The sequence below is a fragment of the Leptonotus elevatus genome, chromosome 1, assembly GCF_054856555.1.
Source record: "Leptonotus elevatus isolate MCC_2025b chromosome 1, RoL_Lele_1.0, whole genome shotgun sequence".
Lineage (NCBI taxonomy): Eukaryota > Metazoa > Chordata > Actinopteri > Syngnathiformes > Syngnathidae > Leptonotus > Leptonotus elevatus.
Window position 1 is genome coordinate 44751113 of NC_141239.1, and position 72089 is coordinate 44823201.

Below are 72089 nucleotides of genomic sequence, written 5' to 3' on the forward strand. Positions count from 1 at the left end.
CAATCGTTCTCACAGGACTCACTCCTGTGACCTCTCCCTGGTCATGAGGTCTTCTGTCACATGTTGAGAAATGCGTGTGTCAGAGGAATGTCAGGAGAAGAACACTTTACAGAAACATATAACTAGAGCTGTCAAACGAGGACATTTTTTAATCAGATTAATCACATCTTAGAATTTTGATTAATCATGATTAATCATTTAATTAATTAAAAAGGCTTTTCATCCCCCAAAAATTTGCCTGCCAAATTTGAAGAGCATCTGCTTTATGTTGATTTGTTCTACATTTAATTTTATGAGGATGTCTTCCATATTTTTTGATCCACTGCACACTCTCATTCTGCTCTTTTTCTAATCAATTGATTACTTACATAATTTAAAATGACCCCAATATTTTGACAATCCCAAAACTTGATTGAGTCTTCTCTGACGTCACATGGCAGGTTGGTGGAGGCGATGGGAGCGGCACCTCACTGTTGTGAGTAGTGGAGTCAAACTGGACCACATGAGGAAATACGTAGTGCATTGGACTTTTCTTGTCAGTCTTGGTTTTGTGCTCTCTCCTCTTCTGCCTCACTCACTTGGAGTCAAGCAGTAAGGAAGGTTCTTCTCTCTCTTTGCTGGGTAGGTCAATCCTATTTAATCACTTATTCAAAGATATTAAGAGCACCTGTTACCGTTATGTTATGTAACCCAGTTGTATTTGCGTGAAATTTCAATGTTGATGTAGCTTTTTGTGTGCGTGTTACTCACACTTAAACAGAACTAGCAAAGAGTGCAATTTTCTTATTTTGAATAAGCTGTTCACTTATATCCTTGTTATCTGTGTATTATGAATAGTCAGTTGAAAAGATACGAAGTCATCTCAATGTTGTGTGGTACAAAACAGGAAGTCTGTGGTGCCTCGCCCTCTAATCAAATTGATAAGCTGAAGAAAAGTGCTCTGCTGGCGCCGTGATTCCTGGGCCATGGACTCAGAGCATTGCATTGATTAGGTCACAAGAAATCTTGTATGATACTCTTTTGAACTTTTACCATAAAACATGAAATGGTGACGCTGTCATAAAAGGCTTTCCTGGGCTGATTGCTCAGAGGATGACAATGTAGAACGGAAACATATCATTTCTCCCACTGTAATTCGGAGTCCTGTACACGGAAGTCTCTAGTTCCTAATTTGATGCAACAGGTTTATATGGTGGGAAAGTTCCCAGGTTACATATGTGAGTTAATAGTTAATTTTGAAGTAATAAAGATGAATCATACAAATGATCAAAGTGCCATTTACAAGAAAAGGGTTGACTAAATTTGGTTGAAGCTTGAAAGCTTACAAATGTGTTTTTATTAAGTGCAACTGAAAGTGTGAATGAGCAGGAAATCATGCTCAACAGTTAACACTGTACCAAAAGAAATATGGAAATATTAAGAGGCGGGACCGACAATACATGCACCTTGGACACATAATATCAACAAAAAGGGAAAGTGCCAAATGCTGCGATGCTATCTCATTCCCTTGCTGCGGATCCTGCTTGGCACACCCCAGCCTATTTAAATTGAAAGACATATTGTCAGACAATAGCAGCTAGCACAACACTGAGCTGTGTGAACCATTATGCAAACAATGCCACCCAAAAGTGCATGGTTATCTGTGTATTTGGGGATTGGTCCCAAATATTGACTAGACATATATTAGCTTAACCACTCCTGCTAAGTCAGATAGACAAATGACCACTCATGTGTCCAATGTACTGGATGCTTTTGTTCCGTGGGAGGTGGCCACAACACTTGGAAAACAACCACATCATTCAAGTATACTGAAAAGGAGACTTTCCCAAGACACTTCCAAGTGCTCTGTTATTTATCTTAATGTTTTTTTCCATTGACGTTTGCTAATAAAATGTTTATATTTCCTGTTAAGGACGTCTCAAGATGGAAAAAGGATACCCAGGACAAGAACCAGCTCCGCCCTACCCTGGCTACCCCATGACCGATGGTGGTGCAGTGCCCCCACCTGGGCTTCAACCAGCACCTTATTTCGGACCCCCACCTGTTGGATACCAAGGAGGTCTGTGGATGCCGCCTGCTTAAAATGACACTCTGTTATGACTGTGATTTGGAGCATTTTTATCTGAAGTCAGTGTCATATTAAGCAGAATATTGTTTCGTAGCTGATATGTTGGGCTTCTTACAGCAATGTAACCAAATAGTGTCTCCGTTTTGCATTAATTCCATCAAGCCTCAATATTTACGATAATTGCTGTGGCCATCCTTAATCTGCATATTTAATAAAATAACTAGGGCTGTGCATTTTGTACCTGTGCCTTCATGCGGGGGGGGGGGGGGGGAGAGAAAAACAACACTTTTATTAAAATACGTCATACTCACTAGAGATGCCGGTTGTTTTTAAGTTGTGTGTACAGATGTGTTTTGTTCAGGGAATAATGTAACAGTTTTGCTCTGACCAACAAATCAGAAGACGGAAAAATGCTGACTTTATAGGCAGTCCAGCTAGCTGATCCTGTGAGGCAAAAGTGAAAATTTATTTATTACAAAAAAAAAAGCAATTCATAATTTGGTTTATATTAGGCTACATGGGCCATCACTTTTGATTCAATTAGCTACATGGCAAGATACAGAAGGGAGGCTGAAATCTGATTAGACAGAAAATAAATAAATAAATAACAAAACGAATATCCATCTACAGTACATGTACTGTAAGCAATACAGCCAAGAGAAATCCTACGAAATCAAGCAAATAAAATGTTGGAGATGCATTTATAATTTTTTTTAAATTGAGATTGTAAATGTAGGTCTGTAATTCTGATAGTTTTATGGCCAGCAGAGAGGGCTTTGCTGGCCCTGACCTCTCACCGCTGAATGATAACAACAAAATCCAGTTGTTTTTAGATACTGTTGTTATGTATTGTATACAATAGCAGTTGAGTTGTACAATGTACTGTACTGCAAATTAATGGATATACTGTATTGTTTGCCTGTGTTTTCATCTGCCATGTGCTGCTCTCACGGTGGTCCCAGGTCCCACTACTACAGGTAAAATTGTACATGTAATCCAAGATAACCAAACACACACATACACGCACACACACTCCCATTTCTCACACATTCCGTCTTTTAAATATCAAAGGCAGTAGGCGTACTGACAAACCAGTTACTCACAAGTTGTCAGTACATCTGCGCACAATGCAAATAAGCCTTGGATTCGGTCTTTTGGTCTTTTTGGGGGGGTTATGTAGATTTTTGTTTGATCACAACTTGTTTTGACAAACTAAACTAAACGGAACTAAACTAAACGAAACGAAACCAAACGTAACTAAAGTGCATTTGCACCGCATGAGGAAGTTAGGTTGCTTCCAACCTGATCGACACCATAGTCCATTTACAGCACGTGTGCCTCACAACGAACCTTTGTTTGTCTTCCTCATAGCGTACGATCACATTTTGGGACGCGCTTTACTGAGGAATTAAAATTCCTGTAACAAATTTGTATTCACAATAATGAATGACCAACTCAAGATACCAAATAGACTAAATAAAATGCTCATAAAATGCTTGTATGATATGTCAATACTGAACGCATGAATGGACGTGACTAACAGCAGGTACGTGGACTAATATCACTTGACCGTTGTTATACCGTTGGTACCCTCTGCTGGTCAATTTATGCCATTACATTAAAGGATGACTTGCTGTTCCACCCTTAGAAATGTAAAGAATGGCCTTAAAATGCCATTCACACCCCCCCCCCCCCCAAGATAAAAAATAATGATGAAGATAAAATGTCACATTATAATAAAAAAATTATTTTTTTATTTTTTTAAACGACACATTTTTTTCTATTTCATTTCAGGTTGTATTTGGACAGACATGAAACCATCAGCATTTGACATCTTAGGTTTGACATTTTTTGCAAGCAATTATTCTTGCATTTTCTCCTGGCTCGCCAGTTGACATGCAAGTAAATTCTTGCCAGGTGGTAATTTTGCAATTCTGTTTCAATGTCAGTCGGCAAAGAGATGATATGCTTACAAAAACTTTCAATCCTAAACTATCAAATGCTGATGGTCTCACATCTGTTTGAATGATACATGAAACAAAATAAAAATTAAAAAGCCACTGGAAAGTATACTTTTGGGACATAATTCAGTCTTGAAAACAACAACAACACACTTTTAGTTCTAAAAACAATAAGACTTTTTTTGTGCTAAAATTTCCCAACTTCATTCATGCAGGAAAGTCAGATTTATGAGAAATGTCACAATCGTATTAGAGCTTTGTTGGACCACAAAAGCTAAGGCCGGGAACAGTAATTAATTTATTATAATTGTTTTATTGCCCGCTGGTCCCCATAATTGAGTGTGCACTTTTATATAACAATGATTTATTGCTGTTTAGTTTGCGGCCCCACAAGCTATCACTCGCGGACCCAGGGGTCACCACATGCCAATTTGAGAATCCCTGCCCAAATAAACTCAAGTGTAATTACTAGGTTAATTTGTTAGCGAGAAGTAAAACAACAACTCAAGACCAGACATATATGCACACTTTTTTTTAAGAGTTTGATTTGAAAATTATGACTTTCTTGGGTTGTCTTTCATGGCATTGTGTCAAAAAACAAACAAACATAAAACAGGCAATAATTGTGTATATTTTTTCCTCCCCAACTACTGTATACAGTGCATCACGTGGTGGTAGCGCCTACCCTGCAAGACAGCCCCACACAAGCCATATGCCCCCACTGTCAGCAGACAGTGGTCACCCAGACAGAGCGCAAGCCAGGCCTGTTGACCTGGGCCATCTGCGGAGGCCTCACCCTCTTTGGGTAAAGAGAGAAAACACACAAAAGCTAACTATGGCATATTGATCAGCTTATGATTCGCTTTCCACACTGAAAATGACTTTTTCGTCAGGTGTTTTCTCTGCTGCTGTATACCATTCTGCGTGGACTCTTGCAAGGATGTGGAGCATCACTGTCCCAACTGCCGCAGACTGATCTGCGTTTACAAGCGATTATAAACTGTTCCAGATTGTGAACCTGATGCTGATCACATTTCAAGCAGTGAATGTATTTTATAAAGTAAACATTGCAAATGCTATGGTCTGTGTATTTGCGATGTGTGGATGTGCCATGGCAGATGTCATGAATACATTATTCATCAGTCAGTGGAAAAACATGTAGGCCTAGGTGACAAATATTCAGTCAATGAAATGTGTATTGCCTCTCAGGAAGATCATTTCAACAGTGCTATTCTGCTGTGTAAACAACAATAAACATGTATGCAATTTTAAACTGTAAATGCTTCAACATTTATTAAGCTGAAAACAGTTCACAACAAAAACGAGATAATAAAAGGAGTATGTCTGATGGAAATGTAGTTAACAAAACATTTAGTTGTGTTAAACAAAGCTGCTAAACGGCAAAATATCCATACCTGGAAAAAAACTACGTCTTACTGACATTCTCGTGACGTCATGGCGTGATCTCGTCAACAACTCAGCTGTTGTAATGATGCATTCAAGGACATCTGGGAATATTAAATACAATGTGAACAGCAGGACATAAAAACGATTTTGGAAAATAGCAATAATAGATTTATGTTAAGTAGAAGAATCAATCTGTGTTCGCAGAGAACCAGCTCAAAATCGGCTGTCGTAAAATGTTCCATTCTTAACTTGTTATCGTTCAAATACACATTTCTAATAAATATAACACTTAATCGGGATGTGGATTATAGTATAATTTTGTTGCCAGATGATCTGATATATACCGACTGAAGAGGGCGTATAACGTATGGCTTTTTGTTTGTGCACGTTTGGATTGTGGAAATGCGCAGCTTTGTAGTAGCTCCTGAAGGCATCATGGAGCAAGAGAGGAAAGAGAAAAAAAGAGGAAGACATCCACGTCGTCTCCTGCATCGTAACGGGTCCGGTCCGGTCCGGTCGAGTAATGTTCTCGGTGTGGCCACTTAATCCAAGAACCGCGTAAATGTGGTCATAGTGGCTGGGAAATAGGAATCCAGCAATAAAAAACATATACACGGTCTGGATAATACGGAGAGGACTACAAACAAATAATGGAGCTGGAAGACGGAGTTGTGTACCAGGACGACCCGGGGACATCAGCGATGATGTCTGAGCGGGTATCGGGCCTGGCTAACTCTATTTACCGCGAGTTCGAGAGGCTGATCGGGAAATACGACGAGGACGTGGTGAAGGAGCTCATGCCGCTGGTGGTGGCCGTTCTGGAAAACCTCGACTCTGTGTTCGCGGAGAACCAGGAGCACGAAGTGGAGCTGGAGCTGCTCAAGGAAGACAACGAGCAGCTCATCACCCAGTACGAGCGGGAGAAGGCGCTCAGGAAACACGCCGAGGAGGTGAGACGATGTGTTGCTTTTTGTGCGGGATGCCACAAACATGAGCTGTTTTATTATGCTATCCTTCGTTAGCTTAGCTGGGAATTAAAATGCACCTGACCGGGCAGCATCCAGCTTTCCCGAGGATGTAAACAAAACACTGTCATGCTAATGTTACGATGCTAACTGTAAAGTGTGCGTTCCGTGGCACGGTGCTTCTTCTCCAATCGTCCCACACGCGCCCAAATGTCCATGTCCTCCAATTGCACCTGTTAATCGCTCACCTCTCACTTCAAGTCAGTGAAGGCATCACGTCACAGCCCTGCTGTGAGACCTGGACTGGTGTGACTCAGCAGTTTAGGCCATCACTGAAGACTGAAGCGCCGGACCCGAAGGAAACAGGCTGATCAACTTTTGTAATTGTTAGAGCCATTTCTGATTCTAACCAAATTTTCCCCCCTTCGCTGACTTTTTACACCAAGACCCAAGTGTTTAGTCCAAAACGAGGCAGAGGATTTATTCCTACAAAGTACAAACTCAACGTTATTGTAAGCGACTGTAACATTATGCACAACGTGTACGTTGACACCAATATGAAAGTTGTTCTTTAATAAAACTTTATAAACAATATCTTCTTAAAATGCAAATGTACTACAGGTATATTGTTCTTAACTAATTCATTGCCACTTGTTTTTAGCAAAGCCGACCCCGTGTTGCCTGACATTTTTGAGCATTTTGACTGATTAATCAAAACCCTCAGGATATTGTGTTGTATTATTATGCATTAGAGGTGCAACAAATAGTCAACAAATAGACAATAATACAATTAATCAATGATAATTTGCTAATCGATTAATTGTTACAATACCCTGTTAATCTAAAATTGTCCAAATCCTTCAAATATTAGCCTCTCAGTAGTAAATATTCTCAGATTTCTGTATTCCTCCATAAAAGCAGACTAATTAGGTTTGTGTTTTTATCAAAATAAGACATGTGCAAACATCTGCTATTATTTTGGAAAACAATTACGATACACATTTTTGCCTATTTTCCAACATGTGAGGGACCAAGCCAGTAAATTGTAATTGAATCATATTATGCTTGTACATTTCAAATGCTGTCCTTTTTTGGGGGGGGGGAATGAAGGGATAAGGGAAAACAAAACAAAAAAACATTTCACTGAGTAATGAAAAGATGAATCAATTATCAAAATAATTGTTAGTTGCAGCCCTAGATATTATGCACACCTAATCTTCCAAATGAAAGAGTATAATCTTTTAGAAGGAAAAAAGTTTCATTCTACCTTTTTCCGTTTTTTAGTAATTAGCAGAAAGAACATAAGTAAGTTTTACGAAATTCGGCCACTTTTCCCAGACTCCTGAGAAAATGAGCTTTTTGTGAAGACAAACATAAAGCAGAACAGAGACTTTGATGGTGATATTTTTGCTTCCGTAACACCTCTAACATCTCAACAGTGGTTTCATTCTATAAAGCAGCTAAAACAATATGGCTTTTGATTACAAAATAATAATTTAGTTATTATACCTGCTGTTCTGTGAGTGACACAATTTGACCAGAATGGCATGGTATTGGAATAGTAATTAATTAGTGGCCGTTCACATGGTGACATCATCATCATATTTCAAAGATTGTTGTTTTACTTTGCACAATTTGGACACATACACACTTCTGGTAACTACTGGAACATACTCTGTGAATTCTGTATTTATATATATTCCCTGTTGAAAATAATGTCACACTGGTTCTGCCTAATGTCTGTTTCTTTATAAGAGTTACATTTTGAAGTTGCTTATTGAAAAAGAGTTGATAAATATTGCAGTACTGTACATAGTGTGACCACTGACCAGATTTTTTAAATTGAAAAACTGAGATGCTATAATTTCATCCATGCATCCATCCACTGAAAATTAAATATAAAATAATTTTCACCCAATTTAATCGGTAGTCAAGCTTCGTCACTGGGTGGGGGTTGTGCGAGCAAAGGATAGTCAACATGCGGCGACGAGTTGGAGGTGTTGGCAGGGTGGGGTTGGAATTTCGCTAATTGTATGGTAATTAAATGCTATCTTGGTTGACAGTTCAAGACCACTAAACAATCAATGCACTCACCGTTATCCAACCTTTTTTGCTCTGTCCCGACAGCGATTGGAAGCTTGCTGCCATTTACCTTGTGTTGGTCACACATTGTAACTAGGGCTGCACCGGTCACAATTTTCTGGCCGATCACCGATCTTTTAAAAAGCCTGACCTGCCGATCCAGATTTTTTTCATTGCACGCAACATATACTTTCAGTGTTCCGATCTTGTTTTATTGGAAAACATTGAACAATGTCGGTGAAATAATACAAATGTGTTGCTTTAACTGCACATGAAGTAGTTCTCTCAAATATAAATTAAAATCCTATTAGTCATCTCAGCAGAACAGGACAGTGGCTGACTTTTTCAGACCTTTGAGGAGGGAGATGAGATTGGTGGAAAAGATCAGTTAATTTTTTAAGGGATCGGCCAATGACCGATCTTCCAAAATTAAGGAAATCGGGGTCGATAAATGAGCAGGCCGGTCGATCGGTGCACCCCTAATTATAACATTGGAAAATATAGACCGGCGAGTGGTGACCGCAGTAGATAGTTAGACTACACATATCCCATGATTCATATATGGGAGAGCAGGAAGTAGTTCTCGTTACGGCCAGCGCCTATTGCTTGCTAACGATGAGATGCGAATGAGAACATAAGTGTGAATTTGGAAGGAATTTAACCGTTAAATTCCATTTTAATGTGTTTCTCGTATGAATCGCTGTGACAATATGTGATTGCGTATACACATGGCAAAAACACACGATGCTGGGATGAGACCTGCGTAAAGAGGTTGGCGAAATCCGCCAGGGCGTGTCACCTAAGGTTAGAAAACGGGACTGTCCTGGCCAAAACATGACGGCTGGTCACCCTAGCAATTATAGTAGTCGCTAATTTAGCCACTCCAGTGTGCGTCAGAGGAAGCCAATGAATTTATAAAAAAAAAAAAAAGTATAATTGTTAAAAATCTTTGATAAATAGATCGATTCTATTTAATTGCCCAGCCTAAAAAATGGATCAAATGACATTGGTCTCAAGGCGCTTACATATTGTAATATGTCATCTTGATGACTTTACAATAAGGAGACTAAGAAGTCAGATACAGGTCGCATTTGGGTAAAAAAATCCGGTCTGGGTCGCATTTGCCTGCAGCGTGAACGTAGCCTAAGTTGATCCTGGGAGCCAAACAGGAAGTAAATTCTTCCTCCAACAGGAAAAAAACTGAGACAATACCAAGACTTAATCTGCCACACACAGTAGAGCAAACGGTGGAGCAACAAATAATAAGAACAATGCCATCTGTCAGAGTGGTACCAATAGTATGGTATGCTATAGAAATGTAATTCTACCAACAGTGGGATTGGTATTAATATACAGTACTTACCATTCTATTATTTGATATGGGAATAGAATTTGAATGTTTATTATTTTAGTGATTGAAGAAAGTAGAAGGTTAATTTAGTGAGTCTCCTTCAGAAAATAGAAATCATCTGTTTATGCCTTGGATACTGGCTTGGATGTGAGAATATGCGTCTCCTGGCTAACTTCCCCCGTGTGACAAGTTAGATGATGAGACTCCGACCTTCTGTCACAGCTAACTCATTGACCCAGTGCAGTGCATTTGACAGCCACACATTGTCGCCGTTGTTTAATAGTGCAGCATGAACAATTTGTTCTAAAACAATTCTGCATGTGTGACACATGACTTTGTAAAGGAGAGTATGGGGGTACACTGAGTAAAATTGTAGTCTGAAATGGGTATTACTTCCAGGTCGTGTGATCCTTTGAAGGGAAGTAACAGAAAGGAAACATCCTCCTCATCACGACTCACATTTCCCCTTTTTTTTGTCTTGAATTTTTTAAACAGTGGTGTGATGGACTCACCAATTGTGTGTGTGTGTGCGTGTATGTGTGTGTGTGTGTGTATGGTTACATTTTAGCTGTTAAGACGGACACTTAAGGCTTTGTTTTGACTTATTTAAATCTTCCACTTCTTGCTCTGTAACTCAGTCAAGATTTCATTTGTCATTTCAAGTTCACCTGCTGGTACAGATGGGAGAGAGAGCATCGACATTAGTCTTGATTTCTCATTGTTTCTGGAAGTGGAAGAAATTGTCATACAGTATCAGTTGTTTTGACAAATAAATCTCAGTTTCTCACTGCCTTCCTTTTCTCCGTGCACCTGCCAGTGGATTGTGCGCGAGTGCACTTTGGCCCAAGGTTGCTGATTAGTTGTGTTCTTTTACTAGCGGTCTTTATGTGCATTGTGCTTTAGAAAAACAGTCGGTGGATGAATAAAAAAAAAAAAAAAAACGTGTGTGTTGTTTGTAACTAAATTTTTTCAGAATGAATAGCCCAGTTCAAGTGGAATATACAGTAGTGCTTTCTTACATTCTCACACAATTGGCCATTATTGTGGGAACATGTTGCACTTGTTAACAAAGAGAAGCTGGTGACTTGAGCAGAAGTTCCTTGTGTTTCTTTCTTTTGTGTCAAAAATGAGTCACCTGAATGTGTTGCATGGAGAGTAACCACACTGCCTGTCTGTGTCGTGTGTGCGTAGAAGTTCATTGAGTTTGAGGACACGCATGAACAAGAGAAGAAGGACCAGCAGAACCATGTGGAACGAATGGAGTCCCACTCGAGGCAACTTGAACTCAAGATCAAGAACCATGCTGACCAGAGTAAGCACTAACACGTGTTCAGAATGTACAAATTGCCTTTTTTAGATTAAAACAAAAATAGTTTTAACATAATTATTTATTTGTTATAATTGTCACAAAAGGAGCCAATAATGTACTGTAGATTAAAAAAAACAAATCTCTATGCATCATTTTTACATGGGCGCACAAAGACACACAATAGGCCTACAGACACACACACACACACGCTTTCTTGCACATTTCAGGGAGGCAGTGTAATTGGATTATAGGATTTATGTTATTCCCATTTTAATGCGGCACTGCATCACCGCTCATCTTGTTGCTGGATTAAGGCACATTTTATAGTATCGAACGTGTTCTCATCCTGCTGATTCACACCACTAGTAAAACGAAAGCATCCTTTCCTGGCAAATTTGGGCTAAGTGAGGTACTTCGAGACCAACAGACAGTAACTCACTGTTAAGTTTGCTCTTAGAAATGAAACCAAAATGGCCCCTTTGCTTCTGCTAGTAAAAGTTGGTGAATCATTCATTTATTATACAGCAACAGTTTATCAATTTTATTTCTCGAGTCATATCTGTCACCCGAATGTCATTATTCTTCATCCATCTTGGCTGTCACAGCTCAAGATGAAGCGAGTGCCTCCGAGATGTTATCTCCTCTCATAAATATTTCACTGAGTATTTGCATACACACAACATGATTTCATACTGACCCTATCTTGTGTACTCTTCAATCAATGGTGGGTCTCCTCGAACTTGATGAGTCATGATAGCGGCGCAAAATTAACTCGGTTGTAGCGTGCTTGATGCTGGCATACTAATATGCCGCTGAAATAAATATGCAGGCTTCCTTTTGCAGCCTTTCTCTGTAAAGCTTTGGATAAAGATGACATGCTCTCATTGGATTAGGGATTTTTTGTCACTATGAAGTGGATCAACATGGAAAAATCCCAGATTTATTTTTTGTATATCCACATAAAAATGAGGGTACAGTAATCCTCCCCCTCCACTGTGGGGTTTACGTTTGACTGCCACACGATAAGTGAAAATCCATGAAATAAGAATACATTATTTAATACACCCGAGGCATGTTTTTATAGCCTTTACAGCACTTATTTTTTTTATTTAGTCGGCAGGTTAGAAGAGCGAGAGGTGGACCTAAAAAAGGAATACAACTCCCTCCATCAGAGGCACACAGAGGTAAGTGGGAAAGGAATTGGGATGGGAAGAACAGACAAATTGATTAAAGGAAAAGTCAACATCTTTTAAGGGGAAGTCAACGCCCCCAACAAATTCTTGACAATAATATGTTCTATCCAGCCCCACTAGTCTAAATACAGTATTCTGGTTAATATTACGTTAGTGGAATATGATAATATCATTTTTATCAATATCAAAAGGCGGCCATTTTGCCAATGCCAAAATTACATCAATGTTGCTAAGGTCTCAGGTAACAACCAATCACAGCTCAGCTTCAGAAAACAGGCGAGCTGTGATTGGTCATTGCCTGAGCAACATTGATGTCATCTTCAGTCGACAGCAAGTGGGAAAATGGCCGCCCCCTGAGATGGATAAAAACGGCAGGATTTTGCTGCATAACATATTCCACAAATGTAATATTTAATTTATTTATATGTAATTGATTTAATAAAGAATGTCATGTTTAGACTAGTGAGGTCACATATAACATATTATTGTTAAGAAATGTTTAACTCATTCACTCCCAGCCATTTTCACTGAAGGAATCCCCTTTACTCCCGGCTGTTTTACTGGATTTTGACAGATTTTGCAAGGCCCACAGAATATTGTGTTTGATTGCTATAAAAACATGCACCCTACCCAAAGAAAGATTAGAGGAAAAAAAGTATATTTATATCTGTTTCCATTTTGCAGCAATTCGCATTAGAATATAGCTAAGTTTCATCATTATTCACAAATCTTTCACAAATGTTTAGAACTGTGGGGAAATGAGCTTTTTTCAACATGGCCCTGGTTGACCTATTTTGCTCTGCTGCTACCTGCTGGCCGTTTTTGTAATAACTACCATTTCCTCAACCGTTCTCTGCAGTTGAGAGGCTGCATCAAAGCCTTCTGTATGCTCTAGCATAAAAATAAAAATAAACCCATATAAACGCATAAATACGTCTTTGGGACACTTATAGCATTTAAAATAAAACCTATTTATACGTTTTTGGGAGCAAATGATGAGTTAAGGTTGACTTCCCCTTTAATGACATTCCTAACTTGTCTTCTGGGTTGTGTGCTCTGACCCTTGCAGATGATTCATAATTATATGGAGCACGTGGAGCGGATCAAAATGCAGCAAAGTAGTGAAACGTCTGAATCAAGCAGCGTCGCCCGAGTCCGGTAAGTCATCATTTTTATGTTCACTAACAGTTCAGTGTTTATTTTAAACATTCCCCCTCTTGGCATGATAAGGAAATCCTGTCTTCTTCCCCACCCCTCTGCAGGAGAGAGCGTCCCCTTTCGTTGGGCATCTTTCCAACATCCGCTGGCGGGTCTCTGCCAATTCCGGACTCCCAGACCCGTGCAGAGACGCCAAGCGCAGAGGGTTGGAGGTTCAGCGACAAAACACACACTCGCTCCAACACCAGCCTCCAGGTGGGTGCAATGGGTGACACACACACACACACGTTTCCACAGCCATTTGTACTCCCAAGAACAAACGTTGCATTGAAATCGAGAGACACATTCTGGCTATTCTTCCTCTTGTGGCATTTTGGCTTTGCTTCACTTAAAAAATAGAGACCCTTTGATTAGGCGTGCACATGCACACACGTTTTTGTAGTCTCCTGACAAAGGCCTCTCTATTTTCAGACATCCTCTTTCAAAGCGCCATATGAATATGCAAAGCAATCTCATGAGTGAACAAATCACAGTGATGTTCTAATGTCATTTTCAGTTTGTGAGATGCCCTAAATCAGGGGTGCTCAAGTTTGGTCCTCGAGAGCCCCTATCCAGCCTGTTTTCCATGTTTCCCTCCTGCAGCACAGCTGAATCTAATGATCAGCTCATCGGCAAGCTTTGCAGAAGCCTGATAACTATCCTGATCATGAATCAGGTGTGTTAGTGGAGAGAAACATGGAAAACAGGCTGGATAGGGGCTCTCGAGGACCGAACTTGAGCACCCCTGCCCCAAATGAACCGGTAGGAGCCGGCCGGGGTAGTGGCAAGGTTATTTCATCCCTCTTCTGCATTTTCATTACAACTGGGACAATGCAAAGCATGATGGGAGTTATGCCTCTGTATGGCTGGCAGCCAACCGCAGATGGAGAGGCACACTCGCCAGAGTATAATTGTCCCTTATGTAATCAGCGCTGCAATATGCTCCTTTTTGCGCCCTGGCCTTTTGAACTCCACTGAGCTTTGATATGCAGACAGCTTCTGATACTTCAACAATTATATATTAAGCATAATGAAAGACATTATGCTGCTTGACAGCTGAGATCTAATTAATGTGAACAATATGGTTTACATTACAACCTCTTCATTAATTTAAAGCCTGTTTGATTGTATTTGCTATATATGTGGACTTGTCTATAAGCAGCTTACACAATTGAATGTAGAACTTAACGTAGACATTTGCCAGAAATTACCTTTTGTTTCAATTTATTTTAGAGCTGTCAAAAGATTACATTTTTAATCAGATTAATCACATCTTTGAATTTTGATTAATCGCTTAATAAAAAAGCCTTTTTTATAATAAAAAAAATTCTCCCGCCAAATTTGAAGAGCACCGTTTATGTGTAATTCTTTTGACATTCTGTTACGTCTTGAACATTTTTGATATACTGCACACGCTCATCCTCCTCTTATTTCCTTGCATAATTTAAAATGGAAAAAAAATTACCCCAATATTTTGACATGAACAAATATTCTAAATGTGATACGCAAACATTTATTAAATGCTTTACTTTAATGCATGTAATTATGTTTATTGCTCAAAACACAACCTGTGCAACTTTAAACATAGCCATACGCTGTCACGCTAAAGGATAATCTCTGGTCAAAATTAATAGTGCGATTAATCTGCATTAATTCATGATTAATCAATTCATTGACAGCACTAATTTAATTATAAACTAATTTGGTATAATTGCTTGTAATTTGCTCAAATTTGATCTCAATCACATTTTACAAAATTATTTGACACAGTAAGCAATGTTTTTATTTATTTATTAATTTAAATACATCATTCTTAAACGACACAGTTCGACCGAAGTACAATTTTAGGATGAGTAATTGTAAATTGTACTTAATATGATAAAGCAGCTCCTCAATATACAGATTGACACTATGTATATTTCTGGAGTTAACAGACCCCTTACATGGGCTACAAATTAGTTTAACTCAAGTCAAAGTAAAATGTAAAATACTGTATGTTGAGCTATTATTTTCTTTCCACACGTGGATGCTAGTACAAGCAAGGTAGCAAGTAAGTGCTATGACTTGTCTGTAGTTCTGCCAACCTAGAAACATTTTTGTTATATTTAAACAAATGTTTGACCTCTCATATATAACCACATATTAAATTGCAATTGCAATATTGAGAAAAACTTGCTCGTGAACTCTTCAAGATCATTCAGTCCGAGTAACAAAAAGTTTTTTGTTTTTTTTGGTGAGACTGGAATGGATTTATGGCATTTCCAATTGTTTCCATGGGCAAGGTGGATTTTAGAGACAAATGATTTGGGTTACGAGTGTGGTCATGGAAAAATGCCGTACTTGACGTTCACTTCACGGACATGCACACTTGCTTTGGAGTGTTTGCGTTTCTGCTGAACGCACACATGAGCTTCAATCTTACTCTTCCCCCCCAAGCAGCAGGACTTTGCCAACCCCCCAAGGGAAAGGGGTGGTTTGAATGCACAAGACTCTACTTGGGGGAGTTCACTGGCTGACGACTGCAAGGTAGTTGAATGAATGTCGGGTGGTGGATAGCGTAGACACGCCCGCATCTGCTGCGGGCACCACTTTGTGTGTGTGTGTGCGTGCGTGTTGGCTATCATATCGTAGTCGTTCACCGTGCTTTTAGGCAGCATCGCTTCACAGATCACCTGCTCTTGATGGTGCTCCATGCAAACGCGTTGTGTGTGTGTGGGAGGGAAATTTGGAGTTGGCAATATGCTAATTATTCATCTGTCAAAATCAACAACGCGGTTGCATCTGGGTGCTCTTTATTTCTTCATTTCGATGAAAGATGCATGTTTATTTAGTGTATTTATTATTGCCTTTCTGTCTTTTGCTTTGTTTTAATTGACATCACTCATTTGAAAATAGAACACCTTCATTTGTTTTCGGAATGTTGTGTAATTTTAGTACTACTCTTATACTATGTTTAGTAGGAGAGACTTGTTGTCTTGGATCTTGTGTGTCTTGTTTGTGATTTGTGCTAATCTGAGTGTTGCTTTCATTATGTTGTATTTGCTATCTGTGTTGAGTGGTGTAAAGTTGATTGTCACCTGTGAAGCTGTGTACAAACTCATCGTCTATTGTCTTTGACATTTTCCCTTTGCGTTTATGCGCTCCAGTTCCACAAAAACTGAAAGTGTTTTCCTGATCTAATGACCTCAGCACCCAGAGTTTACAACAAAAACAGTAGACTTTACTCTGGCTTATGTTGTAATCTAAGTACTCCAGCTGTAAGCCATTTCACACTTGTGATTCTGTAAAACGTTTACAGTTATTACGGCTCTCATATGACTCAGCCTTTCTTCTTTAAAAGCAAAATTGTTTGAAGTTCTCCGTGATGTTATCTAATGCTCGGTTTATATCATGTTCTCTGTGGCCATGGCAGCTTTAGCCCCCGCCCCCCCCCCCCCCCCCCTTTCGTATTCAAGTTTACTATAGTAGCAATGATGGGCCAAAGGGGTTTGGTTGGGCCTACCACGGATGCAGTATTATCTTCAGATTTCACCCTTCTCACGTTCTGATCAAGGTCTGACATGTTTTTCTTTTTTTTTGATGAAATGTTGATGTCAGTTAACTTTGGGCCACAGCAAACTCAAATGAAGCTCTCCTGCCGGGCCTGACCAACCCGCTCACAGACTGTGCTCGCCATGTCAGACGAAAGTGGAATATATCGTAACGTAATGTGACAAAACAACTATCGTATACACCTTAGTACATACCATACGCGGCAGATGATGATAAAATTGATTTGGATCATCTTACGTCATATGACACCACAATTTGAATTCTTCCGAGACCACTGCGCTACCCTTCCACAAATGTCATTTTGACGTAATTGCTGCTCCCTCAAATGACTAGATAAATGTCCCGTGTTGCATGTTTTACAATTCATAACATGTAGTGTTTCCTTTCCCACCGTCGTGTCTTGTGAGTTAATAGTTCCTGTCCATTTGAATGTTTTATTTTACTCACTGGTATATCTGAGATGCTTTCGTGTCATCTCAAATGCACACTTTGGAGATATATTCTGAATTTGGCGGCAATAAAATGGCGGTCATTACAGGATGAGATGTCGGACTTGTCTGGCTCCAAGTCTACCACTCCAATGTCCACTACTGCCTCGGATGTTGGGAGGGAAGATGGGAACAGTAAGAGCACAGAGGTACAAGCTGCACCAGGGACCAGATCTGTATCCGTTGGTAAAAGACACTTTTATTTGTGACAAAATCGTTTTTCATACACTGTTAGTTTAGGTTACGAACGTAGATGTATCTGCCTAATTGAATTGTGGCTCGTTTAGGTTTGCCTGATAATGAAGAAAGCACAGATGTGCAGGACATAATTGAGTCCACACCTGAGCTGGACATGGATCTGACTGGCTACAAGGGATGCAGGTAGTACAAACAGCATTAATTGACACTCGTTGAAGACGTACAGCAAAACTTCTTGTCCTGCTTTGATCATTTTCGCAGTACTCCAACCAAAGGCATTGAGAATATGGCGTTTGACCGCAACACAGACTCTCTGTTTGAAGAGCTGTCATCTGCAGGCACGGGGCTTATTGGGGATGTGGATGAAGGTGCCGACCTGCTGGGTGAGTTGCAACTCGATGCCAAGTTACAAACTATGTTTCTGTTAACGTCTCAGACCATGCTTAGTGTAATTACTTGGAGCTTTTGGCAAAATAATTTGTGTATCTACACTAATTTAATATGCGTTATTGTGTCTTCCTTCTCCACCCATTTTATTGTTTTCTTTTTTAAATCATGAAACAGAAATTATGGGAGGAGACTATAAAACATTTTGAAATTAATTTGAATATTTCTGCTAACTACTCTCAGCGGGTACTTTGTTAGAGTGTGTGTGTATATATATATATATATATATATATATATATATATATATATATATATATATGTGTATATATATATATATATAGTGATAATATAAAAAAAAAACTGTGTTTATTTATTAATGTTATTGTGGCTGTATCAATTATTATTTTTAAACACATCTACGTCGTACAGTTCTACCCGACTAAATACATCTACACTAATACATTTTGTTAATTATACTCATCATCAGGGTTATAATTCATTATTGTTAGTTCTTATTTTGTTTTAACATATTTTTATTTAGTTAGTTTTAATTAGTTTTTCGAGCAAGTTTGTTAGTGTTTACGTGGATTTTGCTACAAAAGTGAGAAGTTGCATAATGTCTGTTGTGGATAAGTTTGCAGCAATGACTATTATGTGACCACATTGCATGGGGTATGTGAAATTAATTAAATTTAAATAGAATTTATTTGAATTCACCGAAATCAGAATAGCCAGGTCAACTCAAGTTGTAGGGGCAGAGGTACACATTTTTCCAGGGGTAAATACATAAATTGCTTATACAGCCACTTCAACGTAACACGGCATTGTGTTAAGTGTCTTAGTTTACTAAATAGTGTTCATGGGTGAGTTTGTAATATGGAAGTTTATTACTCATGGTACCTAAAATAGGCTTAACTTATATTAATGCCTTCATAGGCCGAAGTGTTATGTTACAATTTCTTATTTCAATTAAAAAAATAAGTTTACTTTAAACGACCAAGATTGTCTTAAACAGTATAGAAAAAGTGCAACCATCATATTTTATAATGAATAGTAAGACTGTTGTTTGTGCATGCACTTGTACAAATGCGACCACATGACAATAATACACACAAACAAATCGGGGTACTGTATTATACACAAGTACAGAGAAAAAACTACTTTTTAAGGTTGATTTGGGGGAGTATATCATACACGGTATTTTACGGTAATTGTATTGTCCAATATTTACAGACTACAGTGTGTTAGCACAGCTAATATTGTAATTGTACTATTAGTTGTAAATTCACAGCAACACCTTCTGTTTGCTGCAGTGTTCCACCGCTGGCCTTGGTCCAGCAGTTAGCAGTCCAATTAGCCATCTGCCTGTGTTAACGTCACCTCTCTTTTTCCTCCATGTCTCATCTCTCCGCTTTTGCCCATAATCCCAGTGGAGTACTCCGGTGTGTATGACCTCAAAACCTTTCCCTAGTCAACCGTTCTTTTGTTATGTCCCTCAAACATCACCTCTTGCATATGCGCCAAAGCGTCAGCTCACAAAGTCATACTCATTATTATTTCATACAGCAGCTGGCTTAGGTTTAGCGCTTCTTAGCTGTCAAATTTTGATTGACTTACTCAAGCCAATCTGACGTTTAGTTCAATGCATGGAGCCGTTCGGTTTCCTTTGAAACTCTTTTTGTAGTGATGAATCACATAAAGATGGTCTAACTTTTCTTTTTACAGCTTCAAAATCGTTTCACTTAATTTGTGTTCCTTCCCCTTGATTGCTGTTCTGATCCAAATGTAAACTAGCTTTATAAGACCTGAGAGATTTATATTTGCTTGTGGAGTCTGCAGCTAAACATCATCATTTCAATCATTCCAGTGTCTCAAACTATATCTGCATTTCTTTTTTTTTTCTCTCTCTCTCTCCTTATTCTTTCCGCCTGGCTGGGATTGCATGGTTTTCTCAGACCTTAGTTTGATTGGTAAGACCTCACCTGCTCTATCCATCCTCTGCCTGACAGTCATGTGATGCGTGCTGTGTGTGCTAGCTTGTGTTTGCTGCTTCTAGTTTTGAAAATGCGTAGAGTTAAAATTGGCAATTATTTGATTAGTCATAGTACATTTAGTTTTGTTTTCATGTATTTTCATTGAATATGTAGTGCTAAAGTAGTACAGTATATCAATTTGCTGTGAAATTATGTATATCATCCATCCATCTTCTACCGCTTATCCGAGGTCGGGTCGCGGGGGCAGCAGCTTTAGGAGGGATGCCCAGATTTCCCTCTCCCCAGCCACTTCAACCAGCTCCAGAGGCATCCAAACCAGATGCCCAAGCCACCTCAGCTGGCTCCTCTCAAAACGGAGGAGTAGCGGCTCGACCTTGAGTCCCTCCCAAATGACCGAGCTTCTCACCCTATCTCTAAGGGAGAGCTCACACACCCTGTGGAGGAAACTCATTTCGGCGGCTTGTATCCAGGATCTTATTCTTTCGGTCACGACCCACCGCTCGTGACCATAGAGGAGGTTAGGAACGTAGATCGATTGGTAAAACGAGAGCTTCGCCTTTTAGGCTCAGCTCTTTCACCACAACGGACCGATACAGAGTCTGCATCACTGCAGACGCTGCACCGATCCACCTGTCGATCTCCCGCTCCATCCTGCCCTCACTCGTGAACAAGAGCCCAAGATACTTGAACTCCTCCACTTGGGGAAGGATCTCATCCCTGACCCGGAGAGAGCACGCCGCCCTTTTTCCGACTTAGGACCATGGTCTCGGATTTGGAGGTGCTGATCTTCATCCCAACCGCTTCTTACTCGGCTGCGAACCGCTCCAGTGAGAGTTGGAAATCACGGTTTGATGAAGCCAACAGCACCACGTCATCTGCAAAAAGCAGAGATGCAATGCTGAGGCCACCAAACCGGACCCTTTCAATGCCTTGAATGTGTCTGGAAATTCTGTCCATAAAAGTTATGAACAGAATTGGTGACAAAGGGCAGCCTTGGCGGAGTCCAACCCTCACTGAAAATGAATCCGATTTACTGCCGACAATGCGACCCAAGCTCTGGCACCGGTCGTACAGGGACCGCACAGCCCAAATCAAGGGGCTCGGTACCCCGTACTCCCAAAGCACCCTCCCCCAGCAGAACCTAGGGAGTCCCCAGAGGGAGTGCTCTCCACCACACCCTCCAAGGACTCCAAAAAGGGTGGGTACTCTGAACTGCTGTTTGTTGCATAAGCACAAACAACAGTCAGACCCGTCCCCCCACCCGAAGGTGGAGGAAGGCTACTGTCACGTCTACCGGGGTGAACCCCCAACGTACAGGCGCTAAGCCGGGGGGCAATAAATATGCCCACACCTGCTCTGCGCCTCTCACCGTGGGCAACTCCAGAGTGGAAGAGAGTACAACCCCTCTCGGGAAGACTCTGGTACCAGAGCCCAAGCTGTGTGTAGAGGCGAGTCCGACTATGTCTAGTCGGAACTTCTCGGCCTCACACACCAGCTCGGGCTCATTCCCCGCCAGAGAGGTGACATTCCATGTGCCAAGAGCCAGCTTCTATAGCCGGGGATCGGTCCGCCAAGGTCCCCGCCCTTGGCTGCCGCCCATCCCACTACGCACCCGACCTCTTTGGCCCCTCCTACCAGTGGTGAGCCCATGGGATATGATGTTCCTTTTTATTTTATTTTGTTATTTTATTTTGTCAGGTATGGGCCGGGAAGTGGAAAATCTCATACAAGAAAACTCCCAACTGCTTGAGAGAAAGTAAGTTCTAAGTAAAAATGTTGTATGCTATGCATGCGTGTTCTTGTTAGTAATTCATTCCTGTGCTGCGCTGATAGCATTTGTCGGCTAAAACTCTCCGCTGCAGGAATGCCCTAAACGTGGTGAATAAAGACTTGATATTGAAAGTGGATGAGTTGACGTGCGAGAAGGAGATGCTCCAGGGCGAGCTGGAGGCCGTACAGCAGGCCAAAACAAAAATGGAAGACAAAAACCGAGAGCTGGAGGAGGAACTCAAAAAGTAAGTCAGGGTGAATGACAATAAGACAACAATCAAACATCAACATTTGCTTTCCAAATAGTTCATCCTTCTCAAATCTTAATGTTGCTTTACAGAGTGCGACTTGAGATGGAGGAGGCGCTACAGAAAACAAAAGAAGAAGAAGATGTAAGTCTGTGTGGACATATTTGTTGGACCTTTGTGGAGCTTAACGTGGACTTAATGCTTGTCTGCGGTTTGTAATTGCTGCCACAGAGCGACGTGCCTACAGCCCAGAGGAAACGCTTCACCAGGGTGGAAATGGCCCGAGTATTAATGGAACGGAACCAGTACAAAGAGAGACTGATGGAACTGCAAGAAGCTGTGCGGTGGACGGAGATGATTCGGTAGGGAAATGAGTGGTCTAAAGACAAAACAAGGGAGTCCGATGACCACAGTACATTCGTGAACAATTTGAGATGTTTCTGAACATGCTCATACTCAAAGATGATGTTGTCTTCAGGGCCTCCAGGGAAAATCCAGCTCTTACAGAAAAGAAGAAGTCCAGCATCTGGCAGTTGTGAGTCCTTTTCCAGTTTACTGTATTTTCTTTCAACAGCAATTTCATTTCTTAGGCCTTTATCAGTGCAATTACTAGACTACATTTTTCTCTTATCTTCTTCGGGATTTGCTTTTGAATTGGCAGCATTAGGTAAAAGTGGTTCAGTAAATAATCTCCCAGTCCAACCTAAAGTATCCCTTACCTACCTTTTGAAACAGAACTGTCCCCCTGTTACAAACTTTGATGTATATCACCTACTATAATGTCTCATGCAACTGCATCAGTTTTTCCATGAGAAACTGCTCACATTGCTTTCCTTATACCCTGGTTCCTTTCCCCTATCTCCTGCCTGCTATTTTCCATGTTGGTGTTTTCCTACTTTGTTTGCTCAAGGAGAGAACTTTAAACATTCAACGTACGGGTAACGATTTGAGCTACAGTATTGTTTTGTTACAATATCACATATGAGATGCTAGTGTTCTTCTTCCACAAATGGAGTTATACTGGTATTTTTGTATGAATTACTCGTCAGAAAACATCAAACTAAACAAAAAAAATGGCTATTGTGTTTGCATACAGATTGGCGAAATTATGGCAGGCAGTTAAAATATATATTTTGTGGACAATTTATTATAAAAAAGGCCGCTAAAATAATCACAAATGCAGTTGCAACATAAGCCAAGTTTACACTTGGTATCGCTTATCTAAAGTTGTCTCATCCTCCCAGCATGATTGGCCGTGTGTAACACAGTGACAAAGATTTCTGGTGGTTGTTTGGTTGTTGGGTGACACCCTGTTACTTTTTTCCTGCACTCTTCTTCACTCTTGGTGGCTCCGTTTCCCTCCTGGCTGTGTGATTCCCTGCCTTCAGCTTCAGCAGACTTTTTAGCCCGTCCTCCAGCACCCCGGCCATAAAGAAGATGGAGCCCCAATCCAACATCAAATTCAACGCTCCGGGTAGCATGGTGAAACGAAGCAGCACCTTCTCCCAGTTCCCAACAGAGAAATCCAAAACTTTCGACTTCCTCAATGAAGAGTAAGTAATGCACTATGGCCATTTTGGGGGGCTTATTATTTAAGCCCCTCTTGCACCAAACTGTAATTTCAGTATGGTATCCTCTCCAAGCTTACCAAAATAAGAAGGTTACTGCCTGCTGGCCGTTTTTGTAATAACTACCAATTCTTCAACCGTTCTCTGCAGTTGAGCGGCTGCATCAAAGCTCTCTGTATGCCCTAGCATAAAAAAAACCTAAACAAACGTATAAATACATTTTTGGGACATTTAAACGTGTTTATACGTTTTTGGGAGCAAATGAGTTAAAAACTAATTTTGCCACTTGCTGATAATCATGGCTCAGTTTGCTAACAAAACCCAGTTGAGCTGTGATTGGTCGTTACCTATTTCCTCAGTACAGGTGATGTCATTCAGTCAACAGCAAGTGGGAAATTGTGTTTTTAAAGGTATCAATTGTTTTTGAAAAATAATAACATTATGAAATTAATTCTGGACAAAATATTTACTTTTTACTGCTGAAAATGGCTCAATGAGTCAAGTATGCCTTTAAAGGGGAAGTCAACCCCCCAAAATATTTCTTGACAATAATATGTTTCTTATATGTGACCTCACTAGTCTAAACATGACATTCTGACTAAGATTACATTTGTGGAATATGAGTTATGAAGCAAAATCCAGCCGTTTTTATCCATCTGAGGAGGCGGACATTTTGCCTCTTGCTGTTGACTGAAGATGGCATGACAGTTGCTCAGGCTCAGGCAACGACCAATCACAGCTCACCTGTTTTGAGCTGTGATTGGTTGTTACCATAGACCTGAGCAACTGTGGTGTCATCTTCAGTTCGATAGCAAGTGGCAAAATGGCCGCCTTCTGATATTGATCAAAACTGTTGGGTTTTGCTGCTTAACTCATATTCCACTGACGCAATATTAACCAGAATACCGTATTTAGACTACTGGGGCTGCATAGACCATACTATTGTCAAGAGATTTTGGGGCAGTTGACTTCCCCTTTAAAGATCTTCAACTTTGATGAATACTAAGCTGCATCTGTACCCTTTCCCAATAATATAGAAAAGACCAGTGCAGTTCCCCGTCGCGCAAAGAGCAGAAGCGAGCCCAGTACCGACAGGTGAAAGCTCACATGCAGAAGGAGGATGGTCGGGTCACAGCACACGGCTGGAGTCTGCCAAGCAAGTTCAAGGTAAGACGTCAACAGGGATGAGACGGAACTCAAGATGAAGGTGTAGTCTAATTGCAAATCAGATCTGTAGGTAATGTTTTGCATGAATGCGTTGTGTGTGTATCCTTCAACATTTTTGTTACAATGTGACAGGGGACGAATGGTGGACAAACAGAGACCAAAATCAACCTGCCCGTGCCCGTCTATTTGAGACCTTTGGAACAGAAAGATACTTCTTTGAAGGTAATTCGTCGGAATAACCACCCTGAAATATCTAACAGTCTGCTCAATTATGAGCGTGTTTCTTCTCGGGGTTCCCAGTTGTGGTGTGCGGCTGGCATCAACCTCTCGGGGGGGAGGACGTCACACCCATCTGAGCTCGCAAAGCAGATGAAGGGATCTCAGAGTAGCCTGGACCATTTGGAGCAAGAAAACAAGGTCAGAGTGAGGATTTAAAGATTAGCTGGTCTCTACTGTGTTTGCGTTTCCCTCCTGGTAGGTCCAAGAAATGCCTAAAACAAGTTTTTGTCTACCGTTTCAGGATCAAGAGAAATTTGAGGAGCTGATCCATCACGATGAATTGTTTAGTCGGGTGTGGGTGTGCACTAGCACCCACTCCTCCACCAAAGTCTTAGTGGTGGATGCTGCTCAACCGTCTGACCTTGTTGACAGCTTCTACGCCTGCAACAGCCACGTCGTTTGCATTGCCAGTGTGCCAGGTACATCTTGCTTTCTTAATTTATATTACTGTTTAAAAAAAAAAAAAAGTCGTTTACTGGCTGCTGGTATAGATTATAAACTAACACTAAATATGACAGATGCCAACAAACATTAGATAGTAAATTCCTTTATTATACAACTTGACTTGTACTTGTGCGTTTCGAGTGTTTTTGTGACCCACTCAGCGTTGAACATGAATATTCTTTCAGGCGCGTCGGAGTCCGATTATCCTCCAGGTGAGGAAGTGCCTCAAGACGCGGATGCAAATCAGGGCGATGTGGTCTCCCTGGCCGGCAGCGTGGCCAGTGTGGGCTCCACAGGCAGCGACGGTACCCTGGCAGCTGAAGGGGCCACCGCCATCCCCCAGACAGCCAGCACAGGTGGCCTTGAGCAACCAGCGGAGCACGGCGCCATCCCTGGCTCAGGTACCTGCCAATTACAAGATTTATCACCTCATACATGCATATATAATAATTTCTCTAATCTTCACAGCTGAGCTGTCCAGGCAGACAAGCCCAGCGGAAGTTCCGACTGCCGAAGAGGCGACAGAAGCAACAGAGGCAAACGCTGGCGGCAGCGAAGAGGGAGAGGAGGATCAGGGACCCGAGCAAAATCAGCCCGGAATCTACACTGAGCATGTTTTCACTGACCCTCTGGGGGTGGGACCTAATGAGTCCTCCCCTGCCTGCATACAAAGGTGACGGTTATACAGCGTTTTGAGGCACTTTTATTGGAATTATGGTGTCAGAATGGAAACAGAATAATCTTTTCCGTTTTATTTTTTACAAATTAAATTTAAATTTAATAAGGATCCGACACTCAAGTCTCACTTATGTCAAATTCATACAGCCAAGCCCTTCCAAAAGGATCTTCTGCCAGCTCAGTCCTTAAAAAAAAAAAAAAAAAATGCCGGCAACGTTTTTCATTTTATGAGAAATAGATGAGACTGGAATTGTGCCTTATCTAGAAAACAAAACGACCTCCATTTTCTTTGAATGACTTATCTGCTCCTTGTGATCCAGCGGCTCTATGACGACCTTGCCAGATGACTCTGACCCCTCCGCTCTGGAAGTCAAGAAGATGAGCAGCGCCCTCCCCACCATGTGGCTGGGAGCTCAGAATGGATGGTGAGTGGGAACATCACATCCACTAGAGGGTGCTAAATGTTAACTGTTGACAAACGAAATCCCAAGTTGTTGAACCAGATAAGAATTTGAACTTCTTGTCGTCCCCAAGTCTGTATGTCCACTCATCTGTGGCGCGATGGAGGAAGTGTCTTCATGCCATCAAGCTTAAAGATTCCATCCTCAGCATAGTGTGAGTATGCAGCAGACACGCAAACATGCACAAGCAATTGTTTTCTTACTGTGACATACATGTTAAAAGTGTCTTCTTGATACAGGCATGTTAAAGGCAGAGTCCTGGTAGCTCTGGCGGATGGAACATTAGCAATTTTTCACAGAGGCATTGGTGAGCCTGTTTTTATGTTATGTACTTTAATGTGACAAATGTACATGTTTTCTGTTGATTCCAGAACCGTTCGATCATGGTCATTTATTAATGACCATATGGAGTAGGTCTTTAGTCTGCATTTTGTATGTCCAATGCAGACGGTCAGTGGGACCTAACCAACTACCACCTGTTGGATTTGGGACGACCCCACCACTCCATCCGCTGCATGACGGTAGTCCACGATAAGGTGTGGTGCGGCTACAGGAACAAGATCTATGTCATCCAGCCCAAAGCCATGAGGATAGAGGTAACGTGAAGAAAAAAAAAAGCTGTCACATGAATAATTGCAAAATGTCACATTTGCATCTATGTCGGCCGAGTAGAAGTCATTTGACGCGCACCCACGCAAGGAGAGTCAGGTTCGACAGCTGGCCTGGGTTGGAGATGGCATCTGGGTTTCCATCCGACTGGATTCCACTCTTCGATTGTTTCATGCTTACACCTTCCAGCACCTACAGGACGTGGACATCGAGCCCTATGTCAGCAAAATGCTCGGTACTCCTCACCTTTGCTGGTTATCCACCCAATTTCCTCCCACGTTGGAAATAATCGAAATAAATGACTTATTTGCTTTGCAGGCACGGGTAAACTGGGTTTCTCGTTTGTGAGAATCACAGCTTTGGTGGTGTCCTGCAGCCGACTCTGGGTGGGGACCGGAAATGGCGTCATCATTTCCATCCCGCTGTCTGAAGGTAACAAATTGCCTTCTCATTTATTGTACTAAAACATTGGCTATTTTCATGCTACTCCAGTATATTGTAGACACCGAACGACAGCAACAGTCGTATTGCGTAATATTCCGCCCATGTTCCCGCATGTGATACTCTCATTTGCGCCGTCTCATTTATCTCTCTCCTAAAACAAAGTGAGCGACACGCTAAGCATACATCCTGTGTCGGGCTGCTCTAAATGCAACAATTGTTGCTCCCAAGGCTCCTTGAATACGAGATGACCGTTACCATGGATACTGGCTTTGCAGACACAATGTGCGTTCAACCGTCCAATTCAGAATCCTCTGGATGTTTGTCTCAAAACAAAACCACACAAGCAAGATTTTCGCTGTGCAAAGGAAAGAAACATGTTTGTTCAGGTGTCTTGAACTCTCCTTTCACCTTTTTAGGGTTTTCTTTTGCTCTCCTTGCTTTTTCTTCCTATGCATCATGTAAATTAGATCAATAATAAGCCACTTGACAAGTTTTCACTTATCCGGCAGCCAACAAGACATCAGCAACGGTGCCAAATTGGCCTGGCAGCGCCGTCCGGGTTTACAGTGATGACGGCGCCGAGGGCGCACTGCCAGCTAGCTTCGTGCCATACTGCTCCATGGCGCACGCCCAGCTCTGTTTTCATGGACATCGAGATGCTGTCAAATTCTTTGTCACCGTGCCAGGTGAGCGCCAAGTGCCGAGAAGGCTGAAAAAAAGAATTACGGCATTTGATGCTTGTCGGTGGCGCGCTCTCATCCACTACAAAAGTTACGCCACAAATGTTGCCTTTACAAAACATGATACAGTGAAGCCTTTTATCGTGGAGAATACATTCTTGGTTCAGACCTTCCACAAGCTTTTGCACACATGCAAACTTCTTCAAACATACTACCTTATTGAAACACCCTTTTTAAACTATTCCTTAGTGCTTTGCCATAAAACTAACAAATAAAACAGGAGACACCAAAATGTTCAACTTAACCACGTAATTGGGTCAATAGCGATTAGCACTGACATTACGGTAACTATAAAATTTCAAACAACTGCTACTTAAAGCTGCTCAATTTAGAAATGTGCCCCAAAATATCTTTACAATAGCCCTTTTTTTTTTTAATCCATTTATGCCTAAAATATTTTTTTAATTAGTAGATTAACACATTAGCTGTTCATAATGGCAAGCCTGTGGCCAATAGTTTTTAGAAAGGATTCGGGTTCGAATTTCCCGTCCCGAAGTCATGTGCGTTGTGTATGTGAAGAAAGGAAAAAGTAGTTTCATTTTTCGGCCACAGGTGGCAGTATCGATTCAAAGTAAAAATGTTAAACATTCAGCAGCTTTATGGAGCAGCAATACATACAAACAGAGCATAGCGGGGGTTCACTGTAGAATTATTGATACTGCTACCTTATTGGATTCTAAATGGAGGTACAGTTTTACTATCAAAGCTCATCCCTTAGTTCTTGTTATATTCGTCTGACCTTTCATTATTGGTATTTTCTTCTTGACTGACAGGTCAAGCAATGCCACCTCCTGGAAGTGCTGATTCAGGCTCTGATGACCCCCCATCTGAATCCTCTGACACAGCCGCGTCGGAGCCCAAATCGTACCTGGTGATGAGTGGAGGTGAAGGCTACATTGACTTCAGAATGGGCAAGTACCATGACAACTGCATGGAGGTGTTTATACAATGATAAGTGCATGTAAAATATAGTATAACCCATTTTTGGGTTCAAAGGTACTTCTGGTGAAGATCACTCTGGTCATTATGTTACTGTCAGTGCAGGAAATGCTTACCAAAGCATTAATCCACCTGAAGCCAAACTTAATCAGACAGCTTGGCACAGGTCAAGATAAGACACTTAGGTTCGATTTGTTAAAGGTTCACATGTGCTAAAATAAGCACAAACAACATAATAACGAACATGGAGGCTGATTTACTAAACAGGCGCACCCAGGATTGCAAAACAGGCAATATAGCAGTGAGGTTTATTTTGTGCATTGTGGGAGGAGTATATGCAAATAGATGAATTCAGCAATGTGATTCATCAAACATGAGATGAATTGTGGTGGTTGAGTTTGCGTCTTTGAATGGTGCATCTGATGCCTGCAAAATGAGAGGCCACAGGGAGAACACTCTTTGCCGCTCGTATAAACATTATTGCAATGCCACAAACCAAAATTATCACGACATATTGTGTATTCAGGAGTACTTCTGAATGATGACTGGGCTGACTAGGAGACAGTCAAAAGAAGGAGTCATGCCATATCATCAAGGGCAAAACTCTTTTCAACTCTGTATTTCCTTGCATCTGGGTAAACATGTTCTTTATTCTTAACACCAATACAAGGAGGTCGTGAGTCAGTGATAGACCGATATGGGTTTTTTTTCAGGGCCGATACCGATTATTAGTAGTCAAGGAGGCCAATAACCGATATTTCAAGCTGATATTCATTTGCAATAAAAGAGAAAATATTAGTGTCAAAAATTATAATATTTATAAAATACTAATCTGCGATTGGCTGGCAACCAGTTCAGGGTGTACGCCGCCTACTGCCCGAAGCCAGCTGGGATAGGCTCCAGCGACCCTTGTGAGGACAAGCGGTTAAGAAAATGGATGGATGGATAAAATACTAATAATACTTTTTCTTCTAATTAAAAGGTCAGCAGTACCTACCTTTTGCCAGCTGTCTTTTTACGCCTCCTGTTGCATCCCTTTGCCAATAATAGGCATATAAAGAATAGACAGCTTTGTTTAAAAATTATAACAAAAATTGCAAGCTTTCAGGGTCATCAGCATCAAAAACGAACCAAGTAAATAACTGCCTAGTGTTCTACTTGTTCCCAGTGTCAGCATCGTCTTTTATAAAGTGGAAATTTGAAAGATCTTTGTGCAGTTTGTCACTTTTTTACTCGCGACTGCCACATCTGGCCCAAAGCGTAACTGCACCAGCTGTGTCAGGCTCGTTCATGGTGCGCCTGCGAGTACGTGCACGATCTTAAAGCAACAGACAGCCACAGTTGACAAACAAAGACATTACTTCAAATAAGGTAAGAAAAGCTCTGCCCCTCCCCAAAGAAACTGTGGAGGGTCCGCACACGCTACTATAAAGGGAAGATAAAAGCTGATAGGTGCAGTCAGAGTAAAACAGTCAGGGCTCTTCATACTCCTCTGGGCATTGGTGGAGCATGCATGATGTAGAAAAAGCTTTAATATTATCTTTTTAAATGGCACAATGCACCTTCAAATAAATCCATAAATGAAAATGTGCCTGTATCTCACTGAGCGACAAATGCATGCGAATGTAGCTAATTTGTTTTTTTTTGGTCAGGGTTCGTAAAAGTTTCAAAAGATCTTCACAGACGGTGAAAATAGTTTGAACATCTTACAAATCCTGATGAATTGGAAACCCTAAATTCGCTATGTTCGCAAACATTCCCCACTCAGTGAGATGCCAGCTTTATCGGCCTTCAGATTCGTAAATTTGACAAATATCGGCACAGATAATCGGCCCGGCCAAAAATCTACCTATGCCTAGTCGTGACTTATCGATACTAGGAAAATGGTGTTCCTCCTCACCCATTCCGCTTGCATGTGCGTGGATCGGTACTTGTGACTCACTGGCCATGTGACATCTCAGGTGACGAGAGCGCCGAGCTGGACGGCACGTCTGAGCCGACGTCAGGCGAACAGTCGGCGCCGACCAAGGCGGAGCGGAGTCACCTCATCGTCTGGCAGGTGGCGACCTCTCTTGATTGAGCGAACGCCAGTCACAACATCCACCGCCCTCAGCCCGCATGCGCAACTTCAACTTTTTTAATTGGATAGGATTCATTCACTACTTTGTAAAAACAAAAACAAAAAAAAACAATTATTTTGTATCAGTATTTTTTGTACAGTTTATTCCCAAGGTCAGTAGGGATGTTCACTAAGTTAAACAATACGTCCAAGTGCTCCCTGCGTTGAGACTGCAAGTTGAAGACGCTTGTTGCACACAGCTGTGAATGGTGCGGACATTTTGATTAGATCAACTGGACGCCATTTCACGCTTGAGGCATTTCTGCAGACATGGAAGAAAGGGAGAAGGAACTTTTTGATTTGATCAGAACTGTTATTTCATATTATACATGTTAAGACTTTTGACATTTGTATACCACAAGTCTCTGTGTGAGAGCTCAGGTATGTATGTGTTTGTGTGTGTATGTGTGTGTGTCTGTTGAACCCGCTTCTCAATTCCCTGTCAACCGGTTGACTGACGTTACGCGTGTTGAGCTCAGTGGTTCTCAAACTGCTCCATGAAATCATTTTAAATAAATTGTTGTATAATTTATTTTAAAGTACGTACTTGCCATTAAAACAAATATACTACCTAAACTCATTACGCCTCCTTAGGCTTATTTGAGAAATAAGAATCTTTAGGTTGAAACGTTTGAAAAAACAAATCCTATTGCATTTAGGGGTATACAAGTATGTACACGGTAGTTACAGTATTTATAATTGGCATGAGGATTATGGGCGTGGTCCTTGTAGGCTGGGGAGTTTGTGAACCCGAGCTCCACCCTGTAATGCTGCACTGGAGTGGTGTAATGCAGGTTTTGGTGCCACTTTTGACAGTAGCTTGGTAAAAAGTGGCCTACCTACCATCATTTCTACATCAACCAAGTCAAAATATACTTTAAAAACAAATATCCTGAGATATAAATATAATTGATACACAGTTCAATCAGATTGGAAGTTGGAAGAGCAGCTGTGTGCTGTGCGTGGTGCATACAATTTTAATTCTCTATTAAATCTGCTTTTTGTTCCCACTGTAATTTTCTAGTAAGGCTGTTGATTATTGATGAAGTTAATCGTGAATTTACATGTGGGCTGTTTGGGTTGTGGGCTTTTATTTTTGAACCAGTGTATGTTTTCATTTGGGCGAGAGGAAAAGTGGCACAACCTTGGTGCTTCCCGTTCCGGTTTCATGGGCACTTTATGGTGATTGAATAGATTATTAGCTTGGGCAAACAAAACAGAACTGCTCTGCGTGCCAATAAGGTGGAGCAAGATGTCATCCCAATAACTAAATGATGACTGAAGGAGGAAACGTGGAAAGGAATTCAATAATGTGTTGAGATATCTAAAAGGTTTGTGTGCTTGTTTGTGTCAAATCAACTTCAATAGGACATTTTGGCCAAATGGAATATTTTAATGTGGCACCTTCTATAAATGCACACATTACTGAAGAGAATTGTGTGCAGCATCGTTCATGTTTGCATTTAGGCATTGTTTTGTATCCATCTCTGAAATTTTGAAGTATGTAATGATGACTTTAAAATGCTTGCAAGAATTGTTTTAATGTCTGAAAAGGTCAGGCCAAGTCTGGTCTTCTGTCCTTTGCAGGCATTCAAAATGATGACATTATCTTGTGTTTTTGCCATTCCAGTATTTATTTGCTTTGTAACAGAGCCTACCTTGGTTCCGAATGTAACTTTTTATCAAACCACACTATTGTGAATATAGCAGTGTGATGAGTTTACATGATTGTTAATTTTAAAGCAGTAAAATATTTTTTTTTTCTTTTTTGGTTTCAAACCACAAGGTCACATTTTGCCAACAGTAACAAAGGGTTTCGACATCAATGTACTAAGCTATGCATGTTTTTTAAGACAACACTGCAATGTTATTGGCTCTTTCGTGCCACCATTTTGGGTAGGGTGAATGTGCGTGCGTGTGTGCGAGTTTGGATGCAAAACACATTTGTCCGTCCATATGTGTGTGTGCGCGCGCGCGTGTGGCTTTGTGTAATGTTTGGGTGTATTTTCCATCTGAAGAAAAAAAAATCTCTGGATGCCATAACAATTCTCCCTGGTCAGTGTTTGCTAAGTGAACATCATAGCCTTATTTTTAACAATCTATTAAACTCAATTTCACCAAGATCCTGCTTCCCTTCTCTTTGCTTTTCCCCATTCATTACCTTGACTGAATGGTTCAAAGTGTCGGATGGTAGAGACATATTTGTCCATAACATTATGATGCATCAATAAGTGACTACACTGGTGGCTTTAAAAGAACTGTGCAGTAGGAGCCAAAACTAAAAAGTGTAAAAAAATAAAATCCATCTGAAACAGAACCAGGATGCCAAATATGCCATTACTAACAGCATAACATTCACTTAATAAAATGGGGAAGACTCAAAGGTATACGTGGATTCTAAATTCAGAGGTAACATAATTCTTCATAATTTCCTACAACTTCATACACTATACAGGTGTGTTAATGTTTATGTGACTTGTTTTCGTAAAAATACTCCCAAGTATCGAAATTCACAACTATACCCTTTTGAATATGTTGTTGGAACAACATTTTACATGTAATTGGATGCAGGGGTGGGAAGTAATGAAGTACGAAATCTGTGCTACTATACTGAAGTAGATGTTTCAAGTATTTGCGCGTTACTTGAGTATTTATTTTTCAAACGACTTTTTACTTTTACCCCTACATTTATAAACAGTGACCTTGCGACTACTTATTTTGTTGATATTGACACGAATGTGTACTTGTACTTAAGTAGTGTATGAGTACTTTTGCAACCTCTGGTATGATGTCGTTCACTCTTTTATTGTATCTGTGTTATTTATTTGTTTGTAGTCTATCCTAAATTTAGTGAAGAACCTGGCAGGAAGCTCCCGGCAGTTCATTAGTGTTCGTGTAATACCTTCATTCAATGATAGGGGGCGGTGTAGCTCAGGCTTCTGTTGGGTGCAATTGCAACATCACCAAATAAAAAACAAAACAAAAATGAAATTACATCACAGCATAAAGCCCATCTTCCGCCCCCTCGCTTTTTCTCCAAGCCTTCCTCGCCCACCCTCCTCTGCCAAAGCCGTGCGGGGGCTGATAGACACGCGCGCAATGAAGCTTCTGACGTCACAGTGTGATGTCGCCCATACAGGGGATTCTGAGAACACAACATGCCAGGATTGTAATGCTTTACAGCTGACATGTTGCAAAAAACGGAACAGAAATGAACAGATTTCAACTTCCTGTGCCAAAGCTGCTTCCTGTGGGGATTGGTAGCAAAAATATACTTCGTAATCAAACCATTGTGTTTTGTCCACTCGGCTCACTGTGTATATGATGAGCGGAAATACAGCAGTATGTGCACGTTGCGCTCTTATATAACATTCGAGGCAGCCTCCTCTGTGTCTGCCCTTCATAAATCTTTGCACGTATGCATTCACCACTATGTCCCTTTATTCGGGATTATTTCTTTGTCCTGTGCCATGCGGAAGGTGTCACCTGTGTCTGTTATGAGCAAAACAAATGTCCTTCATGGGAGGGAAGCCAAGGGCAGGATCATTTCACAACAACAACAACAACAACACTGCCTTTCCATAACATCAATATGGCTTTCCGTTTGAAAATAACCCCTTTTACTCTGGTTTGGGCTTGCCTGATGGTGAATGCTGAGAGCCCATCAAGCCAAAAGGAGAGGGAAATAAGAGGAGAGGCTCGCCAGATGACAGCAAAGTGAAAAATATGGCAGAGGTAAGGAGACATCTGCTTCATGTTCTCCCAAGCCTCGCCTCGCCTTGCTAAAGGTCTTGCTATAAACAGGATGTGTGTGTGTGTCACGTCTGCATCACCATAGCGAATGTTTGGGCCTTCACGAATGTTGTTGCCGCCAATTTTTCTGGTATCAATGATTGTTTTTATTTAAACGTTTTACTTTTACTCCTTGAAAACAGATACAGAATCTATACTTTGTATTAGGAATGTTCGATACCACTTTTTTTCTGACCAATACCAGTACAAGTACTCACTGATACCATGCATCGATACCACTAATACTTTTGATATATAAAAAATTCACACTGCCAAAAAACAATGAGAGATATTTTTAAAGAAAGACGTATACCTCCCAGTATAAGATTTCTTTCCTTAAAATGTTGTATTATCCTTTTCTGTTTGTATACATATGCTATAGGGAAATTAGCGAGTACTGATACCTTAAAATAATACCAGGTATCAGCCCGATAACAAATATCTATTGGTACTCGGCTCGCCCATCCCTAATTTTTACTCTTTGTCAAAATAGGCCGGTATATTTATTTTCACCTTAGCGGATCATGACATGATGTTAAAGTCAGTTAAGATATTTAGTTATCCTTTTCATCATTTTATTTAATCTTCTTTTTAAAGGGAAAGTCACCCCTAAAATATGTTCCACGCGCCTTCACTAGTCTAAACACGGCTTTCTGATTAATACAATTTTATATTTGGGAACGATGAATTAAGCAGCAAAATCCATCTCAGGGGGCGGCCATTTTTGCCACTTGCTGTCGAGTGAAAATGACATCACAGTTACTCAGAGCTCGGGTAAGGACCAATCATGGCTCACCTGTTTTCTGAAGTTGCCGCCCCCTGAGATGGATAAACACAGGTGGATTTTGCTGCTTAACTCAAATTCCACAAACACAGTAGTAATCAGAACGCTGGGTTTAGACTAGTGGAGGCGCATAGAACATATTGTAAGATTTTTTGTTTTATTTATTTATTTGGGAGGGGTTCTTCACAGTGGAATTTTTAATCCAGCAGAGACATCTGGCAAGAGGGGGGGGGGGGGGATGCTTTTTTAAGGCTTAGAATTAATGACATAACTCTTGGAATAAGAGGAGGGGATACAAATTGTGTGAATATGTGTGTGTGTGTGTATATGTACACAAACTGCATGATCACATGTGATTTAAAAGCCTCCTTTAGTCCTGGCGAGAGTGTCCTTGGTCTCCCGTGGAGGTGCGCAGTATTTCACAGTGACGGGGCTGGCCTAAGGCAGTTTCCGAGCCAGCACAACAAAACATGTTGGGATTCTTGTAGCACATTGGAAAAAGAAGAAAAAAAGCCTGTAGGCCAAGCCACACAACGAACCAAAATCTTTGTTACTTTACAGTAAACAGAGGTCGGGAGAGAGACAATATGGTGCCATGGCGGCGGTGTGTGCGTCTGTGTGTCTATTTTTAGCATCCGACGAAAGTGCTGAGAAGGCTGAACTGGGGTTGAAAGCATGGACAAATAATGTGACACCATGTGCAGGCTAGCACGTCTATATGAATGATCATCTTCCTCCACTTCCTGTCTTGGGTTGTTCTGTGTTTTGTCTTCTCTTTTAACGGCTTCAGTCACATGAATGAGATACAATACAAGATGTATATTACATTTTCTGTGTTTACACTACAGTGTTGTTAGGTTTGTTGTTGTCGTTTATTTCCATGGCCAAGTAAAAATGTGCGATTTACTTTGCTTTCAAGGATGCAAAACTTTTTAAGAGGAAGTTGCAAGTCAACCTATTAACAGTAACAGTACTGTTGTTTTGTTGGTGCAAAGACATTTTTTCCTCCACTTTTTAAACTAAAACTTTGCAAGGCCAATTTTAGCATGTTCTATTTCTCATTAAATACCACGTTTGTCCGAATATGTCGTATGCAAGAGTTGAGCGAGAGCCTGAGGGCACTTCATTTGTGACTGATTCAAATTAAGATAGTTTAGCCTCTATCTGCGCCATTCTAATTAAACAATATTATGTTTATAATTCTAGTTTGCCGAGGTGTACAACTGCACTGAGTCAGACTGACAATATCATGTTTGTCATATTCTGTCTTTCAAGTCTAATTACATAAGCAGCATTGCCTGGCAGGGGCACAAGTTTACGGGCCAGGTAAGATCAATTTCACCGTTTTCTACATTTTAAAGCAATTTCTTTGAAACAGAAGCATAACTGTGACTAAACCATCAAATCTCATAAATGTTATTTAGGTGTTAATCCACCGCAAAAGAGGAATGCATTTCTAATTAAACACATTTCTGGGGAAAGATGATAAAATGAGAAAGCATCTGCTTTTTTTTTTCTGGAGTAAACAAGCCCCCTACAGTAAGTCTTACAAATAACAACCAACAATTTGCATTTGGATTTCATTTTTGGACTTTTGTAGGGAATGCAATGTACAATGTACTTTTGTGAATAGATAGTTTGAATACAAGCATTGAATTCCTCCTTAGTCTCTATGTGTTCTAAAATAATTTGTTAATTAGCATCCAGCCAGTTAGCTTGTTAGTGGCACTTTGCCTTTAATATTAGCACATGCACATGAACAGAGTCAGCTTCTCTCATTCCAATTCAAACAGAGGACAGCGGTGGTGTCTCTGACCACCTGAAATGGTTCCTGGCTAGAATTTGTTTTTAGCTAACTCCTACCTGACAACATGAACAGTTAGCCCTGATCAAGTGTGGAGAAAAACGAGGAATTATGATGCTAATAATAGTGTGTTGGTATTGAGTAGTAGAAGTCAAATATGATATGAGCCATGCACTTAGACCACAGTAATTGTATATCAATGGTAAACAGCATATTGCTCTGTTCAGATCATGTCCATCCAGGATGAGGTTGGAGCGAGTGGGTGGAACAAACCATTTTTGAGCCAAGGGGGAATGCTGCATTTTCGTTGTTCAAATATTACATTTCAATCAAATACTGTATGATTTTGTAAAATCTTTAAAAAGGACATTCAGTAATAAATAAATCAGTATGTTTTCTGGTTCAGTTTGCGAAGCTACTTTTTGCATTTCCATCTAGTTACTCGATTGGGTTATGGTACCAATTATTGTGGTTCAGTGACAAAAATGTTGTGCGACAGGGAATATTCACTTCTGCGTGATATAACAAATGGATTAGAATTAGAATTAAAATAACAATAATACATGCCAAAAATAGGACAAAATGTTGGATAAATACCTGAATATTACTTATCCTTGTGGGATCACAATAAAAGTTGAGCACAATTAGCATTATGAAAATGTGTGCTCTTGTATTGAATCTTATTAGCAAAAAAAAACGCTGCTAGCAAGCGTCTGTTTGAATTAAACAGCAAATGCAGGGGTGAGTGTCCGCCTCGATTCTCGCTGGCGTCGCTTGGTGTACAACATTTAAGTGGGTCGAAAAAAGACAGAACTGCCGTTTTTTTTTTTTAGAAGGTCCCCTCGATTGCTTCCACTTTTTCACCGGCATCCCGGTGGCCGTGCTAAATACTTTAGCTAATGCTAGCACTATTGCTATTAACAGTTTTAACATACGGTAAATATGTGAATGTGCAGATTTTAAGTGCGCCGCATTGTGTCCCGCTCCAAATGCAAACGCACTATAATGTCCACACTGCACGTATCCGTTCCCGCCCGTGCGAACTACATTGATTTTAAAGTGCAATCGCACCGCCAGAAAATGCTCACCCCTCGTTTGGTGTTTAATGTACCAGTAGCCAACATGTCTGCATTAGTGTGGGCGCATTTAAATTTAGATTGTGCTTTGGTAAAATGCCAGTGCGAAATAAATATTTTATAATATTAAAATTTTAATTTATTATAATAAATGCAATGATAATGAAAATTGGCTTTTTTTTTCTTTCTTTCGGCCAAGCATTTATCATTTTTGGTTTCGGACAAAAAATTCTCATTTCGGTACATCCTTCGTTGACGTCATTCCTGTTGAAGTGACCTTTTAAATACCATTAAGTTCCATATTGATGAGGAGCATATAAATACACACACGTGTATTGATTTGGTGTATGAGGCAAGCGCGTGCTCCTCTGTGCCCATTGCGTGCTTGTTTGTGTGGATGCGTCTATTATGGGATGTGCAAGGGAGCGTTTCTGCAGTCTGGGTGACATCACTGGCCAGGAGCGCAAGGCCACAAGCAGAAGAGAGACGCACTGTAACATTACCCACGCACCTCACTGCACTCCTTTATTTATCCCCTCGCTCCCTCGGGGTCTCGCTACTCTTTCGCTCATGACGTAGGCCCTCTGCTGTTGTTGCTCTCCCTCGCTTCCTGTCCTCTCGTTCCTTTTTTTTTTTTTTTTTTTTTGCTGCCGGAGTGGATGGACAGCTGGATGAGCTTTTCACTTTTATGATTCATGGGGCTGGCAGCGGTTTTTCCTCTCTAAAGGGACACTTTTGGCTTTCAGTCACTCCGGCTGTGAATCAGCTCTGTTTTATATAATCTCGCATGTAAATAGGAGCACTGACTCGATAAATTGAGGAAATGTTACAGCAGATGCCGATAAAATCCACAATGAATGCAAATCTACTTCTTGGCATGTGTCTCTTAAAGTCACTGTAAAATGAAAATAAATGTCCTGTAAATTTGACACACCACAGAGAAGAGTGTTGTTCACAAACCTGCCAAATTTGGATAAGTAAAATAAAACAATTTTTATAAAATGAGGTTTCAAAATGGAGAAAATCAAGCCGTTCTTTTCACTCTCTAATTCTGTGGTCGTGTTTGCTGCATGTTGTGGAAACAAGCAAATCTGTGACCCCACTTTATAGGGTCTTTAATTACAGTACAAGAAGAGAGCAATACATTTGTGTTTGTGCTCTTATGTTGTCCTCTTAAAAAACAAAATGAGAACTCTTTTTTTTAACTCTTTTTTTAAATTATTTTTTATTGGATCAACACCCTTTTCATTCATAATGACAACTCATATTTAACCCACAAATTAAAATACCAATGTATAAACTACATTAAACCCATAACAACATAAAAAAGACCCAATTTCTCATTTTTTTCCCATAAAAAAACAAAAGACACACAAAAAAACTGTCTTTACTAAAGACTCTCTTGCTAAGAGAAATACAATTCGTCACAACACAAAAAAACAAACGTCACAAACCTAACCAACCAAACAAACAAACAAAAAACAACAACAATCTGACAGACAAGCTAAACCAAGGTCTATGCAAACAAAACAAATATAATCCCGTCACAACACACCAAAAAAACATACATCACAGACATGACCAAAAAACTCAAAACATACAATACTTGTTAGAAACATACATATTCACATAACCTATAGATATATACACGTACACATATCCTACTCTGCACTCACACATATACAAACACAATATATTCCTGGTGCTACTTTCAACAGACAGTTGTTATGGAAGAAAGAGGAAAAACAACAACAAACATTCAGAAGACCAAAAAAAGATAATAATTTATAGAAATTATAAATAAATAATATATCTAATACATTAATTGAACTCAATAATACTAATAGTATTGGGCTAATTACAGGGCCTCAAATATTTGCTTCCAAACAAAATCAATGTTTTTGTTTAATACTGTCCGCTGATATAGTTCTCTCAATATTTAAATAATATTTCATGAAAGATTTCCATTTACTTATTCCTGGAGGATCTGTATTGTTCCAATCTTGTAACAATAACTTCTTATAAAACTAATGAAGAAAATGAAAGTTGCCATCCCGCTGGATATTTCAATTTTTCACTTTTTTGAAGTAAGCAAGTCTCTGGCGTAAGCAAAAATCTCTGCTTACAGACGATAGAAAGCCAATCCTGAATATCAATCCAGGTTTCATGTATTTTTCTACATGAATGAATAAGCAAAATCGCTTCTTTGACACTTTAAACAAGTAGGAGGGGAAGATGAACCAAATTTATGAGTTTTATCCCTGCTCTGATAAATTCATGTCATTAATTTATACTGGATTAATCAAAGATTTTCATTGGTTGTAACTAAATATGTAAACTGTGAACATTCCTTCCATCTTATTTTGAAATCAAAACTTTGTATGTCCCTGTCCCGGCCATCATATATTTTACTTAATAAATCATTGCTATTTTTAGCATTGATAAAAGATTTGTAAAGAGCACTTATACATTTCTTTTTCTGATAAAAAAAAAATAAAGAAGTGATAATTATCCGACAGCCAATCAACAAACAGCAGTGTCGTACTCCAACCAAAGCACTTATCTTCTCCTGTGATTAGTATCCGTGCAAGAGTGCCAAGAAGCGTTTCAAACTGACTGGTCATTTTGGTACTTAACAATAGTCATTATTAATTCATTAATTCCTTTGTCAACTTCCAAGTCGGGGCACCATATATGTATATATGTACAATTTAGGGGACGGCAACCTAAGCAGCCAAGCAGATCAACTCAAAGAAGCGCTCAATTATCTACAGGTTCAGTCGTCCATGAATTATAAGTAAAAGTATACGTGAATAGCCAGTGTCAGCAACCTGCGATCCTATTTACATTTCAATATAGCAACATCCTTAAAGTAAAAAGATATATAGTTATTAAAGTGCACTACTCTCAAACACTTTTCCTGCAATTGATGTACGGTCTTATACGTTTCTGCTGCATGGCCACATGAAGAATGGAATATGAAAATATCTCCTCCCTGAGTCACAGCCATGAGATGGCTCATTAAAATGCAAATGTGTTCCTTTATAAGAGCAACTAATTTAGCGTCTGTCCTTGAACGCGGCCTCCAGCATGAATTCTATTCATGCCGTTCGCCTTTTGAGGCCATCGTCTTTTTTTGTGGCATGCACTCGCCGGCCACAACTTTGGGTACACATGCACCATTTGGTGGGATGCGATTCAAGAGCTTTGTCGACCTGGACTTTTTTGCTTTGACTTTTGTGCAAATATGTTTTGACAGACTAACAAATAGCCTTATTGTTGCGGTGTTTTTGCCCTTAAGCGTGTGTATTTGTATGTAAACGTGAAGAAACATGTAATAATAATAATAATAATAATAATAAATGATAAACAATAGTCACAGGCATATGTTGTTTACCCTCTGCAAAGAACAACTGTTACTGCGGCTTACTGAGCAATTATGACCATCCCCTTCATGTGTACAGGATAGCGTAGCCGTATGTCTGTATTATACTCCCCCCAGGTGGCCAAAGTGTGAACGTCAGAAGGAACAGCACAATGTCCATTCATGTGAATAAAAAAAAAAGTGTTATTCTTTACATTGTATATAGTTATATCATTACTATGTTTTTATGAAGTACAATCTTACAGAATGCTATAATAAAAATAAAATAAAAATAATTAAATATGAAAAATAAATAAAATTAAAATAAAATAATTAGTGTAAATTAAAAAAATAAAATTAAAGTAATTTAATTAATTGAATAATTAATTTATTAATATTAAATTAAAATTAAAAAAATTACAATTTACATGAAAAATGTAATACGATTATTTATTTATTTATTTTAAAGACCCATTACAGAAACTTTTGTTGCTTTATTCAACTTTGGACATGCCTCTCCTGTTACAGATACAGGAAAAATCTGTGAGTTTTAACTCTGTACTTTCAGCAATTATCCCAATTGTGACACAATGCCAAGTTGACGTGATGACTCCGATTTGTATTGTCGGCACCTCACGCGGCCTCGTGGTGTGCTTGCTCAATCAAAGAGGTCCATGGTGATGTCAGCGTGAAGGAGAGAGCAGTTCATCATCTTATGTTCAGCCTTCCTTTTGTGATGTGCGTCCTTGCAGGCCCCATAGTGAGATAAGTGACTGGCTGTTCCCAGGTTCCTTGTGATTATGATGTCAAGGTAATGCAAAGTGTCCGAGGGTGCGCTAGTGTGATAATGACAAGCATTCCTTTCTGGCCTTTCCTCACAAAACTTATTGTGTTGTGAAAATGTTTCTGGAATTTAATCTCTGGCCTTCGCACTACTCTCTTGTTGTACAGATGGCACTGTTTCATAATAAGTCTGCTAAAATTAAGCAATATAAAAAGAGCCGAAGTAGCAGCAAAACATTGTCTCAGGGTTTATCCTATGATGACCTTTTGCATGTTTTAATAATTCGCATGATCTAACCGTGAAAGTTTTGTGCCAATTTGTGCAACCTTAAAGACATTCAACCTGATATGATGATGTGATGCTAGTTGAGTTTGTGTGAAGTCCATTGCTTAAACCGGAAAACCTTGTTGACTTATTTCTCCTTTAAAATGAACTTTAAGAAGTTGTTTTGTAAAAAGTAAGAGTATACTACCAATACAACACATAGTTTCTACAAAAAAAAAAAGATTCTGGGCAATGGGCAAGTCTCTAGCTCCAGCCTTCTTGTTATTTGCATATTCAGCATTAGCAACATGAAGATTCTGATATATATATATATATATATATATATATATATATATATACATATACAGTTCTTTGTCTTTTTTCAACTGTGCCTTTTTCTTTCTTGGCATGCTGCTGTCTCTTGCCGATAAAAGTGCACGGTAGAACAGAAAGGAATGCCATTCATTAATCTTTTGCCAAGGTTAACTTTCAGTGGTGGAGCTTTCTGACCTCTGGAATTCCTCGCAAGAACATTCTCTAAGTGGAACTAGTACTTTTGAGAAGTGTACACTCACCGGGTTAATAGCAGGAGCCTCCCTGTTTTATTTGACGTATCGCCTTGGTCTTTACGAGGGCATGAGGGGCCCTAATAGGATTGCAAAGATAAGATGTATGATGGACTGGAAATCAATAGAGCACAATGACAGATCAGGAGCTGCGCCAAATATGGAAGAATAATTGGATTCAGTTTCATCCCGAGTTAGAGCATGTATAAAGTGTACAGTCATACCCGAAGGATGCTTGACCTTGGATGTAACTCTGGCGCTTCCTGACAAGCAAAGATATGTGCTCGCTTGTCTCTCTCCTCCTTTTGTTCGCTTGAATTTCGCCGGAATCTGTGCCGGACCAACGCAACCCCACTTTTGTCAGTCCATCTTCATCAAGGGGAGTTTGATGGATGGATGATTGGGATGTCGATTCTTGATACACCTCTCAATTTATCTTCTTGAGGTGTTGACTGATTATTGATCAAGAATCTTAATCATTTTGAATGACTGCCAATATTTCCGAAGGAGCATGAGTGTTCGCTGAAAATAACAAAAAAGTATACACTATGAGAATCAGGTCAAAGTCTTATGAGATTGAATTGTCTTATTCCCCCCCCCCCCCAATAAAGTATCATATTTTTTTCAAGATAAATAGTCATATTTTTGGAGGAACAAAGTTGTCAAGTGTTTTGTTTTTGTTTTACAAAAAAGGTATTTTTGAAGCATAAAGGCACTTTTTTTTTTTAATTAAACTGCATTTTTCAAGATTAAGTAGAATTTTCCAGAAAATACCAGTAGTCAAATTTTTTGCATGAGAAGTGATTATTATTATTTTTTTATTATTACTTAAATTCAGGCTACTTTTTCTTCTCACAATATAAAAAAATGCTAAAATTATAAAAAATATATTCTGGCGTTTTTTTTTCTAATATTACAGCTTTAATCTTATAATATTACATTTTTGGAGTAGATGAGGTCAAACTTCACACCTGTGCTCCTATATTTTTAGTGTTACTCATCCTAATTTGTGAGGACTGCTTCAAAGGCTACATTGCTGTAGTGTATAAAAGCAAGCGCCCAATTAAGTCAGCCGCGAGATACGTATTTGAGGTATCTTAGGTCAAACATCAGATCGGTGGGCTTTTATAAAGAATGTTTTATCAGTCTTCTACTGTGGTTATCCACCAACGGTGATTAGACGGTAACTTGGCCTCTTGGTTTTTGAAGACGATTCATCTTTAATCCAAAAGGCTTCGTTATTATGGTATTGACAGTGATCTTCAAAAATCACAATGTCCATTTGCCTTGGATGTAACCTTTGCGAATCACTATGACCTGGATATCAGGAATCTAAATGGACACATTCCTGTGGTTTGATTTCCCACAAAGTCACTCAACACATTACAATTTCGTAACTCTAAAGTAAATTAAGGAAAAAGTCTTCCGCCATCAGATGATCCTTTCACTCGAGCCAGCTGTCTCTGACGAGATGACAAGATCCTTTGTCGTATCGCTACATCTTCTGACTATCTCAGTGTTTGTAATTGGATTCCTCAGCCCACGTCCAAGTTTTCCCTGCTGTTCACTTTGTCACATGAAACACGAACTCATCAGTCTACAAAACCTTTTTTTGTTCCATAAAATAATTCATTACACAGACGCTAATTTTCATTCCTTTCCTTTCCAGTGCATGCCTCCATCTTTCTAAATGTTCATCCACCGGCTCCCTGCTTTCATCGTAGATCACAATGTCCTCTGCAAACACCATGGTCCTTGGGGATTCCACACTCTAAAAGAGATGGGTCAAAAATAACCCAATTTGGGTCCAAATGAGACCGACCCACAACATAGGTCAAAAAGTTGACCCAAAAAGTTGGGTCGGTGCCTTTTTGACCCATACGGGCTTATTTTTGAGTGTAGACTTTACTTGGATCAATGGGTCCTATTGTACAAAACAAGCCCCCGAAAATTGGGTTGTTTTGAACAAAGCAACCCAGAAAGTTTTTTTTTGTGATAAATGAAGAACCCCAAAAGTTGGGTCAGTCACTTTTTGACCCATACTGGGTTATTTTTGACCCAACTCTTTTTAGAGTCTACACCCTAGTTGGGTCAATTTGACTTTCTGGGTTGCTTTGTACAAAATGACCCAATTTTTTGATATTGAAATTACCCAATTTTTTGATATTTCAGGGAGGGGGGTTGTTTTTGTACAAAATGACCCAGAACTGACCCAAGTTGTGGGTCGATCCCAATTTGACCCAAAGTGTTTATTTTTGACCCAACTGTTTTTAGAGTGCAGTCTAACATCAACTGGCAGCCTATCCATCACTATTGCAAAAAGGAAGGGGCTTAGAGCTGATCCCTGATGCAGTCCCATCTTCACCGTAAACTCCTTTTGTCACACCCAAAACATCACCACTGTTCCGCTACCCTCATACATGTCCAGTACTATTCTAACATACTTCCCTGCTACTCCAGACGTACCACAGTTCCTTTCTGGGTACCCGTCATAGAATTTCTCTAGATCAACAAAGGCACAACAGTTCCTTCTGACCTTCTCTCTACTTGCCATCATCCCACTCAAGGCAATTAATGCTTCTGTAGCACTCTTCCTGTTGGCATGAAACCGTACTTTTCTTCACAAATACTCACCTTTGTCCTGAGTCTAGCTCTTCCTCAGGTATCTTCAAAGACAACGATATTTGCAATAAATAAAAAAAACTTTCAAATGACTGTAAAGATGTAGCTTATGGCAAGTTGAACGTGATTGCCCAACACCGTCAGTACGACTGCTGATGCACTGCTTCAGATCATTTGTCCTGTCAGATCCTTGACAGGAGCTTTAGTATATCTTAGAAGAGTTGAGTTGGGTATGAATAGCACAGATAATCACCACGGGCCCAACTAGCCACGGGGCTAAGAATATGTCGGATTGCTGCTTGCTGTGACAGTAAGGATACGCAAGACCTCCTCCACCGAGTGGGACAGTGACCCAGAGCGGAAGAGGATTGAGGTCAGTTCGGCGCTACCAAAGTTAGTTCCAGCTTATACAAGAGGAATAAGGAGTTATTTGTGCTGTTGGACAAAAGAGGGAAGGGGAGCAAGAGAACAGCTTACCTATTGAGACCTCATTTAAAGCATATCTGCTGGAGGAGCAGTTCACAGAAACAGTGGCTAATGGAAATCTTTTGAGAATTCCATTTGCCACGTTCTCTTCAATTCAAATAGCAGGCTAAGTAATTATTCTCATACAAAATAATGTCAAAGAATTACAATTTTCTAGACTCAGACTGTCACCGGGCAAGGTTTAAGTGACGTTTAAACATTCCTCGTTCTCCTGTAAAGAGAAATACATGAACTAGTGTATAGTAAAACAAAATTCACCCCTGAAGACAGATCTGTGACTATTAAGGCAGAAAAATGTGGTTGAACTCAAAATTGTTCCACTTTTGTGGTGGTCGACTTTCAAGACCATGTATTGGCAAAAGTATGGTCAGCGGGCCACATGCGGTCCATTACACTATTTATCTCAGTTGGGACCACAGAAGATTTATGTGCTCACAGGTCCTGTAATACTTGTTGCATTAATATAGCCTGTTTCTATAAAACTGGATATTTAAAATGTGGTTTTTATTTATTCATTCGGTTACATAATTTGTGAAGCCATTTATGGCTAATAATAAAATATTTAAAAAGTAAAATAAAGTACATTTAATTCAATAATAACATGAAAATCAGAACAAAATCAGAATTGTTTTGTTATTAAAATGAAATATTTTGCATATTTTTACAAGCACTACAACGGTAGAAGTAGTACAATATTTGTCGTATTGTTGCTCAGGCATCATGCTTGCAACTAAAAACACTTTTTCAAATATCTTAGAGCCATGAGTGATGCAAAAAATAAAACACTGAGCTGACTAAGTAGTGTAAAAAATTAAAAATATTGTAAAATTTTTTAGCTCACACTAAAAAAACACACACAAACTTGTGCTTTTGTACACAACAGCAATGCATATAAACAATCTACAATCTCTAATAACACTTAATATTGAGGCACTTACTTGCTAATGCACGCACAAATTGCGTTCCTCCACATATTGACTTGCTTCCAAAGCATATTACATTCCCTTTCGTCAGATCATTAGGATGGATTTTAAACATAGAAGGGCCAAAACATGCCATGTGAAAATTAAACAGCACTAAAAAAAACTAGCCACCAGAGGGTGCTAGGGCTGCACAAATGGAAATCAATCTGACTTTTAACAGATGTGCTACTTTTTATATCGTGATATGACGACAACAATCTTGTGGCAGTTTTAATATCGCGATATCACGATATTGACGTTATCATTACATCCCTAGTAAGAAATGAACAATGCTAAACTCATGCATTACATTTGAGGCTGTTCCGCTTCCTTCTCCACCCAGTAACCTAAATATGCTTTTTTTAACCTACAGTTTTACAACACTTTTTTTATTATTTTTTAATTTTTTATTTGACAGTTCAAGTCCCTACGAGAGCTAACAGGGTTGTTCTCAGACTACTTTCAATGCTTTAAATAGGTTAATTTTGTGTAAAATTATCAGACGACATGGAGACAGACCAATAGTATAGATTTGTAAAAAATATATAAACCTGACCGTATTTGTTTTTGACGTGTGCACGAAAAAGTTGCAGGTGTTTATTCACTCATTCTTTGATGGGCCAGTGCAGAATGTTTATTCCCACAGACAAATAAATAAATATTCGCTCAGGACTGAATAAATCCTAATGGCATGTGATCTTCAATGTTCACCCGTGAAATTGTGGTGATTGAATCCTGTCATACCGCATGTGGAACAAGGGCATTCTATCGCACCCCCCACCCTTCACTTTACACTCTATATTGACTCTGCTGTCAATATTTCTTAAAAGTGAACCTGTAAAAAATGCATGAAGGGCATTGGCGTGGGTCACAGATCAGCTACTATTTCTCCACTCAAATGTGGAAGTGCGTATGATTTCTGCCCTGTATCAACAGAACACATTGCTCGAGCTTTCATTTCTATTCAAGACATGTTTTTCACGCATAACCACAAGACTCTGGCTTATGCACGGTTGCTGAAATATGCTTATACAGTAGCATAATTGCTGGAGCTCTTTAGGTCATTTGTAAGGAGAGCAACGCTATTAAAAGTCGGAGCTGTCGGCTGATAGATTGGCCCGAGAGTGGTTGGAGTCATTCCACCACGGGAGGTGTCAAAATTAAGAGCTATTAGCAGCTAACTAAACTCTATCCTCAGATTAGCAGTCATCAGCAGCCGAGTAAGAGGTGGATCTCGCTCGTCCTTTCTTCCTTTCTTCTTTAACTTGCACACTTCATGAATCCGAATCATGATCCTCTCTTGAGCCTCATTGCTTCCCAACTTTCTTTTCTATGTCTTTCCCTCCAATAAACCTGTTTAAGGAAAAGCCGCAGGATCTCAAAATAGCATATAGTCACGCCGTGGAAGTGAAAGTGTGGAATGGGAAGAGAAAGGACTCTTTATCGTAGCTATTGTTGCTGTGAGGTCATTTCTTAAGCTCCATCAGGCCGCCTTCGTTGGGTGAAAATTGAGGTAATGCGAGGAGGACACCGCAAAGCCACAGCTGTCATTTTCAAAGAAATCCCGAGACCCGCACAAAAGGCTCTGACATTTGCAGTTTTTTATTATGCTGATTGACCTCCAAAAAGAGCATCGCTTTTGTGGGGCCTGTTGGCTAATTCGCTGTCTGAAGTAGGTCTGCCGCTGAAGTAAACACACAGGTTCACGGCCAGGTTGCCCTCTTAATTCTGCCCAATTACGTGTGATTATACCTTCTTGGTGCTGCTTACGAAAGCAGGCAGTGATCTAAAATAAGCTTAAACTCTCAGTAATGAGCAATTTCCAGCCAGGAATAGCTGATGAAAACACGAATTAAAAGAGTTTTGGAATCATGTTAGGTATTTGGGAATTGATGTGCTCTATGGACTGCTTGTATAAGGCTTGTAACTAGGTTAAGACACGAGCGGCTGGGAACAGAAAACACAACATGTTTTCATCAGTGAAGAAACACGCTTAGTTGCAGGGCTGATGTAAGAGTATTGTGGGGTTTATTTAACTTTCACTCGACTTTGCACGTGTGTCCTGCTTTTACTTTGGCCTTTTGGAGCTTTTTTTGCAGCGTCAAAAGAATATCTCGCTGTCGATTCTTAGTCATTCGGTCAAAGTAATCTGCAAAGGCTGCATCAAGTCAACTGGAAACAAAGTACTTCTTCAGTTCTACATTTCTTATTTGAAGTCTCCCGATTATGTCACAGGTGGGAGTGTCCCCTGGGAGTGGTCACAATAGGATTGTTGCTGTTGGCCACTTGAAAACCAACAATTCGTTCACCTGCCTGGTGGTTAGTCATGACTACTTATCCCATGGCATGAAAGGATTTTTGGTGGAGAGGTGGCAGGACATTGTCATCAGCAGACAAAGTGGTTGAGATGCTATTCTAGTTTGACATGGACGATTTCAAACAATGTAGCCTCTGTCCAGAAATTGGACGCTGTTGTCCTCAAAGAATGTCCCTTCATTATGACATGCAGATGAACTGCTGACTTTGCACTCTCTCGTATTGTTGAGGATTCAACCTCTGAACTGGTTATTTAGGATTGATTAACCACCACGGGGCGCTCCGGTAAGAGAGAATGAAAGTCTTCAGTTGACCCAGTGGCGTAAATATCGACGGTGCAGCCGGTGCGTTTCAGCGGGGCCCAGAGACAGCGCAGGGGCCTATGACAGAAGGGGGGGAGATTTTTTTTATTTTTTTATTTTTTATTTTTTTTTTGCACCGGGGCCTCTCCCGCCACTGAGTTGAACGCAACCATTTAATCAACTCAAAATGCAGACTTATTTGCATGTGCAGATTTACAGTATCTGGAGAAATAAAGGAAAGAAAACAATTACATTTAAAGCAACTGTCTGAGTGCTTCTATCATTCAAAATCAAATTACACTCCTAATGCAAATAAACTTAAATATGTAAATATTTACAGGTTGTTTTGTATGAAAACTTACTGTATTGTTTTTCTACATTACTCATATTAGCAAGTTACTCACAGCCACACACTCTACTAGTTAGCTATCAACTACTGCTAATAAGTGCAAACATTAGCCAAATGAACATATACGATACATAAAGACTCATATTTTCTTACTAAACACAGATAAGAACGAATCAGCATGAATTAGAATTGGAATAAATCAGAATGGACACTCACTTCGTCATTTACTACCGCACGCTACGAGCTGAATGACGAATGAAAGACTGAAAACAGGAAATGGAAATACGGTGCGGCCTTTCAAATTAAAAGCATTAGTTTCAAAATAAGATATAAGTAAACATCGCAAACAAAACAACTTGAAGAATTCTTAACACCTCCGAGGTAGATGTCAACGTACTGCTCACTACACTGCACACTCAACTAAATTGCTCTTAAATATACATACCACAGAAACAGTCTCACACACTACTGAAATGCCCTCATACACAATTTTCATTTTCCCTGGTCATATGCACACTTGAATGCTCTCACACTTACAGCTAAAACGGTTATATACTACAGGAACACTCTCACACTACTGAAATGCTGTCAGAACTATTGAAACACTATCATCACTGAAACACTCTCATCCACACTACAGAACCCCTCATGTTCATGCTCACATGTTCTACTGAAATGCTCTTAAACATAATGCTGAAACTGTAGTGATTATTTGGGTTGCCGTAATGGCTTATGAAAATTTTAGACGGTACTGAGGGGAGTTGTAATTTCCTCAGCAACCTCTGGGGCACCACGTTGACTTTGCTTGTTTGTAGGAGCAAAATATACGATAAAAATCCTATTATCAAGTATTCATAATCTGAAGTTGCTACTTTAGTTAATCATGGAGTTATTTGCTTTCATAAGAGAATTACTAATCCACTCAGTAAACACAAATGATTCGGCAGATATGGAATTTCTAGACAACAAATTTATTTAGTAAACACACATATATCAGTCACAGCCTAACCTATTAATGAAACGGAATAAAAATGCGAATCAAAGATAAAAAGAGAACTTGCAACCTAACTAACTAAGATAAAAGAAGGTAGATGGGGGATAAAGATGGAAGTGTTTGATCTGTCAATTGCACCAGTGGTATATGGTCAGATTGCAACGCAGGCGCAATTTACGGACTGGTTCAGTCGCACGGGAGAGAGAGAGAGACTCGAGCGTCGATCCTCGGTTGAATGCTGGAATGCTGCACCAGGTCTCCAGTTGGTGGCGATGTGCACGCGCGGCGTGGAGGCTGCGGCCGGTCCTTGGCTGGCGCACGTCCAGCTGGAATGCTGCCCGGGAGTCTCTGGCTGCTGGTCGGTGATGCACGCGTGGCGTGGAGGTCGCGGCAGGTACTTGTGTGACTCACGACTGGAACAGACACGCACGCCTTGGGGATGCGCAGGATGTTTGCAGTCCTTGCTTGATTCACGCTTTGGGACGCGCGTTGTGGCTCAAAGGAAGAAGCCGCGTGGTCACCCTCAGCGACCACGTTTCTCGTGATGATCAGGAAAAGTTCATGGGGCCAGACGTGAGGTGGAGAGAGGGTGGAGGAGTTGCAGGAACGGGAGAGTCCTTGAGCAGTTCATAGGGCGAAGGAGAGGGGAAGAGAGTTCCAGGAAAAGAGAGCCCTTGAGCAGTTCATGCATGGGGAAGAGAGTTCAGGAAAAGGGAGAGAAGATCCTTGCCGTAGCCCTGCCCCTTCCGTGCGCATGAAGCAGACTTGGTCGACTGAGACCAAGCTTTTGGAATAGTATTTGTTAATTTTTTTATCAGAATTGACAAGCCAGATGCTTCATTTATCATTCTGAACACATTTCAAACATTACCGCGATCATAAAGTTATTGAATCCGCTACGCTTACTAATTAGCTAAACTTAGGTGGCTACAGAAAGTACACACATCATTAATTTGAGCTGGACATACAGGTTGTGTACAAAGATAAACAACAGGAGTTACTTGATGTCAGTCAAGTACATAGAGTCCGTGTATGTCCCGAATTATGTAGACTTCAGATTAATTAGGAGCGGCGGGATTCTTGAGGATAACCGATAGTGACCGCTGGAGGGCACTGTTATACCATACAACTTCCAAGGGGCATTGTTTAAAAAAACACACACACACATACACACACGCTAATTCCTGTGGATAGGCCAGACCATAAAAGATGGTCTGGGGACTGCTTATCAGACATGATTTCAGGTCTGTCGGAGCTGTGATATGAGTAAGTCCAGTCCCTGCTGGGGGGGAAACTCAAAGAGTCCTTTTGAACTGAAAACACAGAGTTAAGACACGCACACACAGGGGGAAATGTTTAAAAAGGCACATAAAATGAAAAAAATTGAGGGTGACGGGCAATATTTGTTACAAAACATTCTCACATTCTACTGAAATGCTCTCACCCAATGAAACTCTCACATAAACACCACTGAAGCACTCTCATAATACAACACATACTCTCACTACTGAAATGCTCTCTCACAGACTTTTGAAACACATTCACACACACTAGTATTGTGTTTTCATACACACTGCATAAACACACCCACATTCACGGGAATGCTCTCACACACTATTGAAACACTTTGACTACTGAAACGCTCTCATACATACTACACAAACACTTGCACATTCTTCTGAAATGCTCTCACAATCACTTCTGAAACACGCAGTACTGACATGCTCTCATTCAAACTACACAAACACTCACATTCACTACTGAAACACTCTCACTAGTGAAACGCTCTCATTCACATGATTAAAATGCCCGCCCAACACACACACTACTTAAATCCTCTCATACATCATAATGAAATACTGTAAACTCATGTTCTGAAATTCACTCGCTTAGTATACTGAAATATGCATTGCAATAGTTTGTATGAGAAGTTTTCTTGGCCAGAACGTTAATACAATGTTTAAAGAGTGGTTTCTTTATAAAGCATTTTAAAACAAACATTAACATCAAAATAGTCAGTGTCGGTTGGTTCCAAAATGCAATGCATTGCATATTACTGGTTCCTTTTATCCATGCACCCATTTTATATCACAGTGTTGTCCTTTAACTACCGCCTCGGTTGACTTTGGGCAAGATGATGGTTGCACCCTGGATTGGTTGCCAATCAGTTGCGCAGCGTTGCCATAACTGTGAATATTGGCAGTGGTTAGTTTATTTCGACACTTAAAAATTATTATGTAAAATATTAGATTTTGAGTTATTAACAACTTGATGAGACATTGGCTGTGGAACTGATAAATTCAACATGAATTATTTCTAAACATTTCAAAATGTTCACAAATTGGAGATCAGCGTTACAGAATAAGCCACGCTAAATGTTCTTTCAGTTCTGACTGTCAGTGAATAATGTGTTTGTGCATGCGATATTTGGAAGGTGAAGCCAGCATCAAACAGCACGTCCACGTACATTCAGTACACCCTAGCTCGTGTTTTGATCCTTTTTTTTTTTTACTCGTTTTTACTGCGCCTCATAACTCTCGCACCCGGCGCTGTTAGGCCAGTGTATGCTTTACGATGCTCTCCTGCGAGGCTAAAAGATTGCATGGACACACCCTAATAACATGAAGGTCAGCATGTTGGCTCGTCGACACGGTGGAGCAAGCGCCGGACGCCATCCCAGCTCCATGTCAATGTAAAAACATTACACGTTAGAGACACGGCCACTGAAACTTTTGGTGAGTACTTCACTCCCAAATAGAAACGGACAAGTAAAAAAATTGTTCAGGAGCGTTTGATGAATTGTGTTTGAGTACACGGCACTTTTTATTTCCATGAGCGCAGTGGCAGTGGGATTTATACCGCCGCTGTCTGAAAATGCCCTCGGCTGCTTTATGGCTGGAATATGAATCAGAGTTGGAGTGCAGACAGCATGGGGATGTGATCTATGTCCGCAGCGGTTCACATCCAGCTACTCCATCACTCTGCTTCCCTGCCGGTGCCCACTGGAGCTCACAGCGTGTACAGGGGATGAAATTAGTGGCTTCTCAACATGGAGTGACCACATCTACAGTCTGGACCATTTTCAGCGCCTTGTATTTGGATGGCTAAGATCAGCTCTGTGTTAAATTACAACGGCTGTCTGGCAACTGAAAGGCTGTAGGTTTGAGTGTGTGTCATGTTGCTTAGAAACAGGCACAAAGTGAATAATTTTAGGTGACCGTTAAAAAAAGAAAAAAGATTATAAAACAGGTGCTCGGGTATTTTAACAACACGCAGCTCTGCTTATCTTTTCAGCTTTGACATAATAGCCGGTAGCGCTGGATGTTTGCCCAGCCTAGCCTAACGTGTCATTGTGAAAAAACTCAAATCCAGCCTCATATTAACAATGCAGTGAAAGTGCAACTCACTGACACACTTTCCAAAATAAGCAGATGAGAAAAGATGTATTTGCTTTTTCAATTTCACTCTTAATGTGTATGTGCTGATACTACAAAGACTGTTTGTATACAAGCATTTAAAAAGTCAATCTTCCATAATAATAGATGGATGTTCCTTTTGAATGGCATGTTCCCCTTCGCGCTCATCACGATAACTGCTAAAACCCAATTATTAGTTTGTTTTTTTATCATCAGTAGTTTCTCCAGTTTTGTTGATCTTAAATGAACCCAAGCTTTTGCCTTAAACAAACAAACAAAAAAAACGGTATCGTAACGTGTGACTTCATTTGTGCTTGTCAGTGCCACCTAAGCTGAACTAAAACACGTTATATTCTCACATGCATTTTCACGACTCTTGATCTCGACAGTTGATTGAAATAATGAATTCAGTATGCAAAACAAATGATTTTCTTTGTGTGTCTTGAGCCTCTGATGATTCGTTCTAAATCCCTTGAAGTGTGGCCTGTTTCTGTGTATGCATTCACAATGTCATTAACATGTGTATGGCGCCTCTAGAATATGAAAGTGTGGATGAGTTTGTGTCGTACATGCAAATTAAGACATTAAATGGCCAGATTGTGCGCCTGACAGAAGACCTCTCCTTTTAACACATCACAGTAATGAACGCCGCAACCGTAAGGGGTGCACACAAGTACAAGTTTACCAGGCCATCAAGTGACTAACATTATTCCCTGATTAACAGAGGTCTTGGGTTAACCCTCCTGTTAGGTTGGTTTCTCAGGAACAACAATTATGATCCCGGGTCAATTTGACCCAGGTTATGTTTAATGAGGAAACACATCACAATCTTTATTACTACCCAAGAGTGCTCGTGGACACCAATACATATTGGTGATTATTGACAATGCAACCCGGTACCCGGAAGCCATCCCCTTACGAAAAGCAAACGCTACTCAGATAGCCAAAGAACTTTTCCTCTTCAGCAGCCGGGTGGGGCTGCCAAAAGAAATTCTTACAGACCAAGGTACCCCTTTTATGTCAAGAGAGATGTGTACTCTTTTGCAAGTAAAACAGTTGAGAACCTCGGTCCACCACCCTCAAACGGATGGGTTAGTAGAGAGGTTCAACAAGATTCTCTAAGCTATGCTGAGAAAGGCTATCGACCAAGATGGAAGAAATTGGGACCAGCTCCTCCCCTATCTCCTGTTTGCGGTGAGAGAAGTTCCAAAGGCTTCTACCGGCTTCTCACCTTTTGAGCTGCTATATTCCCACAAACCAAGGGGGCTGTTAGACATTGCAAAGGAGTTGTGGGAGGAACAACCCTGTTCCCACCGCACCAATAATGAACATGTGGGAGCCATGAGGGACAGAATGGCCGCTCTGATGCCCATTGTGAAGGAACACATGGGGAAAGCCCAAAGAGAACAGAGCGGGACGTACAATAGGACAGCCCATCCCAGGGATTTCAAACCGGGAGATAGGGTACTAGTGCTGGTCCCCACTGTAGAATGTAAATTTCTAGCTACACGACAAGGCCCCTTTGAGGTGATTGAGAAAGTGGGGGATGTCAACTACAAGGTGCGGCAACCCGGGAAGAGGAAAGGTGAGCAAATCTATCATGTCAACCTCTTGAAGAAACGGCATGCACGAGAGGCGTTGTTCACCTGTCTTCCCCCCAGAGTTGAAGCCACACCTGCCCGGGACCAAGCGCAGTTTGGCCCGGACCTCGTCACCACCAACTCCAGCAGGCTAAGGAGTTAGTGGATGGGAACCAGGATGTCTTCTCGTCCGTTCCGGGCTGCACCCACCTGGTAGAACATGTGATAGACACTCAACCGGGAAAAATTGTGAACCAGTAGCCGTACCGAAAACCAGAGGCCCGCAAGAAGACAGTTGAGTTGAGTTAAAAGAAGATGCTGGACTTGAAGGTGATAGAGCCGTCTAAGAGTGCCTGGGCGAGCCCCATAGTGCTGACAGACAAACCCGACAACACAGTACGTTTCTGTAATGACTTCCGGAAAGTAAATGAAGTGTCGGAGTTTGACGCCTATCCCATGCCCCGGGTTGATGAACTGTTTGAAAGCTTGGGAAATGCACGATTCATAACTACTCTTAATCTCACCAAAGGATATTGGTAGGTTCCATTGTCTGCATAGAAAAAGGAGAAGACGGCCGCCACTCCGGGAGGTTTGTGGCAGTACCCCATGATGCCCTTTGGTCTGAGTTCCATCCACCTTCCAACGCTTGATGGATCAGGTCCTGCAACCACATATAGACTGGGAAAGCCACTTACCACAAGTTCAGAAGGTTCTAGAATCCCTCAGACAAGCCGGTCTAACAGCTAACTCCAAGAAATGTAAACTGGCGTTCAGAGAGACAAACTATCTGGGGTATACTATCGGATGGGGGCTCGTAAAGCCCCAGGAGGCCAAACTCGCAGCCATACAGAGCTGGCCAAAGCCATTAACCAAGAAGCAAGTGAGATCCTTCCTGGGGTTGGCTAATTACGATAGACGTTTTATTCCTAACTTAACTGTGGTAGCTGCACCTCTCACAGACTTGACGAAAAAGAGACACAACCAGGTGGTCAAATGGAATCCGATGGCTGAAGTGGCATTTGGCAACCTGAAGAGGGCCCTGTGTTCAACACCTGCGCTTACTGCCCCAGACTTCAGCAAGAAATTCGTTGTCCAGACGGACGCTTCCAAAGTGGGTCTGGGTGCCGTGCTCGCCCAGGTCAACGGAGGTGAGGAATATCCCATTCTCTACTTGAGTCGAAAGCTGCTACAGAGAGAGAAAAACTGTGCGATAGTGGAAAAGGAATGCCTAGCCATTAAATGGGCCCTGGAAACCCTCAAATATTACCTGCTGGGAAGGAGGTTCACACTGGTGACTGATCCTTCTCCTTTGCAGTGGATGGCGAAAAACAAGAAAACAAATAGCCGGGTGACAAGATGGTTTTTAAGCCTGCAGCCGTATAACTTTTCTGTTGTGCACAGGCCGGGAACCAAACATGGAAGTACAGATGCATTGTCCCGCCGTTATTCTGCCATCCTGCTAGGGACATCAGGCCCAGAAGGGGGGATATGTGGCATCACGAGGGGACGTGTAGTGGAGGGACGCTACATTCCTTTTCAGAAGCCAGTGACTTGCACCAAAATGGCCGCCCATCTGGAAACTGCATCTCCCAGGATGCCTCACAACCCCAACAGGTGTGGTCACTTAGGCCTCTTGATTAAAGCAGGCCTGGCTGATTGGAAGAGGGAGAGAACAAAGGAGCAGAGGAAGACTGAGGTGGTGGTAAATACTGAAACCCACCCAACATGGAAACAAGTTGTGTCTTTTTAGTTGTAAAGGTTACCTTAGTTTGGAAACCGTTTTTGCCAGCCTGAGTTGACGCCTTGTGATGAACTTTTGTGGTTTTCTGCCCATCTGAGAATAAACATTGATTTTGTTTAACTTTTCAACATTGGGAGATTCCTCCTGTCCTATATATATATATATATATATATATATATATATATATATATATATATATATATATGGATTTGGACTCAATGGATTTGTAACATGACAAATACTTGCAAAATGCTCCTTATTTGCATGTGCAAGCTGAAGTTTCAAACATTACACAATGTACACACACACCTACCGATGAACTATGGCTAACAAATATGAGCACATGTGCTCCCCTTGAACGTGCATTATGTCAATCATTACTAGCACACCAGGTAATCATCCAGTCAACCCTATAATCTACACACACACACACACACACACACGTAAATGTGTGTGTTTTAATTACAGCAGGCGCACACAAGCCGATCAGGAGCTAAACAAAATGAAAGAGCCACTTCCTCAGTTTGAATCATTCCAAATGACTGATTACCTTCAGATAACAAAGGTGCTTTAATCTGAATCAATAGAAAAATGCCAAAGCCAATCAATACTCTGACAGCCTGTGACTTCTGGCCTGAATATGTTTTTTTCTTACATTTTCACGCATGAGGACAGAGTTTGCTGATAATGTTGATTCAGGTCAGTTGTGTTTGGACATGAAGAGGGCAGCTCAGGTTGCCCCAACGGCAAACTTGTTGCTCAAATGATTGTTTTTCCTAAAAATCTTTTTATCATTTGCCCTGTTTTTTTCTGTTGATCTAAAGCAGCAGCTTTGTTTGTTTTCCGATCCCGGCACCCGTCTTCATGTGTTCTCAGTGTTTCCTTGCTTTGAGAATGGCAGCAGATGGAGGGCCAAGGGGGTGGATGTGCTATGCCTGCTAGCAGGTGCTCATGAGGAGGGGGGAGCCAAAGTGTACTCGTGCGGTCACGGAACCCGGACAGCCTGCTCTGACCTGTGATAAGACAGTAGCAACTCTTCCCTTAGCTGCCCTTGTAAAGATGTGGACTTTTCCACATCTTTGACCTGGCTCGTAGTGGACGGCTGAGAATTCCCCTGATGTTTTCCAAAGCTGTTTTCCACATAACACACGAGGAGAAGCTCACATTGACTTGCATTTGGCAGCATTGCATTCTTTCATGTTCTAGTGCTTATCTCACCGGGGGTTCTGGGTGATATGCAACCTATCTTACTATGGCTGACTCTTTTTCTCTTCTCTCTTCTTCTCTTCTCATCTCTCCTCTTCTCTCCTCACTCTCCTTTTCAATACTGAAGCCGATTCCTGAATCACTTAACTCAGTCACTCCCAGCCATTTTCAATGAAACAACCCCCTTCACTCCTGGCTGTTTTACTGGATTTTTACTGAATAAAACATGGAACCTACCAAAAGAAAGATTAGAGTCTCTTCTTTCAGCAGGAAAAAAAAAGCAAATTTTTATTTGTTTCCGTTTTGCAGCAATTAAAATTAGAATATAACTAAGTTTGATCATTATTCACAAACCTGTTGAAAACACTGGGGAAAAGAGCTTTTTGCAACATGGCCCTGGTTGATCTCTTTTGCTCTGCTGCCACCTGCTGCCCATTTCTTGGTCATAACTACCATTGCTTTAAGCGACTTCTTCAGGTCAGAGGCTGCATCAAAGCCTTCTGTATGCTCTAGCATTTTATATATATATATATATATATATATATATATATATATATATATATATATATATATATATATATATATATATATATATATATATATATAAACGGCTAAATATGTCTTTAGGGCCATGGCAATATTTAGAATAGAACCTTTTTATATACGTAAATGAGTTAAAAATCTTCTTAACTTACAATCAGGCATAAATTGTACCTGAGGCCCATCCAACTGTTTAAGAAGTATTTGTCACAGGGGCGGACGGGCCCGCTTTACTGATGCTATCCACTACAAGACGCCCGAGGTAGCAGAGGTGAAAGTTCATCTGGATGCGTGTCTGTTGTGTACGAGTTTGAGCTTTCAGCTGATTTTTCCGACTGCCAAACAGCGACGGCGTCTCGGGGCGACAACGCACTGTCGTCTGCAATTTCTTTTCTGGTGGTGACTGCAGTGTTATCTGTGCGTCCTCATCGCATGCTTCACTCTGCATTACATTGATAAAGGTGATGCATTTGGTTAGGGCTGCAAGCTTCCTGCCTCTGTCTTCACTGAGAGTGATTGCATCTCATCCATGATGCCATAGACACTTTTACATTATGGTTTTGTTGCCTAGATGCCAACCAGAAGGTCGCTCTTCAGGTGAAGTTATTTATAATGCATCCTGTGTGCTCGTGTGTCATTTAAGGTGTGTGCATGTACATGTGTGTTGGAGAGGTGGGAATGCTGAGCACTTTGGCCGTCAGCCATTAGAGAGAGAGAGAGAGAGAGAGACAGAAGATGCATCAGCAGGGAGCAATTTGCATTTCCACAGTCTTGTTTGTCAAACCGGCTGCTTGCTGATATTTTCCGAACAGCAAAATGAGGATTAGCATGTTTATCCATGTGGAAGCTGACAGTGAAAATGTGGCAAAATCATGTTTGTAGTCTGATCGTAGTCAAGACAAGACAGTGAAATACACCAACTAACCATGGGTGTTTTCACCAAAAACCAATAGGTCCTAAACTGATGTTTCGATCGAACGTTATTAGTACACAGCAACTCGGTCCTGCGTTCGATCAAATATGCAGTAAGCAGTGTTATTTTAACACTGTTAGAATAAAAAGTGACACTGTCAGAGCAAATTTATTTGAGTGTTGAGGTGGATGTTTGGTGTAACCTGAATAGCACTACCTATAGTGTTAAATTAACCACACCCTCATTTCTGGCGAAGGAGAAACTTTCCAAAACATTTCAATAGCAATACATCCAGTTGTTGTTGTTGTTGTCAGGGTGGCGTGGTTCAGTGGTAGAGTGGTCGTCTCGTAACCCTGAGAGCGTGGGTTTTTGATCCCAGGACAGTGTGACTATGTCGAAGTATCCTTGAGCAAAATGAACCACTACTTGTTCTTGATGCTGTCATCAGTAGTCAAATTGGAAAGCGCTTAGAGAACCTTCTAAAGAGGAATAGCGCTATATAAATGAAGTGCCTTTTACCAGAGTTGAATGTAGTTTGTTAGTGTTTAAACACCTGAGTTAAGTGCAGTTTGGCAGGCTTAAATGTTGAACACTGACACTAGTGTTGAGTACTTTCAGTTTCTCAGTTTTTACCAATGTAGATTTTTAACACTATACAATGTTGGAGTAACACTGGTTAAGTGTGAAAAATTTAACACTTTGAAAGGTGTAAGGTTTACAGTTATCGGTGTCGACACATATAAACACTTTTCAAGTGTTAGATTTAACACTGTGTTAATCTAACACTGGCGATTTTGCTGTGTATGTTCATAATTTAGCACATGTATTGCTAACCAATATATGGCATTCTATTTGACTGTTGCATTATTATTCATGAGTTTTGGGGATTATTATTTTTTTTTAATAGTTTCTTAAAGCTATCTAAACCTCTCTTTTGGGCAATTTGACATGTGTGCAGAGGTGGATGCACCAGATTTTCCACAAAAACAAAAAACTTATTTTTAGGATCAAACTCTGTTTTTTTGCCCATTTGTGTCTGTACGACCAAAAGTCCTGGTGGATTAGCTCGGTATCTCTTTTGCTCAGGTGCCATTCTTCCTCCAAAGACAGGGAAATTGCTGGGTTCATGAAAGAAGTGCCGTTAAACCATATCTTGGAAATAGAAAGATGAGCTGTTTATGGTATGATGTAACGGGATTATCAGGTCCTTGAATCAAAATGTCCTGATTTTGAGGGATCAGAATTTGGGATGGCATCAACAAACAGCCTCCAGTCTGTCATCCAACACAGACATCCATGCCAACTAATTACAGACAGAGATGGGGGGATTAGGATGAAAGAGAGTTCGTTGGAGGCTGGATGATGGGCGGGAGGGTATCGTGATGGAGGGGCAGATGGCTCGGGGCAGAGGGTGCGAGCATCCTGTCGCAAAAGGCCCCGTACATCCAGCCGTGCACTTTGAGGGAAGGTTACGTTACGCAATCCCACAACTGGCAGAGCTCCAGTTCTTTCCGACCCAGGCTGTTGGTGCTGAAGCTGATAGTGTTCGCTCCACGCCCCTGAATGGCTGCCCACATTTCACATTTTACACCTGTCACGGAACATTTGGATGTGTCAAGCGGTGGTATAACTAACACCAGCTTTAATGTCTCTATTCCAGCTGGCTGTGCTGGTTCATGACACAGCTCAAAGGAACTCCTGAATGTGTTCAACCTGCACGTTTCCTGGTAACGCGGGTCACAACATCTGCTGAGAACAGTTGTATTTAAAGGTGAGGCGTTCCATCTTTGCCACAGTGAATTTCACCTGGCGCTCAACGGGGATCCGGAAAAGGTGGTCCCAAGGGTGAGATGACCCAAGAGGATTTTACTCACCCACTTTTTACTTTAGCAGTGTTGAAAGTCGTGAAAGCTGAGAAGGGGGAGTAGATTTTCCAAACTCTAATCCTTTTTCCGCATCTCTGCTAAGTCTATGAAGATAAAATCATGCTATGAAATTTTCGTGCACTACAAAATCATGTCATGAAGGAGGTGGCCTCTTCAAATATCGATAAAAATGATAAACAAAAGTGTGGGATGCCAATGTGGATGCGGCATAAACGGACAGATCAAATAGTCCCTGCTAGCTTTGGATGATGTCCAAACACAAATGAGCAAAACAACAAAACAAAATATCTATTAATCCAAACTACAGCAATAGCACAGAGTAAGTGTGGTCAAATATCCTCGACATTACATGTGTGTCAATCATTAAGTAAGGAAAGTAATTGCCTACAGCAGTCAGTTGAATAATGCAGAGGTTACTACCTTCATTTAAATCAATGGCGAAAGATTCAGCCCAGGCCATCTAAACATTATGTAAGGATAATTCTTTACTATTTTTTACATTCATGTTCTTACTGCTGGCACTTGCATAGTTATTTATGTACAATTTTTTTTAATCTGCTTATGTGCTAAGCATGCGTGAGGAGATGTGTCACTTGAAATGTACATGGAAGGAGACTTTTCAAAACAATCCGATATATTAAAGAGGAATTGAGCACTTGGACTAGTGTAAAATTCAGCCCATGTGTAGATTTTGGCACAGATCAGGGCACTAAATTGAATCACTGTGCTTTATTGTTAGATGTTTTTTTTTGAGTGGGGGGGTGGGGGGGCAGGCTGTAACAGAAACATGCTCTATGTAACAGCACTCACATGGATACGCTGTGATTTATTCCAACGGTGTGTACTTCCAAAAATCTCAAATGTTAACTTTTGCCGATGATGCAGAGGTATTTGCGGAGGCCACGGATGTCCTTGTTGTCTGGGATGTCTGTGAATCTCGGACTGCATGTGCCTTCAATGACTTTTTGATCGAGTTCACTTACATTGGCAGGGGCATCCACTCTTCTGGTTACTGTGCTCATAAAGTCAACAGACATCTGAGCTGTGAATTGGGAGTAATGGAGTCCCTGAACCCGAGTGTTTGGTATTCCAGATAGATAGATACACTCGATGGTGGTCCATGTCTTTTGAGACCAATCTTTTTGCTGTTTGCAAGATCAGAACATTAACTAGTAACCTTGGACAAAGACTGGACTCCTTTGGGTACAGATGAAATGACACTTGACATATTTACAGTTTGTTTTGATTGATGACAAGTTGACAATTATTAGCATTCCCAATAAGAATAGAAGATAAAAATGATGAATAAATCACACATTTCTTGGTATTCCAGAGATAACTATAGCACCCACATGATGACACCCCCCCCCCCCCCCGCCCCCACCCCCACCGCTGCCCATGCTTTACTTGTTCTGTTTGACTCCAGCATCTCTCAGCATATTCCATTTCTGCGGGAATTGCAATTTCCAGGTGCTTTTTATTGGATCACATAATCCATCTAGCCATCCTTACTGTTGAGAACAAGTGTCTGTCCTCAGCGAAAAGCATTTAATGGTTTAACCAACTTTTACAAAGGTGGAGCCAGCACAGAGAAGAAAAACTGCTATGACTTTGAAAACTTCCACACAACTTGTATGACAGCTCACGTTGTATTGTTTTCGCCACCAACAAATCACAAGCACCTGGTCAGTTAGCCTTTTTGCAGGCCTGCTTTCCAAGCCTATTTGTGACAGATGGCTCAGCACAGAGAATTGCAAGAGGTGGAGCCTTCTAGGGGCTTCATCCAATCACAACGTGGGGTGGAGATGTACTTCTACCCGGCAACAGACCTAGAGTGGTTCTTCCCTAAACAGTTACAGTATGTTGTACACACACAGGTGGACTAACAGGGAACAACCTGGACCGAAGACTTTAGTCACTTATTGCAGGGTGACACACTCTCATAGTCTGTGAATGATTTTTACAGTCGGATTGCAGTAGCCATGTTGACTGTTAATGCGCCCTCTGGTTACCTTCAAAGTCAGTCTTTGGTATAAAAAAAGGTTCGTGTTTCAAGAGGTATATAGTGATACCCTGTTTTTTTTGTTATATAGTGAGACCACATGATTTTTTTTTTTAAATAGCTTTACCCCTCCTATTAAACGTTAAGGTAGGAATTCAGTTTTTAGAGTATTCATTAGATCTTGTTTTTACTTTCTCGCTATCAAGGAAGTTTACTGTAAAACTGACACATAAAGCAAAATACAATTAAAAAGCAAATTTGGTTAGACCAAAACATAGAATTTCACCTAAGGAAATTTAGCTTGCTTAATGCTAACATAATGTGAAATGCTACAGACTGGCTAACAAGAAATTAGCATGGACGTCATGATCATTACAAACCTTATAATATAATGCTACGTTGACACACATGGAGCAGCAACACATACAAACAAAGCACACAGCAATACTCAGTGGCATATATTCTGCTGTGTGGGAACGATAATTATTAAAACTGTAGAACGGTATTACAATAAAGCTCATGAAAACATCGTCTTTTTGCTGTTAATTGCGGCATCTCTTCCAGTAGATCTCGGTGCTTGGCATGTTGCAGCATATGCTACTACATTGAAATATCATATCCAGTCCTGATGAAACTTTTTATTGTATCTTATCAAATGTCCCGTGACTGGATTGAGCAATCTTTGCCACAAAAAAAAAGGTAAAAACAGGATGTGTTTACTGTTTAGTTTGTGTAAGCACTGAGGCCAGACAGTGTATTTATTTATAGGAATTTGGCATGCAGACCAGTATGGTGAGCAAAACATGAATACCAAGCAAACTTTTTTCGGGGCAGAGGTTCCGTAAGTGTGTATATTTGGCTCCAGGCAAACATACAAATGAAGATCTGAGTCCAAGAAACAACCATCGCTCTGTTCACCCTCACACCAGCTCACCCTTCACGTCTTCGTTTCTCGAGTTACAGCGACACGCTGCCCTTTTTGGCAGACTCCGCTGGAGGGTTCCGCACACTATATTTCACTTTTTAATAGATTCTCACATTAAAAGGGCTTGTAATGCAGAGTGAACACTTTGTCCTTGGAAATATTGCTGGGATGTTAAACACATGCCGTCATTTCGCAGAACATCTGCTTTGGGTGTTGACACCTCTCTCATGCTCACACTGTAAATCATTTATTAAGTAAGCGTGGACGTTAATAGTCCAGGCAATAACAGCAACTGCTGAGCACACACGCAAAGGAGGACATTGGGATCTAGACATGATACACATTACATGATTTTTTTATTGATTTGAACCTTCTGTCTGTTTCAGGCAACTATAAAACTTAAAATAACCACTTCAATCATGTGTTTTTCCTAAATACATTTACTTACAACAAATTGACTACTACTAACCTTAATGAAGATAAGCATGGAAATGCCAGAAGCTCCAAAATGACAACTGCAATTTTTAATCAATCAGTCATATATGCACATTTCTATTAGAAGAAAAACCTGTTGGAGCACTTGTAATTCGGCGCAGGCAGCACACGCAGGCAGGAAAACGAGGAGATAGGCAGATGCAGATGAACCCCTCAGGGCTTCGAGTTTTCAGTAGCAGCAGCGTTAGGAATTAATTATAAAGTCCAAAAGTCTCCAAAGTGATTCTTTGCCAAACATTTGCTTTACCTCCTCAAGTTGCCAGCACTTGGCTCCTCATCAGAATGTGAGGAAGCTATCTATAATCCAGCTCTGCACTAATAGGAATTCTCTGTAGTGTGAATGCAGAAGCCGGTGTGACTTCTTATCCAAACACAACATATTGGCAACTTTCACGCGCGCTCGCACACACACACACACACACACACACACACGCACACACCCCCACACACACACACACACACACACACACACACACACACACACACACACACACACACACACACACACACACACACACACACACACACACACACACACACACACACAGAATATTTCAGTCAACAGGATGTGGGGAGCGGGCGGCTCAACTAAGACACAGACCTGTCCTTATTTTTGCCTACATTAATTCAATAGATGACTCAATGTCTTTACTTAATGTGCCTCGGCTGCTTTTGTTAACTCTCATTTGATTTCAGACTGTTCTACTCTGTGGCATATTTGCTTTCCCACGTTGTACTCTCGTGCGCTCACAGTGCGCCTCTGAAGCCCCGAGGAGCAGCAGGCACACAGGCTTGTTATTTGCATCGTAAACACTCAAGCTGGCACTCCATGTTGCCCTCAAGCCAGGCCGCATACAGTTTGACATTATAGGTCAGAAACGAGTGAAGTCACAACATGACTGGAGGAAGTGAGTGAAAAGTGCACTATGTGACATAGGCCTGCGTGTTTGCAACATGTTCACACTGCAAACAGGAACTGCCAACGATCTTAATTTAGATCAGCAAATTGTACAAACATCTACCTGAATTTTGTCATTCAAATCCATTGACTGTCCGTTGTGAGCAGTGCATGCTACGGTGAGGGTTCCCTCACTTTGGGTCAGTTGTTTCGACTATACTGGAATTTAGTTATGCCTGATTACTTTTCTTTCTTTTCTTTGATCCTTCCTCGGGTCTCCTGATAACTTCACGACTCTGGCTGGATTCTGAAGTATTCGGTTTAGGTGAACAATATGGAATTTTTAATAGGTTTTAGGTGAATTAATGAGTACACACTCACACGCACGCACATATGCACACACACACACACACACACACACACGCACATGCACATACTCATGCACATACTCACGCAGATACTCACGCGAATGTCGAATCGGTAAGATTACCGAATGAACAATTCTGAGCTTTCTCCCCAAAAAAAAGAAAAAAAGAAGAAGTTATGCCTGATTACATTTTGTGGTACATCACCATATTATGCAAATTGCTTGATTTTGTGGCTTATTTATTGTTGAGATGTTCAGTTGTCGGTTAGCATTAGCCGTGTTTACATTGCGTACCCTGCATGTGCTTGAACATTAGCAGGTGTATTATGAGTTTTGACTTTGTGGATTGTTTTGAGTTGTTCCACTATACTGTATGCTTTTAATATTAATATTTTATATTGGCAGAAAGGAAATAGTAGTAATCATATTAAACGTCCAGGCTTGTGCATAAACAAGTGTACTGTGCTCAAGCCTAATTCTTCAGCTCGGCTGGGGTCAGGGAAGTGTACCGGTTCGTGCGTGCTCAAACGAGTCAAAAATTACCAACACTTATGTGAAATAAATAAAAAGGCTGCTTAAGTAAAAAAAAAATAGTATAGGCTCTGAAATGATGTGTCGTTCACAAAGGTAAAAAAAAGTCCATTTGAAAATGATGTCATTCATGAATGTAAAAAAAAAAAGAAAGAAAGAAAATAAGTCAATTTGTTGTACAAAGTTGTTTAAAAAAAAAGTACATATACAGAACTTCAAAAATGTACTTCAGTAACAAAATATTTATACTTTGTTACTTCCAATCACTGATGCATATGTCACAAATGTGCTTGAGTGCATTTTGTTGAGCAACACAGATCCCACACATTTTCATGTGAGAGCCATTTTATACTGCCTTTGTGTCAAATTGGAACCATGGAAACCAGCATTTCAAGAACAGAAGCAATGTCTCAAAGATAGTGAAAGCCTACGTATATCCTCGCACAACAAGGAAACAATAATTTTGCACGCAAACGTGATTTATTTTCTATTCATGCTCGTGTTGCCTCAGTGTGGTTTATGCAGCCTTTCAAGTCTTTTTTAATCGGCTTTCATGCGTTTAACAAACGTTATCTTGGCAGGAAAAAAATGGTGCCAAAAATAATATGAATGCAATGATTAACCATTTCTATTCTTTACTATCAACCCGAAAGATGTGCATGGTTATTTAGAACCCTTCTACAGCAGACTCCGGTCATGTTGCAATTTGCTGCCTGAAGCCTTCTCGGGTATATCGATTATGTGTTCAGAATTCCGAGAGGGCACCCGTGACTCAACACTTTTCCAACTCTTCCATCCTTTGATTGTTTTCGCACCATCTCCCTTTCTACTTTGGTGCCCGTCCAGTTATACAGTACTCTGTGGGAACACTATGAAGAGAAAACAACAATGGTGGCTGCTCTGCAGTTCACATTACATTGATTATGAATGGCCAAGTGATATTGTGTATTTTTAAAAACGTAATAAAACAAAAACAAAACCTCATATCACATTTTGGAGTCTTTATGTGACTCAACAAAGACTGAAAGTGAGGACTATCATTTTGTTGGCAACATGGACAACAACAAGCTAGGTAGGTAGGTAACACTGATCTGTATATATTACTGGATAGCCCATACACGCCCATGCAAGCCCTTGAAGCCACAGGGCGGCCATCTTACTCCTCCCATCTCGCGAGCAGAATACTGTATAAACTGTCCGTCTACGTACAGATTAGACATATACAGCTCGTAGGCTCTTAGTATAGGGCTGGGGGGGCTTCAAAAGTATTGACCTATCGACTATCCAGTAATATATACAGATCAGTGGTAGGTAGCTAGGTCTTTGCATTTACAACAACATGCTATCGGTAGTGTTAAATTATTAACATTGTTTTTCAGTTTCAATTTATATTTTAGCCGTTTTTGGAGTCATTTAGTTATAGCTGTGTAGCTCAATGAATAGTATGGTCTATTGTATTCTTATCTGTCTCACTCTCCTGAGAAAAGAAGGGAGTATAGCCTGGTACCGGTCTCAGTCGGAAGAGGGGAGGGACAGGCTGATGTATTATTGTTTTTCTCTAATCTGATTTGTATTCCTGGGAACTTGCTGAACTTGCTGATGGGAGGAGACTTTTCGTATTCACCCACTTTTCAATAAATAATGATGTGCAGCAGAAGGTGGGGCACACTTTTGAACAGAACACGCTTTGAGTGTATTCAATTGTGTGATCAAAAGCTTCTGATACCTTTGCAAAGGGACTTCTTCACCAGAATCTCATCATTCAGTTAATTGAACAAGCAAAGAGTAGAATACAAATATTCTCTACTTTAACAAATGGTGATCCCCGACGCTGAATTATAACGAATGGTGACCTCCGCTGAATTCTAACGGATGGTGGTATTTTGACGTAGAGCAAGCTGAGGCGTTCACGGACGGGCGGAACTTCTAGGCCTAAATAAATAAAGTACGGTAAGTGGAGACTTTTATCCACGTAGGGAGGTTCTGTCTGTTTGGGACCGCTGCAACTGGTTTTTCGTCTTCTAAATTGTCTAAAATTTTAAATGAGATCTGTGTGAACAAGTTGTAGTTTGATGTTGTTCTATTGTGAGTTGGGATAATTCCTACGATATTGAACTAAACACGTCGTGGGGTGGTGCATTTTTTAGTGATGTAAATGCAGACCTAGAGAAAAAGCTTTTTTTGTGCAGGATGAAGTAGCGATTTTTGTTGTTGTTTTGTTTTGTTTTCGTCTCGCTACGAAGAATCCTTAGACCATAATATATATTGAATAAAAGGGTTGCCGGATGACGTAAGAAGTCTTTCTTCTACTAAGGATCGCGAAGATTATGGTATGCGCTCTGCTTTTTAGCAGTTTGGCCGATTGGGGACTAGTATCATATTTGCTCATGACTCTTGGTGAGAACGTCCATTTACACGTAATATGTTTTTTGAAAAAGCGCCTGTTTGAAATTGAACAGTATTGAGGGGTCCAGGTTGATTACAGCGATGATTGGATTTTGTATCACTGTATTTGCAATCGAGAGATTACGTGAAAGATTTAGTTTAAATTTTGGCGCTCCTACTTTTGTAGTTTTGGGGTCAGGATTACCGTATGAATTCCTTTTGTTCTACGGTTTAATTCGATAGCGCGTGACGAGTTATTTTGAAAATGAGCGCCTTGCAAAATTTTTGCAATATATGGAGAACAGTTTAGCTCAGCGGGATTGGATAACCGCTGTGTATAAACGAGAGGTCACGTGATTCTTATGTGTGTCTGTTGTGTGGCCATTTGTGTTAACCTATTGAACTAGTATACTAAAAGTGAGACGTCACTGTATTGATAAATATTAATACTACTTGCGTAGAATATAAACCGAAAGTAAAAAATAGCCTATAAAAATGGAGGGCGATTTCGACCCGGATACAGAATGGTTTGTCCTGAATGCGCTTCCGGTTCATAGTCGGGACTTGTACTTGGAGTCGTAGCCATGCGAAAATAAAAAACGTCGATGAAAAATGAAAAAACAAACTATGGATCGATTGTATGAAAAGCCGTCGCTGGACAAAATGGTACGAGGGACTTTTGTATTTTCTTTGATAGATGCTGGTGCTAAAGTAACTTCCCCTTCGAAATAAGTTAACCCGTTTACTGAAATCACCGTACAAAACTGCGGTTTAAATGCCATAAGATTTGTAGACAACGGATAAATAGAATAAAACCGTTTATTATTTTCTAATGACTAAAGAGTGTGTGCGTATGTATTTGAGTGTGTGACCTAGCTTCTAAAAGGTGGGGGCTATTATTGTGATTGTGATTGAGAAATGTGCATATGGGGATTTTGTTTGTTTTTCTTCAATATCTTTAACTAAGTTTGGTGTTGTTTTTGTGTGAGATGAGACTGGTGTGATAGTGGCGTTTGTTTTTTAAATGGGAATGTGGTAAAAAAGGTTTTGCGATGTATAATGTTAAGATCCCCCCCCCCCCCCCCTGTTTCTAGGTTAGAAGAAAAGGAGGGGGCTGTGGG

At 40.5% G+C, this 72089-nt stretch overlaps 2 protein-coding genes across 7 annotated transcripts; both read left to right on the top strand.

Annotated features, from left to right (window-relative positions):
• The first annotated feature begins 462 nt into the window (after positions 1-462).
• LOC147182432 (LITAF domain-containing protein-like) lies at positions 463-5309 on the top strand. Its single transcript, XM_086077275.1, has 5 exons — positions 463-621; positions 1913-2059; positions 3031-3045; positions 4690-4834; positions 4923-5309. The coding sequence occupies exons 2-5, from the start codon at positions 1924-1926 to the stop codon at positions 5026-5028; spliced, it is 402 nt and encodes a 133-aa protein (XP_085933401.1). The 5' UTR covers positions 463-621; positions 1913-1923; the 3' UTR covers positions 5029-5309.
• A 565-nt stretch (positions 5310-5874) lies between these two features.
• Positions 5875-33741, top strand: spag9a (sperm associated antigen 9a). Of its 6 annotated transcripts, none has more exons than XM_086074975.1 (31): positions 5875-6386; positions 11026-11146; positions 12257-12327; positions 13406-13494; positions 13599-13749; positions 15970-16059; positions 17624-17759; positions 17861-17954; positions 18033-18154; positions 19589-19600; positions 21851-21908; positions 22015-22167; positions 22263-22314; positions 22402-22532; positions 22649-22705; positions 23559-23723; positions 24776-24905; positions 25038-25127; positions 25206-25322; positions 25426-25603; positions 25814-26029; positions 26097-26301; positions 26627-26731; positions 26841-26921; positions 27007-27074; positions 27215-27363; positions 27440-27611; positions 27695-27808; positions 28330-28506; positions 29334-29471; positions 31461-33741. In XM_086074975.1, the coding sequence occupies exons 1-31, from the start codon at positions 6087-6089 to the stop codon at positions 31577-31579; spliced, it is 3861 nt and encodes a 1286-aa protein (XP_085931101.1). In that variant the 5' UTR covers positions 5875-6086; the 3' UTR covers positions 31580-33741. The 6 variants fall into 6 exon arrangements, with proteins under 6 accessions (XP_085931101.1, XP_085931084.1, XP_085931092.1 ...); XM_086074958.1 differs by lacking the exon at positions 19589-19600 and adding an exon at positions 20114-20128; XM_086074966.1 differs by lacking the exon at positions 19589-19600 and adding an exon at positions 20114-20128 and having other exon boundaries at positions 15973-16059.
• The last annotated feature ends 38348 nt before the right edge of the window (positions 33742-72089 follow it).

Excerpts from the sequence above, each read along its gene's own strand:
- LOC147182432 (XM_086077275.1), top strand. The coding sequence starts at position 1,924 with ATGGAAAAAGGATACCCAGGACAAGAACCAGCTCCGCCCTACCCTGGC. Across the intron at positions 4,835-4,922 it reads GGAGGCCTCACCCTCTTTGG|GTGTTTTCTCTGCTGCTGTA; the intron begins GTAAAGAGAGAA and ends CTTTTTCGTCAG.
- spag9a (XM_086074958.1), top strand. The coding sequence starts at position 6,087 with ATGGAGCTGGAAGACGGAGTTGTGTACCAGGACGACCCGGGGACATCA. Across the intron at positions 27,612-27,694 it reads CTATGTCAGCAAAATGCTCG|GCACGGGTAAACTGGGTTTC; the intron begins GTACTCCTCACC and ends TTTGCTTTGCAG. Across the intron at positions 28,507-29,333 it reads ATTCTTTGTCACCGTGCCAG|GTCAAGCAATGCCACCTCCT; the intron begins GTGAGCGCCAAG and ends CTTGACTGACAG.